Source organism: Cryptomeria japonica, chromosome 2 (genome assembly GCF_030272615.1).
Source record: "Cryptomeria japonica chromosome 2, Sugi_1.0, whole genome shotgun sequence".
Lineage (NCBI taxonomy): Eukaryota > Viridiplantae > Streptophyta > Pinopsida > Cupressales > Cupressaceae > Cryptomeria > Cryptomeria japonica.
In genome coordinates this window covers 536,798,587-536,870,675 of record NC_081406.1, presented here as the reverse complement: position 1 = coordinate 536,870,675, position 72,089 = coordinate 536,798,587, and the positions used below count along the sequence as shown (strand labels likewise).

The window sequence follows — 72,089 nt, the reverse complement described above, 5'->3', positions numbered from 1 at the left end:
GATATGGGTAAGAGGAACGACTTCAATCCATTTTGTGAAACATCTGGTTGTAGTGATAATGAATTTGAGGCCATTGGATGAGGGTGGATGGATTTTGCCTACGAGGTCGAGTCCCTATTGACAGAAGGGCCAAGAGGTGATAATTGGTTGCAATTCTTGTGCTGACGTGTGTATCAAGTCCCCTCTATAAAAACTCAACCCCCTCTCTCATTTGAACCATCTAGTAATCTAGCAATTAGTTCACTTTTTGCATTCTTCTTTTGCATTTCACTTTCTTTACCTTTCTTTTCATTCATCATCTCGAATCTCCAATAAACCATACATTTTTGTGTGTGCTATTAGAATCTCAGATTCTAGAGCATTCCAACATCCCACAGTGAAGTTTTCCTGTAAATCACACACATGCAAACCAAAAAAAATCTAAACTAACACACATGCATGCTATGACAAAAACTACTCCATTGCACTCTTAAAATGGCTTTGAGAAGCACACACAAGAAGCTATGATTTATTGGAGATTTAAAATGCAAAGTGAAATAGGTAGTGAAAATGAAGAAAGCTTGAGAAATGCAAGAGCACAAACACGAGCTAATTGATAAGTTGCTAGATTGCTAGATGGTTCAAATGAGAGAGGGGGTTGAGTTTTTATAGACATCCTCAAGGTGAATTCAAGCTATAGGGTGAATCCACACATGTGTTACAACACCATATGACCCCTTGGGATATCATACATGGTCCTAAGGGGTCATATGGTGTCATTAGGGGTCATGTGGGGTCCTAATGGGGCCACACATGTGTTAGAAAATCATATGACCCCTTAGGACATCATATGGTCTTAAGGGGTCATATGTTGTGCTAAGGGACCTTATATGATATCATTAGGGGTTATGTGGGGTCCTAAGGGGTAGAGAGAGAGAGAGAGAGAGAGAGAGAGAGAGAGAGAGAGAGAGAGAGAGAGAGAGAGAGAGAGGGAGGGTAGGAATACAATGTACTAAGATATTGAGAGACAATATATATGCATATATTTTATATACATATGTATACATTCACATACACATTGTATATTTACATACATATTATACGTGTACATATTACATACATACATATGTATTTCTATATATTAGGATGTCTTCATGTTGGCATAACTCGTACGAGTTTTGTTCTCTCTAAAATGCGTGCATGCTTTTGTTTCTACAAACCTCATACGTGCTATTAGTTAAACAAAACCCGTACACGTTTAATGCGTTTAGGCTTGTGAATAGGCTTGGATGACTAGGTTGAGGGTTGGAAGATTGATTTCCCTCCATTTCCCTCCTTTTTGACGTGTTTTGTTTTATCAAATTGATTTCTCGACTTTGTCATCATCAGGTTTACACATGGGTATTTCTAAAATTGCCACCTTATTTTCACCCATCTTCTGAAATTTCCAACCATATAATTTTTTTTAAATTTGAACAACAATAACATATCAATCTTGAATTTCTTTCACTAGTGTCTCCATAGTTCTCGGAGACATATGTGTACCATTTTTTTAATATCGTTTGATCTACTTATCCAAATTTAATTTTTTTTTATATATTATTGTAGTGCACTCGATTATTGACACTTTCAATTATTTTGGTGCAACTTATGCTTCGCGCATGAACAAGTCCCTGATTTTCAGGATGTGCCCAATTCGAAAAATCATCAAAAAATAAAATACTCAACAAAAAATTACAAAAAAATACACAACTTCTAGTGCTCACTCTTAACTATCTTTCTACGAAAGGATTTGTCAAAATACTAAATTTAACTATGACTTTTTTGATGCACACGTCAGACACTATGTTATGTTTTTAAGAAAAAATTAGGATCTATTTTTCATGCATGAAGGATTTGGCCCCAATAATCGTATCCAATTGTTTGGAAACTAGATTCAGAGTACTAAAATCTTTGTTCTTTGAGTGTCTTCATATTTTGAGTGGATGACTCTCAAATTTATCCTCCAAATTCAGGTTTTTTGCACACCATCTTGGTGCACTTACCCATAAGTGAAGGTGAAATGTATATATCTACAAGGACACAACACCAGGCTCCTTAAAGAAAGATGAATGAAAGGAGGCACACGGGGGAAATTCATAGATGTAAAAGAAAAATCATTAAGCCTTCTAGGTGCAAAATCACATGAGTGAAGATCCCTAGTTGCATCAATTGCATATAGAGATGCATAAAGGTATGAAGTTGTAGATAAGTTATTTGTTGGACTATATAGGTGACTCCACAACACCCCCAAGATTCTTGCAAGACCAAAATAACTTCCACAAGAGAAAATGACAGAAATAGCTTGCTTCAACAATGCAAGATTGATTAAATATTATAATGGACATGAGAGTGTACATGAGAGAGCTTTCTTATAAAGGCAAGGTGTGATGCAGTATGGTCCAACTATCCTTGATAGAAAAATTAAATGCATGACACAAATATTAAATGCATAGGAAACTAAAAGTAAATGAGGTGAACATGACCCTATTATAACTAACTTCTAGAATTGACACCTAAGACCTAAGTTAACTTAACATGTGAATAGGTTCCCAGTAATGACTAGTTAGGAAATAACTTCATTTACACTAACATTATTATCATAAGCCACAAAAGAAGTATCATCATAAAGCATAGTGACATAAGAAGTGAGCTTGGTAAGAAAGGGGAAAAATATATCTATGATAAGACAATTTGAATAAAAAACATTGATAGCAATTGGCTATTGAAATGAAACCCTAAAGAGGAACCAAATGTAGGGTGAGAAAAAGAAATAAAGCAAAAGTTGTAGAAGGAAAAATATAGCAATGAAATAACAATAAGTAGGAATTCAAATCCTAACAAGATCTAAAAATGATAAAACAATTAGAAAATATAAATCTAAGACCTTGGAAAATAATCAAGTTATAACCCTAAGAGGTGTAGGATCATATAGGTTCACCAAATATGTAAAGAAAAATATAACCTCTCCTATTGCTAATATAGCTTAATATAATGAAATGCATCCATGTAAACATAATTCAACCTAGATAACAAATTAGAGATGTGGGCAAAGATTTCAGAAAAAATGAAATACTAAAGTAGCATGCTAAGAAAATCAATTATAAAGGAGAAAAGGTACTTAACTATAGACTCTAAGAAGCATAATTATAACATTAGATTGAAATCTAAAGTATCTTAGGATTTGAAAGGGTGTGTCTACCAATATTTTACCTTAGGATATAAACAATCTAATACATATAAAGAGGAATGAATGTATAATTTTTGGTCATTTTTTTGGATGTGGATATGATTTCTAGTCACGAATTTAAATTTGTAGGATGTGCATTATTGTTTCTTGGTTTGCCTGATTTGCTATTGTTTGTTCTACTCTAAGGACACAAAGTGTTGAAAAATACCATTAGATGATTGTTGGATTGCTAGGATAAACTTTTTCCTAGCTCAATCCTTGGAAAATATTTAGCTTTACAATTGTATGAATAGTTGAGGATAACAAGATTCAAAGATGCAAATGCTAGGATGATTATGCACATCTAGATTCATTTTAGTTTTTTCAAATGTACTTGCATTCCTAATACGCTCCTTCCATAAATGTGAATTATTGAATGGTCACTTGTTGCTCAAATTCATATAATTGAATGCCTTTAAATGCAATAACATAGCAATAAATTATGGAAAAATGTGTGGTCAACTTTAGACAAAAAAGAAATGAATAAGATACGATTTAAATTTGAATTTAAATTTTAAAGAATTTAATATTACATCCATGATTGTAGGATCAATTTCGCATGTGCAAGATTGATCTATCAAATTCTAACAACTTAGTTCAAAATTTGTCAATCTACTTTCACTTTAAGATATATTTATATTATTATAATTCAACATCGTTGAAATAAATAAACAAAAAAAACATTGTGGATATGGACCCTTTATTATCTAATAAAACAAAAACAATGGTACAAATCCGCAGATTCACCATAACACTATTTTATCAATACTTTTACCATTAAAAAAGCTCAGAGACTGTAATTTTGTCATCACTCAGGCGCCGATCTCCAAGATCCATAAAATTCAAACCCTAGAAATCAAGAACTCATCTGTCAAGATCTATTTTAAATTAAAACCCTAGAAATCAAGAGCTCAGCTGTCAAGATCTATTTTAAATTCAAACCCTAGAAGAGTTAAAATACAAATCCATTATTTTAATCTTAAGACGACGGCGACGCGCCGTTACTACGATTTTCCGAACTTATTTAAAAAATGATGTTTTGCGCAGAGAACCCGCCATTAAAGGGCAAACTGACAAAGAGTGCGGATAACAGGATATGTACTGTGCTTTTAATTTTGAATCTGCACAAATTCAGTAAAGACAAATGTTTAGTTGTCTCTTTAATGCGTACGACCGAATTCTGTGGACAATTTGCCGCCTAAAGATCGCAAACGTGTAATCTCTGGTCCAGTGCTGTAAAGGATAGAGACAGGTCCCTGTTTTCTCGATAATGGCGGTACACAGAAAAAGCTTCTGTGAACAGAATTGTATTTTCTTATTCTACATTGTACTTGCTTTCCCAAAACTTCTCCATTCATGCGATACAGGCTTATTAAATTCTCCTGCAGAACTGTATAAATACGGTCATATGGGCTCTGTATATTTTTATCATCTTAGCTAATTTTATGTATATGTCACTTAACTACTTAACTACTTATAACTACTTATAACTAGTGTGTGCAGGGGTAAAAAAGGTTATCATTTCAAAGTGGTGTCTAAAACATATTCCTTATTGTCGCATTATTCCTTCGCTTTGACAACAAAAAAAATGCACAATTGCTCCAATATTTGTACACAAATGTCTCAATAATCGTATGCTATTGGTCAACAAAGTTGCATGATTAATCTAATTAATTTTTATTTTTTTTATTGGGCTTTTAATTAGTGAAATCCAATGTACTTTAATTGAAACATGGGTACTAACTAGGGCTCTTCTGTTAGAGTATTCGGGTATTTACTTAATTAATTAAACATTATTTGTTTTATTATTTTAGTTCCATTTATCTCTTTTACACTTAAGCTAACTTTAAATGCATATAATTAATTATTATGTGCAAACCTAGGTTTTCCCTTTTAGGATTTCTTGACCTATTAAAGGTTGAGTTCTTTTTTTTCATTGTATAAAGAAGGATTATTATTGACAATACATTTTGGAGATTATTGAGCTCTCATATTTTGGAGCATATTTTTCTTGTGTATTCTTTCCTTTTGTGATTTGCTTCATTGCTTCTCCTTGTAACAGGTTTTTCAGCTTGCAGAGATTATTTGGGTTCCTGTGGTGTTGTATTTTCTCAACTCCTATATGGTATCAGAGTTTCAGATCTGCAGCTGCCTGTTCTTGTTTTTTAGAATTTTTGGTTTTGTAAGTAGATCTGGGGTTTCAAGAATTTTTTTATGTACCTAGGGTTTGACCTTTTTTCTGAGCACTTTGCGCCTAAACGGATCTCACCATCGTGCTCGGAAGACCCGAAAACCCCTATGGTCATATAAAATTCGACCTATTTTGGTTCCTGAGCTTCTGGGTGAATTTTTTTCTCAGAGCCAGGGCGTATGGCCCTGGCACGCAGATCGAGAAAAAAATTTGAGAAATTTTTTTTTTTGCCTTTTTACGACATGCATCTTGAAATTTGCTTTTAAAAAAAATTTCTTTCAAAAAAAGCGAAAAAAAAGGGGTTTTTTTATTTCTTTTTAAGAATTTTTTTTTTTGGGGGTTGAGTTCTGTGGGTACCGCAGGGTACCGGATTGACAAGCCTGTCGGACCTGTCAGTCCGGCCTCTACGGCCCTCGACAGCTTTCTCCGGCCCTCGTCGGCCATGTAGCTCCTAGGCAACCTCGCCTCCTTGGTCTCCCGTGCTCCTCCTGGCTCCGTCGCTGTTGCGGCCCCTACCAGCCACCACCGCCTGCAGCAGTCTCCCTGCGGCCTCCGCTTCCTGATCCCGCCGCTGCTGCACCTCTCGGCCTCCGCGCGCCGCCCAGCCTGGCCCCGCCGCTCAGCTCCCTGGCCCATCGTCCACTCCCAGCCGACGCTCCGCTCCCCGATCGCCGCTCCGCTCGGCCCCCTGGCGCCGCCCGTCCACTGGGCTCAGCCACCGGCCATCGAAGCTCCGCCTGGCCGCCATCGGAGCGTCGCTCCCTGGCCACCGGACCACCCACTGGCCACCAAACCCCCTTTTTTGGCTTTTTCAGGGGGGGGTTTGGTTTTTTGGCCCTATCTTGGGCATATGGGGTCATTTTTTTGAAAATGAATAGGCGTCAAAAAGCTGGTTCTAAGGCCGACCTCATGGTGTTGGTAATTTTTTCCAATTTTGCTGTTTGACTATGTTTTTTTGCAGTCAAAGTGAGGTCTCTTTTTTGCACTCCAGGAGACGTAGAATAAGCATCCGACCTCCGGTTTTTGAAAAATTTATATTTTCGGAAAGCTTGTGCTGTGTACTTTCAAGAAATATAAGTTTTATTTCCAGATTATGCTCCATGCATATTTTATTCAGTTTTTTGTTTTTCAGCACTCTGGTGGATATCGTGGTTGTTTCAGGTGCTGGGATCTCTTTTCTGAGTAGGGTGTCTCTGTTTTGATTCTCGTTTCTATTTCCAGTCTTCTTATCATTGAAGCATTGTATATATGCAAATGCACTGAGATAAAGTGCCATCATGCATTGTTTACTTGGAATCTTGCATATCTTGTGTCTTGTTGTACATGCACTATTGATCAAGTGCCATGAGGGGATTGATGTTTTCCTGTTGTTTGCCATCTTCCTTTGTCAAGTGAGTGTTTCTTCCACGACATTCACCTCATGATGATGTGTCTTAGCACCTTTGATGTTCTTGGTTCTTCGTCATGCAATTTTTTTGGCTGTCCTTTTCAGTGTTCCTATCCCTCTCCCATTTCCGCATTATGGGGAGGTTTATCCTATTGGTTCTACTGCTTCCATGGTTCGATTGATCAACTCTTCAGGCTTTGGTTTCTCATGCCATCTATATCTTCGATTTCAGTTGTTTTTACCTTGTTTGCCTCATGATTCGAGTAGTGTCATTTGAGGGCACTCATGCAGATTACAGTCTTCTCTACCTGGTCATGTTCTAGTTCAGTGGATGTTCTTCAGATCAACAGTTATTCTTCGACAGAGTTTGCAGGTTCTTCATGCTTCAATGATATTCTTTTTCAACTCTTTTTGGAGTAGAGTTTTGTTCCCACATGGTTTTCTTTATTTCTCCAGTTCATAGAGATTTCATTGTATTTGAGTACCTGATCAGGCCTTGTTGTTGGGATCCATCTTTATTGCTTTCAGTAGCTGTTCTAGGTTTTAGTTTCTCCCTAAGTCTAGCTTAAGGGGGGGGGCGTTAGAGTATTCGGATATTTACTTGATTAATTAAACATTATTTGTTTAATTATTTAAGTTCCCTTTATCTCTTTTACACTTAAGCTAACTTTAGGTGCATATAATTAATTAGTTTAATTAATTATTATGTGCAAACCTAGGTTTTCCCTTTTAGGGTTTCTTGACCTATTAAAGGTTGAGTTCTTTCTTTTCATTGTATGAAGATGGATTATTATTGACAATACATTTTGGAGATTATTGAGCTCTCATCTTTTGGAGCATATTTTTCTTGTGTATTCTTTCTTTCTGTGATTTGCTTCATTGCTTCTCCTTGTAACAGGTTTTTCAGCTTGCAGAGATTATTTGGGCTCCTGTGGTGTTGTATTTTCTCAACTCCTATATCTTCCCCTAGCTGTATTTCAGTTTTATGGTAGGGGAGAGGATCTAGTAGTTGAGCACTCTAATTTTGCACTTCATAGTGGAAATTTCAAATCACCCCCAATTTTTACAGCAACATACTTGGCAAATCCCTTGCTTATACTTAAGCTTTATGGGCCACATTAGCATGTTTTAAGCTAAAGTGTCCAAAAAGGCCCAAAAAAGTGAGACAAATAGTTGTGCACTAAATCATGTTTTATTGAGAAAATTATATTTTGAAAGCTTTATAAAAATAGAGCTATTAGATTTCCACAATCCATTCTAATATTGCAAGTAGTTTTTGGATTTGATTGTGTGAGCAGTATTTTGACCATCAATGTTTCGAATCACACTCTGTGATCCATCATCAGGATGAAAGAGAGTTGAAGGAGATTTTTAAAAGTCACGATGTAATAGTTTTGGTATGAACTCTCAATATAATTATTATTGATGTTTCTATTATGCAAATATAGATGCTTTTGATTTTTTCCAATAGAACTCATTAGAAATGCTTCAAATCTGTACAACTTAAATATGCATTGACATCAAAGACATTATCCTTACACATGATGGACTTGTTTGTAGGAAAAGTGAGAAATATTGAAGGATAATAGATATGTATTTGAATTATATTTTTTATGACTTTCAGTAGTCTATATGTACGGAAAAAGAAGTCTGAAAAATATGTACAATAGTAGTAATGTATACACAAAGTGAAACAAAAAAATAGAATAATAGTTGCGAAAATTCAACCATAATCCAATACATTAGGGGATAGGAGAATTTTTGGGTGGGGTCCTATTGTTGATATAATATTTTGGTAATGAGATTTTGTCTTGCAACATTTTTATTTTTTTTGATCGGTAATTGGCCGAAGCCTGAATAACTTTTGACTGGAGCTATGAACCAGTGGGGACACAGTAGGGGGCCCCATCCCCATTACATATCTTTGAATTGTTATTATTATTATGTGTGATTAGATTGACCCCAAGACCTTCCCCATCCTATGGAAGGCCAAGAGTCACAACTTAGAATTCCACTTCAGATGTCCCTATTGGGAATTGAACTTGGATCTCCACAGTGAGAACCCAGTGTTTTAACCAATTAAGCTCAACCCCTTGGACTGTCTTGCAACATATTAATACTATATATTGTTAATAATTATTTTATATGTAAACAACAAATGATCAAATGTTTCTCAATGGAGCCTTATGCGAACACATGAAAATTTATAAATGTCATAAAAATTATTAATATATTCATATTAACAAGTGTAGTAAACACTTTTTAACTTTATATAAATTGTTGTAACTATCCAATATATGTGTGTCATGAAAATTTATGAATGTCACTAAAAAAATTATAAGTACATTCATTAACAAGTGTAATAAACACTAATAAAAAACAAGTGTAATAAATACTAATAAAAAACAAGTGTAATAAATACTTGTTTACTTCAATTAAATTATCATAACTATCTAATATAAGTTGTCTTTTATAAAATAAGGTGCTTATGTAAACAAGCATTGCTACAACTAGTGTTCTTATGTGGATAACTATGTGGTGACAATGTAGTACTTCATATTACATGTTTTCTCCTATAATAAATGTAAAAGGTACATATAATAAACACTTTGTATTTTATTGTGAAATGTAAAAGGTTATGAAAAAGGTTTATGATCATTTAAATTTGAATATAAGTTGTATTTTAAATAAGAATAAGATGTTTCTATAACGATACAAGTATTTTGGGGATGACCCTTTGCTGAAAAGGTGGGGCTTCTTGCCTGTAGTGCCTACAACTTAGGTTCAAACCCCACACGTTCATCTCCATTGTGTTAACAATGGAGCATGCTTTACCTTGGGGAGAACCTTGGAGAAATAGTGGGGCTTCTTGCCTATGGTGCTTACATCCTTGGTTCAAACCATAAAGTTTTAGGGGATGACCCTTTGGTGAAATGGTGGGGCTTCTTGCCTGTAGTGCCTACAACCTAGGTTCAAACCTCACGGGTTCATCTCTACTGTGTTAATAATGGAGCAAGCTTTACCTTGAGGAGAACCTTGGAGAAATAGTGGGGTTTCTTGCATGTAGTGCTTACATCCTTGGTTCAAACTATAAAGTTTTATGCTCTGGACTCTGCTTCTATTGACTCCTCCCATGAGGATGATATCCCTTTTTAGGTTGATGTCATGCCTCTCACAACTACAATTGCTCATGTGGCTCCTTTTGTGGCCTCATTTCCTGAGGTACCCACTACAACTTCTCTGGTTCTGCAGCCATCTTTTGTTGCTAAACCTACTTTTAGTGTTGTTTCATCACAACCTGTTGTTGTTCTACAAAAGCCTCATGTTGTTTTGTTGCAACACTCTGTTGACTCTTCTAATTGTAACCCTGTGGGGTCCCTTCCGATTGAACTATCTTTTGATGATCCCAATGATAGCATTGCATGGACCGTGGTTGCTCGCAAGTGGAAGGGGTAGTCTTCTCCCCTACCCCAAACCCCCCCTTGTCGGGGTTTGGGTGTCTCTCCCCCCCCCTTGATTGGGGGTCTTCGTTGTTTTCCAGTTGGATAGGTTTTCCTTTGCCTGTCTGACTGTGTTTGTTTCTAGCTGCCTTTGGGCTGTTGTTTTTGTTTCCAACATCATGTTTCTTGGTGTTGCTATTTTCAGTTGATAGTTCTTGACTATGTTAAGGGTCAACGCCCTAGTTAACGTTGCTTTACTAATAAAAAACAATAAAAGTATTTTATTTTTAACTATTAAGTCATCTGTGTTAGATATGCAGGTTAGATAACAAGAGTTTAGATTACTAAAAGGTATTGAGATCATTTAGGTTGCATGTTAGTTATGTTTTAAAAAAGAATATGACATCGTTCTAACAATAAATGATGTTTTTTGTTACTGGGGATTCCATGATAAAGTTTTGGTCGTCTTTAAAATTTTATTTTAAGAACACCTCTCACTAGACATGCTAATGTGGCAAGTTGTGTGATGATTCACACCTCCAAAAATTAGTTGTAGATAGATAAGAGTCTATATCACATTTCTTTTTTCAAAAAAGAGGTCGTATGCAATTTCGTGCAATCATTACATGCTCACAAAGTTAGCCCATAGGACTACTAGCTCCTCTTGCTTAAGTATGTGTAGTTATAAATACATGTACATGAAAAGTAATTTTACACATTGCATGAAATCATGCAAAAAATAAATGTGTAATTTAATGAATGGATGAAAATAGAAAAACTTGAAATAACATCTTAAAATTCCTAGATATACAAATGCTTTTTTTAATGAAGTTGTGAGGTTGAGCCCACCTTGACTACTGTGTGGGGGAAAAAGTGACACTTAGCAAACATGCCCTAATCTCACTTTCAATCACGCATTTGTGGAATACGAAAGAGCCTAGAGGTATCACACAATTGGCTACTTCTTTTTGTGGAAGAGAGAGCCACGGGCTACCTATTAGGATTTCTATTCCTTTGTTGTAATTGAAAGATAAAATGATGCCAGTTCAATCCCTAACCCCAAAGTGCAAGTATGAACTAATAACAAGATTGCAGAATTGAACTTAAACAATGGAAAACTGTAAACATAGGGACAAGACAAGAATGTAAATGCGTACCTGGTGTTAAAATCTGAGTGAAAATGTTCGGGACGGGGGTGCGGGCGCCACTATCCTAATTCTGCACCTGAAACTGCTGTTTTGCAACCTGAAAAGCTGTCAGAAAGCTGAAACTTGCTGTCTGACAGAAGGACCAGGGCGCCCAGCGCCCCTGTCCCAGGAACCAGGGCACCCAGCGCCCCTATCCTGGCAGGACCAGGGCGCCCCACGCCCCTGTCCTGGTCTTTTGCTCTGAAATTTGGTGTGTTGTCCCGTCTCAGTCTGCTTTCGTCGGATCTGCAACTTGCGGCGTCGTCCGAATCCCGAAACCTGCACTTATATTTGAAAAGGTGTTTTGGGTGGCTATATAGGGTTTTGCCTTAGTCAAACCCCCGCTTTGGTGATTTCCACCTCCACGAATAGCCAAGTTGTATTGTAAAAGTAATGTGTGTGCAGACCTTGTGTGTGTGCAAGATCCTAAAATGAAAGTAAGCAAGCTAGAGCAACCTAGAAAGTAAACCCTAACTGCTTGTAAATGATAATGTAAATGCTCCAAATCAAGATGCAAAGTGATCTAAAGCATGAATACAAGTGATATAATGAGGCTTATGCAAAGACATGAAAACAACATGAAATCATACCCAACCCCAAGGGAGGGGTACAAGCCAATCTTCAGTCGGTAATCCCCTATTGCTCTTCAATGTCTTCAAAGCCCTAAATGAATGAATGAAATTGATGAATTCTTGATGGATGGATGTTGAATGTTGTTGAAGTCTTCAAAGATCTGCTCTTTCGCTGCATAGAAGGTCCTTGAAACCAAAAAATCTGGTCCTTTCAAATGAAGAAAGAGAGCTCTTATATATGAAACCCTAGGTCTTAATTTCAACTTTTGGCCGACCTAGAGATTGAATCTCCCGCTAATTTCTTGGGGTTAATCTTTATTTTATGATTGGATCGTGCTCCTAAAATTTCGGGAAAAATGTCCGGGACCATGTGCACACCGGGCGCCATGGTCCCGACAACTTTTCACCAAATTTTCAGGGCTGTCGGATATGATGATTTTAGAGAGAATCCCGAAGTTACAGGTGATTTCGAGATGTTTTGACCCCGAAATCAAGCCCCCAAGTTCAAAATAGGACCTAATTAGGGTTTTCGATTAAATGATGTATTAGAGGAATAAAATGAAAGGGGCACACTTTAATGAAAAGGGCCCAACTTTATGATATGGGAGATGATAAAATAGAACCTTAGACCTAATTAATTTAATTAATTAAGTGCTAAAGGGGAAATGCGATGCAAAATGCAAAATGCGCCAAGGCGGGTGCTAAACTAGGTGTGAAATTGTACCACCCTAGCAAGTGCGTACAATTTACGATGCTACATTTAGCCCCCACTTTAGCAGTCATATGAACACTACGTGCATATGCAAGCTAAAGTACAGAAAAGTAAACATTATTTGAAAAAGGATATATCCATAAGTCTGTCGAACGAAGCCCCCAGCGGTATCTGCAGTACACAGTTAGGAACCGCACCCTACAAAACACACGTTAGATCACAAAATCACCTAATGCTTACTAAGGAAGGTGATGAAAATTCGAGGGTAGCTATATGCCCCCCCCTGTTTTGGCTTGCTAATTTTAGTGAGTTGAAACAGGGTATCATGTTTACCACTTCGAATTGTTAAAGAATATTGATGACAAATGCTCACAAGAAGATTTGATATGAGATCAAAACTAATGGAGAATCATTTGGTAAGAAAGAGGACTAAATCTCAATTCCAACACAACAAAGAGTGTGAAGATTTGAGAGTTCTCTAACACAAGATGAAGGATGTAAATGGAAACAAAATGCAAAGAGAAGAAAAGAAAGGAAAAAAGCATGAATACACACATTGGTGATCTATGAGAAGAATAGTGAGAGATAAAACACAGACTTCTCACCCCTAGATCTTGTCTAGGTGATCCATGGGAAAAAGGACATGGAAAACTAGCCCCTAGAGTCTGTCTAGGTGATCCATGTAAGGGAGGAGAGTGAGAAAGTCTAGCCTTATGCTGCTAGTTCCACTCAACCTCGTGCATGTGTGTGTAAGGGAGGTTAGAAGCACCTCATAGGAGTCTATGCCCGAGTATGCTACAACCTATATATGTATAGTACAAAAGCGTGACATCTCGCTCTAAGAGTCTGTGCTCTGGTTCCGAGAATAATCACCTTGCATAAAAAATGGAGACATCTCGCTCTAAGAGTCTATGCTCTGGTTCCGAGAATGACCCACTGCTCAAAAAGTGTAATGTTTATATCATGAGTAAAGTAGAACAAGGATACCTACCTTCATCACAAAAGAAGATACCCCAAAAATGCAACAATGTCATAGATCCAAGCAAGAGAGTTTTAAGCAAGGATAAGATAGTTGAAAAGGGATATCTTGTAGTATGTGTAAAGGAGATCCTTAGAGGAGAAGAGATCTTTGTACAAAAGACACCTATCCCCGAGAGGAAAAATATAACATCTTCTAGAATAAGACAAAGAAGAGAATAAGAATGCAATACTTCCTTCTTTTGCGAGGTGAAAGTGATTCTTAATGAAGGATGACGCTCTTTTTAACCCAATTGGGAGAGTGAATTCATTGTGGATGTATTTTACCAAGTGCAAAAGAGGTTGTAGTCAAGGACTTACACCTCTTGTAAGAGAGAATCCTTGAACAAACAACAACAAATGCATACAAGGAATACCATCAAGTAATAAAGTTCACACCATCCACGAAATGGGAAAAAGTGGATCCTTAGATAAAAATAAGGAAAGATCATTGCCTCCCACAATCTTCTAGGGAGAGATTTAGACATAAGCAAAATGTACTACATACTTACATGAGTTCATGCAAGCAAGACATTAGTGTTTTTAAAATGCTCCTCACAAGAAGTGGGTAGGATAAGAAAGGGAATACACATCTTCTCCCATATCTAGGAAAAGAGGATTCTAAAGAAAAGATGATTAATACTTCCAGACTATTACCCCATAGGAACAAGAGATAACATAGAAAAATTAGGCTATTATGTTGCTTCAAAAAAAAATATGATTGCACTTGAAATTGTACCATCATGAATGACAATGAGCCCCCAGTAAATGAGCTACCAATGTCACATAATGATGAGCAACATAATAGCCATTAATGTTACTTAAAGACATGATAGATTGAATGAGGTATTTGAATATGACATGCTAAATTCTCAACTATAAGTGAGATCAAAAACATGTATAAAATGATAAAAATTGAAGAAGAAAAGTCACAAGAAATCTTAGAAGAGGGATAAGTGTAATTTATTAGAGCCTTATCCCTGGAGGAAAGGACTTTATGATGAATAGGAGATAAAGATTCATAAGTGGATTTAGAAATTTGAGGGGAGTCATAAAGAGATTTGTTCATTGCCAAGATTTCCTTATGAGGGGAATGAGAGTTGATAGAAGTAGAAGATGATTTAGTTGAAGTGAGATCCTCATCACTACTAAATATAGCATTCACATTGAGAGATGGTCTTTTAGATGCTTTGGTGGGCTTAGAAAGATTATATCCAAGTCCACATGAATGTTCATGCATGTTATGTTCTAAAGGAACTTTAATTCCTTGTTCATTTGTGCCACAACCATTTCCACTATAGCCACTCTTAGCCAAAATATGAAAACCACAACCATAACGATTAGCCATTTCAGAAAGAGAAGGTGGTTTTTCATAAGACAAAGAATCAAATCCTTCAGAATTAGAGGTGTGAGGAGAAGAAGTTTGAGAAATGGCCACAAAATTATTGCTCATAGGTTCAGGTAAGACTGATTGATCTCTAGTTTCTTCCTTCTTTTTAACTTTAAGCTCTCTAGGAGGAACCCTATACTCACCTACAAAGGTGGGATTAAAATCAAGAGATCCCCAATCGTCTTCTGCAAGAACCTTCTCAGGATCAAAAGCCTTTTCATGTGTAGATTCAAGTTGGGAAGAATCTTCTTCAGGAACTTCAGACTCATCCAAAGAATTTTGATTATCAGAGGGTGATGATTCATCCATAGGTATCTTGTTTAACAAGTCATCACTAGAAGAGGAAGGCTTAGAAGAACTCCCTTTGGAAGTAGATGTTTTCAAACAAGCTTGAAAATTAGTATCACCTATCAAGGTATATGTCTTATTATTATAAATAAATTTAACTTGTCTATGCAATGTAGAGGGGACAGCTTGCATACTGTGAATCCAAGGTCTCCCTAATAACAAGTTGTATGTTAAATTTCCCGACATAACATGGATAGGAGTAGGCAAAGTAATAGGTCCCACTATGATGGGTAAGGTGATAATACCTAATGAAGACTTAGCCACATTATCAAAGCCTCGAATGGGATGAGAGTCAGGCTCAATAAGGGATGTATCCACATTCATCTTATGCAATAGATTAATGCTACACACATTAAGGCCAGAACCATTATCTACCAGTGTTCCTCTTATAGCAGTGTCATTTATGATAACCACAATCATCAAGGGATCATATTGATGTTGAATTTCACTAGTAGGCAACTCATCTTGAGTAAACACAATTTGAACTTTAGGATTCATCACAGAGTTAACCAAAGACACTATATTACTAGATGTATTAGGTGGAGGAACATTCAAATCTTTCAAGGCATCTTGTAACATTCCATGATGAGCGGAAGAAGTTTGGATCAAATCCCAAAGGGATATCTTAGCAGGGGTAGCTTTAAGTTGTTCTATGAGATCATAGTCCTTACTAAGCATTTGTGAAATACGAGGAGCTTGAGGAAGAATAGGTTGGGAAGGAGGAAGTGAAGTTGGGATAACTGGAGGAGGATTAGGTTGCCTATTATTTCTAGTATTATAAGTATGGGCAACCGCATGATAACTCTCTCTAGTCAGTTGCTTAGCATACTCATAAGGGCTCTTAGTAGAATAACCTCCTTGCACAGTAATAATAGGTTTCTTAGGAGTGCAAAAAGAATCATTAGCATAACCACCTTGAACCACTAAGATAGGCTTATTTAAAGGTTGAGAATTTTGAGAAGGATAGGCACCTTGGACAATAAAGAGAGGTTTGTTAGGTGTTTCATTCACATGTATCAAATTGATTGAGGATGGTTTAGAGGAATGAACAAAAGTGTTGGAAGAATTATTGATAGTCTTCTCTTGCACTAAAATCTCATCACAGATTAAATCAATTTTAGGAGAGAGACAAGGGGTAGGCATTGATGTTCTAGTAGGTAGAGTAATACTAGGAAGGGTTATATCATCCTCTATCATCAAAGGATCTACATGGGGAATAAACTCTCTAGGAGAAGGATCAACATTACTCTATAAAGTCTCACTTTTGAGAGGGAGATCTTTGAAAGAGATGTTAACCATCTTGCTTTGAACTAGGGTTTCCTTATGAGTAGAACCAAGTTGAGGAGAGGGAGAATAATTAAGATTCAAGGAAGGTGAGAAACTATCAAGGGAGTTTTCAATCTTGATTTCATCCCCTTTGGCTAGGGTGCTCTCATGGAGAAGAGAATAATCTACACCTTCTTCTAATGGTTCATCCCAAATAGTGAAGTTGTTGAAAGGAATGTTTGAAGTATTGTCAATTTCGGGAGAGGAGATAACATTGTTTATTAATTCCTCATCCTTGGGAGGGAGAGCATCAATAGATGTGTTAAACTCATCCTCTTTCCTCAAAATATGTTCAATATGATCTTTAGGGGAGAGAGAATTAAGGAAATTGCTTATTATTTCATCTTCTTTCTCTAAGGGATGCTTATGGGTAAGACAAATTTTAGGAGAAGGGTAAGCATTTATCATTAATTCATCATCTCTAGTGGGAATTTTGTTGGAAAAGGAAATGCCATCACTAGGAAATGTAGGGATAATGTCATCTTCTTGCACAAAAGGATCCTCATGAAGGGAGTGTTTTTTAGGAGGAACATGAACATATTTCTCCAAAGATTCATGCTTAGGAAGGAGATCTTTGAAAGAAGTGTTCATAACCTCTTGTTGCACTAACATGCCCCCATTGGAAGGACCAACTTTAGGAGAAAATAAGTCAATGTCCATCAATGCATTTTCACTTAGAGAGGCATCATGTAGGGAAGATGAAGTAACATTAAGAAAGGTGTTTATGATATCATTCTCTTCCTCTAGGATAGCTAAATAGGAAGGGCACATTTTAGGAGAATTGTCAAGATCACTCTTAAAGTCTTCATCCTTAGAGCATGGGAGAGTCTCAAAGGGATTGGTAGTAACTCTTTTAGGCACTAAAATGTTGTTATAGATGGGGGGAGGTTCTTTAGGAGAAGGAAAAATTGAAACAAGGGAAGCTAACCCATTATCAAATGAATGCATCATGACAACAATTTCCTCTTTCAAATGATAACACATGCAAAATAGAAGGAAATGTTCAATTTTAACCAATGCAAGAACTTAGAATGTAGATTTAGAAAATGAAATTTATGATTCAAATGAGTTCCTAAATCAGATTTAAAATTATTGATCCCAATTGAGCTATCCACAAGTTCAACTTTGAATTGAAAAATTAGGGTTTTAGCAAAAATTTCCTCTAAATTTTTGAATCTTGCAAAAAATTAAAACTTGTAAATGCAAATTTGAATTTGAAATAGCATAAACACTCAAATTTGAAAACATAAATCAGAATTAGAGAAGATTGGAGTTCACGTCAGGTTCACCAAAATGTGTGGGGGAAAAAGTGACACTAAGCAAACATGCCCTAATCTCACTTTCAATCACACATTTGTGGAATACGAAAGAGCCTAGAGGTATCACACAATTGGCTACTTCTTTTTGTGGAAGAGAGAGCCATGGGCTACCTATTAGGATTTCTATTCCTTTGTTGTAATTGAAAGATAAAATGATGCCAGTTCAATCCCTAACCCCAAAGTGCAAGTATGAACTAATAACAAGATTGCAGAATTGAACTTAAACAATGGAAAGCTGTAAACACAGGGAAAAGACAAGAATGTAAATGCGTACCCAGTGTTAAAATCTGAGTGAAAATGTTCGGGATGGGGGCGCGGGCGCCACTGTCCTGATTCTGCACCTGAAACTGCTATTTTGCAACCTGAAAAGCTGTCAGAAAGCTGAAACTTGCTATCTGATAGAAGGACCAGGGCGCCCAGCGCCCCTGTCCCAGGGAACAGGGCACCCCACGCCCCTATCCTGGTCTTTTGCTCTGAAATTTGGTGTGTTGTCACATCTCAGTCTGCTTCCGTCGGATCTGCAACTTGCGGCGTCGTCCGAATCCCGAAACCTGCACTTATATCTGAAAAGGTGTTTTGGGCGGCTATATAGGGTTTTGCCTTAGTCAAACCCTCGCTTTGGTGATTTCCACCTCCACGAATAGCCAAGTTGTATTGTAAAATTAATGTGTGTGCAGACCTTGTGTGTGTGCAAGATCCTAAAATGAAAGTAAGCAAGCTAGAGCAACCTAGAAAGTAAACCCTAATTGCTTGTAAATGATAATGTAAATGCTCCAAATCAAGATGCAAAGTGATCTAAAGCATGAATACAAGTGATATAATGAGGCTTATGCAAAGACATGAAAACAACATGAAATCATACCCAACCCCAAGGGAGGGGTACAAGCCAATCTTCAGTCGGTAATCCCCTATTGCTCTTCAATGTCTTCAAAGCCCTAAATGAATGAATGAAATTGATGAATTCTTGATGGATGGATGTTGAATGTTGTTGAAGTCTTCAAAGATCTGCTCTTTCGTTGCATAGAAGGTCCTTGAAACCAAAAAATCCGGTCCTTTCAAATGAAGAAAGAGAGCTCTTATATATGAAACCCTAGGTCTTAATTTCAACTTTTGGCCGACCTAGAGATTGAATCTCCCGCCAGTTTCTTGGGGTTAAGCTTTATTTTATGATTGGATCGTGCTCCTAAAATTTCGGGAAAAATGTCCGGGACCATGTGCACACCGGGCGCCATGGTCCCGACAACTTTTCACCAAATTTTCAGGGCTGTCGGATATGATGATTTTAGAGAGAATCCCGAAGTTACAGGTGATTTCGAGATGTTTTGACCCCGAAATCAAGCCCCCAAGTTCAAAATAGGACCTAATTAGGGTTTTCGATTAAATGATGTATTAGAGGAATAAAATGAAAGGGGCACACTTTAATGAAAAGGGCCCAATTTTATGGTATGGGAGATGATAAAATAGAACCTTAGACCTAATTAATTTAATTAATTAAGTGCTAAAGGAGAAATGCGATGCAAAATGCAAAATGCGCCAAGGCGGGTGCTAAACTAGGTGTGAAATTGTACCACCCTAGCAAGTGCGTACAATTTACGACGCTACAACTACTAAACATGAAAAGTATACAATGCTCATCAACCACTATTTAAAATTTTAATATGTATTTACATTTAAAAAATTTAAATACAATTATATATCTATTAAATTTAAACTTTGATTATTATTCTTCTCCATAATTTTTGAAAAAAATCTTCAAATTCATAATGGATGTGGTGTAGATTTGTCTCTTGGAATGTGCTTTACATGACAGTTGGAAAAATATTAGCCAATCAAGATATGATCATTTTATCAATTTATCTAATGTCAAAAAAGTTGTTGAATAAGTTATTGTTGGAACACTTTGAATGATGAAGTTTGATTTTCTATGGTTGAGACTTTTTGAAATTTTTTGATGTTGTACAATTGTTTAAAAATATTTTATGAGTAATGTGCATCCATTTTAAGCTCTATGGAATGCACTCTTAGCTTTCTAGATTGAATTTGTAATTTCATATTTAAAATTTTATTCAAATATATTGAAAGTCTCTTTTTTCAGAATAAATAATCATACATGCTAATTACTCTCAATGAATGATTGGTGTGTATGCATAAAATCATCATTGCTAAATAGGAAATAAGGAAAATCACGAAATTCTTAGCTATTCAAGCAATTCAAACATAAACCAATGAAATAGATGCATAATAGAATCAAATTAAACAATATAAAACTCCCTATTTTGCATCATGGCTTCCATTGTTCTTCTCTTCTTTGTGTTATGATGGCTCTCAGATATTGTACTGGTAACCTGCAATTGACACAAAGATTCAAAGTTCGCGATTCTTGAAAATGGAGAACTGATCCTGAATTTATAGATTTTTGGAGAAGATTGATTGAGAGGTGGAACTCAAGCGAGCTAAAACGCTGATTGATAGTTAAACTAATGATTTGGAGGTGGAACTCAATTGATTGAATTGTTAATTCAATTGATTGAATAGATAAAAGAGTTAACTGATTGATAAAAAAGCTGATTGAAAGATGAAAAATAATGATTGGAGGAGAATTAAAGAATGATGCAATTAAAATAGATAGAATGGTTAACTGATTGATGACTGATTGAAAGCTTTTTGGAAAAAAAGAAAAGTGGAAGGTAGAAATAGAGATTGAAAGATAATGATTTAATTAATTAATTAATTGAATTAATTAATTTAGCATGTGCTCGAACTTTGACTTGGATTTTCAATTTAATCTTTGAAATCATGCACATGTATTTGAAATTAGAAGAAATTAGACGAATATGAATTTGAATTTGAATTTGGAGAATTAATGAAATTAGAAGAATTTGAGGATTTGGAATTTGAATTTGAAGAATTAATTAGCTAATTAAATAATTTAAAGAAAATATTTAATTATTTAGAAATTGAATTTAATTAAATAATAAAGATTATTTAAATTAAAGGATTAAAATCTTAATTAATTAAATAATTAATATTTAGAAAAGGTTAAATGATTAATTAATGAGAAATAGAAATAGAAATAATTATTAAGATGATGAAGAAATATGAATTTAGAAGAATAAGATTAATTAAATTAATTAAATAATTAAAAAATTAAAAAAATATTTAATCAATTAGAGGAATAATTAAATGTGATTAATGAGACATTTTTAGGTGTCTACAATTGGTTTTGTTTTTTCATTCCTTTTTGTGTAAAAATAATAAAATTATTATAAATGTAGTTAATATATTGGATACCATTCCTTGGAGTAGACTCCCTATAGATTAGTAAAGGTTAGCATAATTTTTAACAAATATATGCATGACATTCATGAGTAAATCAATTGGTGGCGGTGATGGAACATTCCTAGATTACTCCATCCATAAAGTTTCAAATGATTAGGTCAAGTTCAACCCTTGGTTCCCCTTATACATGCTAATTTAACTAAACATAACTTCTAATTTAAATATATACTTATTCATCATGGTATAATTCATTTAATATAATTATAGAAATAACTAATATTAATATAATCTAATTATTTCTATCCAAAAGATATTACCAAAAATCTCTAGATAATGAATTTCTAGAAATAGTACATTTAATTTGAGATTACTAAACTACAATCTTTGTGTATACACCCATAGCAAGATGCACTCAAGAAAGCTCAAACCTATGATACATAGTATTAATAAGAACACCTGAGTAGAATTTTTTTTTTACTCATGCCATGTAATCTCATACAAGAAAATGATGGCAAGCACTAGAAATCCTAAGTAATCACCAAATTTAGAAGCGTATAAAACAATTATAACAATAACAATAATAAGGGATCTCTTTCTTAAGTAATGCAATTAAAAAAAAAGAAATCATATAAAATGTATGGATGCTTTTACTTAATGTTATATTGAATTTTGGTGATGTCCAAATATGTTTCTAATATACTTGGGGATTTTTTCTTTTAATTGGGGTAGTACAATATTATTTTTTATATAGTTATTGATCCTTAAAGCTTACGCTTCAAAGGAATAGCCTTATGGGAGGTTTGCACATGGGGGACTAGATTGTGCTATGCAGAGTGACCTTCGAGATTTTAGAAGTCAGATTTTCGTGAATCTATGGGAGATGGAAAGGGGAGAGAAAATACACAAAAGTAAACCTAAGCTAGGGTGATGCGCCAAAGCTTTTACAACATTTTATAAGTCCTTCTCATAAGGATAACAAAAAAATGACCAATCCTCACAAATTGAGTACAACACACCAAAAAGCCTTCATAGTTGGAAGGAGAATGGAATATACAAGGTCATGTAGATATAAGGCATAAAATTCAAATCCTATTGTTGGAAACACCTATCTAGGCTAGATGGAAAATGGGTGTATTTTTGTTTATCTATAAAAACCTAATTCTCCTAATTAATATTCACAAATAAGTATGATATGATGACAGGACATAGAACATTGCAAAGAATAAAAGAGTGCACGACATGATCTAATAATCCACAACCTATTCTGGGAATCATAAAAGCTTCAATCAACACACAGTAATCACATTTATCTAATAACAACACACAGTAATGTTAATTACTATTAATTGCTAAAAAATGACAGGCTAAGGTCTATGGATAAAATGCTAATTGTGTACAAGAATTATGTGTCAATTAATTAAATCCTAAAATACATCAATGAGACTAATATGGAAAGCAAATTAAGAATATGAAATTCAGATTCAACCTTCCTACAAACGTCCCATTGTCCTCTATCTTCAAGGATTCTTTAAGTCATACTTGCTCTCATATTTCATGCACTTGGCTTTTAGAATGGAAAATCAGAGAATGAGTGATTGTATTCTAATGTAAGAATTACATCCTACACTATATGATGATAAGCTAGATGATATCCAAAATTAAGATCTACATGATATTAAAATGCTTCTATATTGATCTACACTAATGATAATGCTCTTACTATGAAATGAAAAGCTAAAAGGTTTCTAAAATGATCTAATGCTGATTAAAATGCTTCTAATTTTTGTGAGAGCTTGATTTGTGCAAATGAGAGCCTATTTATAGATTTTCCAAGGCTCATGTTCTAGGCAGAGATGGACAGTTCGGATTTGATTTGAGGAATTGAATGGTTGGAGATGGAGAAGTTGGAGAGAAAAGTGGATCTTGCTCCCTCAAGAGGAAACAAATGCTAGGTGGAGGATGGAAAGGAGAAATGGAATGTCACATGTCTCTTCCAAGTTTGTTGAAGATATTTGATTAATTAAATATTTAGGAATATTTAATCTCTCAATTTGTTGCAAATGCCATGTGTCCATTTAGTTTGTTGAATTGGTTGAGGATAATTGATCAATTAAATATTTAAGAATATTTAATTTATGAGACACATGTGCACTTTTAATACATCTCCAGGTTGAAAATGTCTCCAAGCTTCTCCCCTACTAACAAGTGGCATCTTCTACTTGTACAGTAAGTTCATTTGCCTTCCCTTTTATACATTGTATGCTTTAGACACGTGACACGTTGGCAGAGCTTTTTGGAGTCTTCCTTTTTCCCTTCTCTCAAAATTTTGCAATGCCAACACATGGCACTTTCTACTGCAAGTGCTCCCAAAACAAAAATATTTTATCAATGTGAGACCACTAAGTGGTGCCCTTGTTCCTTTTTTTGAAAATGAAGGTTCATGGTCTTTCTGGAAACCACACCATGCTACCACGTAGCTCACTCCATTGCAAGCTTGTTGCTTAAAGAATATGAAGTCCACTAACTATTTAACTGGCTAGAATAAAAGAATAAGCTATAAGGCCCTCTTTAAATTGTGAATCAAATAATAGAGGAATGAAATAAGCTAGGACTTAGGTTGTTGTAGATGAATCTACAACTTTGATGACTCTTAGGGGGTGTCTACTTATGAAGACATGGACACCAAAATCTTTGGTTCTGCATCAAAGAATAATAGGCAAAAATAAAAATCATGCGATATTACGGCTTGGAAAGCACGAATTGCAAAGGAACCCAATTTACCTCAGAGGGTTGCACTTGTGCTTGTAAGTCCCAAAATGCGTAATCCATTTAGATCATCCCCTTCAAAGAGAAAACACTCAAAAATGTTGAAGTAGTTTCCATATGAAACTCCAATCGCGCCAAGAGATGCAAAAATACCTTGATCTCTGTAGAACTTGGGATCAAACTAAGGGATTGAAAATTCTACTGATCTTGTTGAACATTGATCCTCTAACAATTGCTTTATTTGGTTCTCTTCTACAACTATGTCATTTGAAAGGAAAGGAGATGAGAGCCCCAACTGCTCAAAATGTTCTTTCATATGCTTTGCAGTGATCTCCAAAACACAATGACATTTCTTTCCTTTTAAAGATGCTTTATTACAATTAATGAACTCATTAGCATCCTTTGTGATTGCTTACCTATCACCAATCCTCGTAGCTGCTAAAACATCATTAGCTACAATATACAATTTTCTAATCAATAACTCTAATTTTGCCACCTTCAAGGCAATGTCCTATAAAATCTACTCAATTGTTGAACCTATATTTTTGCAAAATTTCTAAGCATCCACAATGAATTGTAGGGTCAGCCTTAATGAGGTATCAATAGATTTGGTCTTGTCCCAATAGGAGATGTATAATTGCTAGAGCATGGGGAAAAAAATTGCTTGTTGAGTGCGAATTGTCATTGTGCTCTGTAGCTATTGAATTTGTAGATCCTTACTTTCATTCTTCTTGTAATTTATTAAATTCAATTAAATAATTAGAATGCTCTTGGCACAATTGGGCCTGCTCTTGATCTCTTGCTTGTGGTGTAGCTTTTGTTGTTTGTTTATCCCTTTTTTGGTATTTGCCAAAACTTGAGTTTTCTTGAGCTCCCTTTGAAATTGATCTTCTTTATATTGCAACTCATATTCTTTCTGGACCTGCATACTCATAGCACTTGAGAGCTCTTGTTGGAGTTTGGTCATCTCTTGTATTTTTCCATCTAATTGGACCTCAATCGAATCTCTTGTTTTCTCAACACTTGCTTGAGCCTATGTTTAAGTTATTTATTTTACCAACCTGCCCTACTTTGTTTGTGCATTCATTTGGAGTTGTTGTTGCATATTGAGAGCATTGGAGAGGGCCTTTTGGGCTTGCGCCAATTTTTGTTCCTTGGCCCGCAACTTCGTGTCTAGATGTTCCTTTTTCTTTCTTCTTAGCATCAACCTTAGTCATGGTGTCATTTAGCTTAGTTTGGAGATTAACTTTCTTTGTTTTACCCCCCTTGAGGGCTAGTAAAATTTTATCCTATTGTTCTTTCCTCATATGGGTGATGTCCACATCTTTCCCCTTTGTTAGAAGTACGGTCGAATGGACCAGAATACTGATAGGGGGCGTGAATTAGTATTCCCACAACAACAAAACTTTTCACTGATTTTAACCTTAGCAATTAATCTCATCAATATGAAACATCAAGTGCAAAACAAATGAAAAACATAATCACAAGATAGACACTAGACTTTTGTACATGGAAAACCCAAATGGGAAAAACCATAGAGAGGGTTAGCTCTCAAGATAATATAACTAGTTATATGGTGTTTACAAAAGGGGTGGATCACTGCTAGATTACAATACGACTCACTACTTGAATACAATAAGGCTCACTATTGGAATGCTCACTGCAATAGAAATAAATGAACTAAAGAGAATTGCATCTCCAAATGCATGAAGTCGGTTCCAAGATAAGCTCAGTTAACAAAACAACTACTTATAGCAGATCTGATGAAGGATCATTGCAACACCTTCTTAACCTATCAACACAATTGCTTGCAGTAGATCTGGTAAGGGATTACTACAATACTGCAACTGCACTCACACTTACACACACCTTTGTTTTTCACTACTGACACTGCACACTGCTCGCATACTCCTTTTTTCTCTCACACACTCATACTCGCTTACTTCATCCATACAACCACACACACACACACACACACACACACATGCACCGGTAAGCACATATACCAAGATAATATGTCAGCCAAGCACAAAAGATTTATACAAATAATGCATTGCTCGAATCAACACGCTACACAAATATGCCTTGACCAAAATGGAATAACCATGTTGGCCTTCATTGATCTTCTACATGATTCCTTCTTAATTACCAAAACACATGCTTTTATTACCAGAACACAACAAGGGTTTGTCGAACATATAGGCATAAATTCCAAGCACAATGATTTCTACCTTCAAGAAATGAATTTCATGGATTCCGGAGCATAGGATTCATAGATCAAGTTGCAATACCAAAGTTTGGATAGCAATTCAACTGACACAACTAATACCAACACTCGATACAAAAGGAAAAGCTCAACCAAGATTAGCAAAACAATAGATTCTGAAGCAAAGGATCTTCGAGAAACTACTCTCTGTGGACTATACATTCCTCCTTGCTCAATATCACATACATACCTATCTTCCACAACTGCTCAACATGCATACCTGACTTTGTCTACTACTCAACATGCTACATCCGGTCTTAACCATATCATAGGGTTTGACATCAATGACAAAATTCACACAAATCTAACACCCTTAGCCTCTGCCCTTAGTCTAATGATTGTTGCCTTGATGTTTTGCAACTCTATCTATTATTTCTCCAATCAGCGGCTTAGCTTTAGGAAGTCGTTGGTTAGTACCTTTTGTGTATCTTCCATAAATTCTACCTTAACTTGAGGGCAGGCTAAGCTCATATCAATCTCGACAACATACACCGTATAATCTTGTGGTTGCATTTGGCCTTTGATATTTACTAACGTTGGGGACCTTTGATGTGATCATTACTATTTGATGAGTTTCATCGAGCACAATCTCCATTCTTGGAACGATAAGCTTAACAATGTACTTTCCCCTCCTCTTTTGTGCTCTATACTCTCAAACTTGTTTGGTTGAATCTGCTTGCCTTTGTAATTCAATTAGAGACTTAATACATTATTTGGTAAAGGGAACGCTAGTAGGAAGGCCAAAAGGAATAGGGATTGTAGAAGCTCCAATTTGTTATCCTGCAAGAACATTTTTTGGGAAACTTAAAGTTGTTGAGGAAAATGGTGGGATACTTTGGAGAGCTTGCACTGTATGTGGAGTCATTGGGGAGACTAATGAGGCAGAGATAGTTGAAGAAATTGTTGGTATTATGAAATGCAAGGGTGGAGAGAACAACATAGATGATGAGGAAGTAATTATAGTAGATGACGATGGAGTTGTTGGGGTCTACATAATTAATGGGGCACCTGATGTAGATAGCATAAACACAAATATGGCCATATAATTAGGAATGAGGACCTTCACAGTAGATGATGCAATGGTAAGAGAAGGTGTAGTTGTAGGTGACAAATTGGAAGGAGGAAGAGGAGGATCCTGTGCAACTAAGGAGGTAATTGTAATCGTAGTTGCAGGGTTGCCTAACAAAGGCTACAACATAGGATTAGAAATGGAAGGGGCCACAGTGGAAACTATTGTAGCAGTCACATAAGAGGGTGTGGAGGGCATTGCTTGTGCAATCACGTCCATGAAAGCTATTGTCAATTGCAAAGGAGATGAAAGCGATGAAATAAAGGGATGCACCAAAGATTAAGAGGAAAGAGGAGAGGAGTGAAACTTATGTGAGGCATAGAGACCTTTGAGGCCTATGTGATAATGGTAACTTCTTCCTCCTCTTGGACATATCCTAATTTTTACATTGTTGTTAGTGAGCATTATTATGAACCATAATTGCAACAAGATGTGAAGAAATTTATACAAAGTTGTAGGGTATGTTAGATGGCAAAAAGAACAAGTCAAAATGCAAGGCTATACCAACCATTACCCATACTAGAGAGGCCTTGAGAGGATATTAGTATGAATTTTGTTCTTGGTTTACCAAGGGCAAAGGATGTGATTCTATTTTTGTAATGTTGACTGATTCTCAAAGATTGCACATTTCATTCCTTGTAAGAAGACTAGTGATGATGTTCATATTGCAAAGTTATTTTTCAAAGAAGTGGTTTGACTACATAGTCTACCTAATAGCATAGTTTCAAATTGAAATACCAAGTTTGTTAGAAGTTTCTAGAGGACATTATGGAAGAAGTTAATAATATGATTAAAATTTAGTTCTAAACACTATCAATAGATTGATGGATAAATAGAAGTGGTGAATAGGAGTTTTGGTTACCTGCTAGGATGCTTAGTAGGAGATAAGTCCAAGAGATGGAATTCACTTACAACAATTTTGTCAATAGGAACACTAGTAAATCATCATTCCAGATTATATATGAGAGTTGTCCTATAAATTCTTCAAAGTTGAGGAAGATTGACAAAAGAGAAAAGAAGAGTGTCGAATTTGAAGATTTTGCGTGCAGTACTTGAAGAATTTATATGAGGCAGTTAGGAAGTGTATTAATAAGATGGATAGTCAGTACAAGACTAAGGCATATCAGAAGAGGAGATACAAGAGATTTCATATTGGAGATGAAGTCATGGTTCACTTGAGAAAAGAGAGATTTCTAGTAGGCACATATAATAAGTTGAAGATGAATACGTTTAAACCACGTAAAATCCAAAAGAAATGTGATTAAGAAAATGTGTATGAGGTAAAGTCACCAAGTGGACTTGACATTTCACCTATGTTTAATATTTTAGATTTGACAAAGTATCATGAAGGAGGCCTTGAAGAAGAATCAATAGAAGCACAGTGGAATATTCCAACATCTACTTCAAAAAAGGAGATAGAAGATATCTTGGATAACAATGTGGGTAGAAGCACAAGAAACAAGCAATACGAAAAGTATCTGGTTAAATGGAGAGGAGGACCTATTGAAGATTCATCATGGTTATATAAGGTCGTGGTTGACCATCTTGGTTTCCCTCTTACTCCTAAGATGTGACAAGATCACTTCTCAAATTACCTTGTGTTTTTTATGTAGGAGCATTTAGGATGTAAGAGCAATCTTGTATCACCCAAGAACATTGTTTCTCTTTTCAATAAAGGTTGAAATCAATAGAATTACTATATTAAGTAAGTTGACATTTGTGCACTTATAAACCCATAATCTTACACATGCCTCTAGAATAGTGAAATGAGGCCAATGGTGAAGAAATCACCTCAATAACATTTGTCGTTTGTGAGATAAATATTTTTATTTTTTCAAAATCTCTTAAAAAATATTCAAAGTCAATTTTGATGCACTCAGAGGCTCCGGATGGAATTGAAAATTAGTCAAAAATCAAAATGTACTCTCTAGTAATTTTGCTAACAAGCATATTGTTTAGAGCTTTCCAATGATATATTATAATTGAAAATCATATAGTCAAATAAAAAAAATATGACCACGAGAAGTTGTACTACCAAAATCCAAATTTCAAAGTATTTTCTTGAGCAATAAAATGGACGGATGGACTTTTGATGCCCAAAATGGAAGTTACACTTTCCAAAATATTCTAGTGCAATAACATTGTCCAGATAAAGAAGGCGAGCAACGTTTACAGAGGACAATTCAACAATGCAAATTGTGACTTCGACTTGTAGATTTTTTAAATCAAAAAGCATGTGTGGTTGTAGTTTGCAATTTTTTTATATTGTAATTTTATTTTATTAAGATAATAAAAAACAAGTGTTTTTTTCTTGCATTTTTAATTTATTTCTCTGTTGTTGTGTTTGGGTTTGTAAGGGTAATACCCTTCATTAATGGGCAACTATTAGTACATATGGAATTTTTTAGCGGACTTTTAATTAACATATATTAAATAGGCAGCAACTAGGTTCTTTCCCTTAATGATAAATATATAAAATTGATTGATGACACCCTCTTGTTACTTAAGACCCTGTTGATGTATGAGACAATCTCAATGACTCGTACCCACCTCCGCTTGCTCTTGCTCTTCCCTTAGCAATTATTTGTAATTGTATAACATATTTCTTTCCAAACTTCATAAAACATGACTTTGACACCCATTTTTCCTTGAATTTTTACAATTATTTTATGAATAATAATATAAAAACTATTAAAAATATAATCATTATTGTTTTTCCACTTGAGTCGACACTCATGAAAACTAGTTTGTTGGTATTAACAAATGTTGGGAAGAGCGAAGAATAAGGTAAGATGTATTAGTAAACTAGAGAAAAATTATGCTACAAAGAAAAATATTATACTTCAAACGTGTTAAACGTCACATCATTGATTACGTATTAACTGTATTATTACAATAATTGTTTGGAAGTTTGATCAAGAAATCCTAATCATTCATAGTAACAAAATGCTTTGGGAGATTCAAAACTGTCGGTTCATATCTGATCCATTCTGCTAAATTCTAGTATACTGTAATGGGTCATGCTTTTGGTGTAACACATTTTATAATTTATAATTAGAATGAGTGAATGAACAATTTTAATGACATCTATACAATTGAATAGTCTAAGGGATCAAAGAATAACAGCTTTTATTTTCATACTTCTTTCAATGTCAGATCTTCTGCGATAGAGCTTGACTAGGAAGCTAGCAGCCTGGTTAATCTTATCTTCATCAAATAAATAGTATATGTTATCAACTTTCAAACTGTTTTTATATGAAGTATGGATATCCTCATAAACTAGACATTCCATGATAAAATACCATAAAATAAAAATCAAATCTATACTTTTACTGGACTGACTTCAACACAATTTATGTAGAATCCCTGCAAACAGGAAAGGAGAATAAATGGTAATATAAAACCTTTTTTTTTTTTAATGTTTTACAATCCCGTTAATATTTGTATACATGTGGCAAGTTGTAGTACAGAATATGGAATTTCTAGTTTAGCCTTCTGAGCTAACACAATTTATGTAGAATCTCTGCAAACAGGAAAGGAGAATAAATGGTAATATAAAACCTTTTTTTTTTTTAATGTTTTACAATCCCGTTAATATTTGTATACATGTGGCAAGTTGTAGTACAGAATATGGAATTTCTAGTTTAGCCTTCTGAGCTAATGTGCATAATGAGACATTATGTAAGTGGAGATATGGGCAATTATGGAATTTCTGGGCTAATGTGCATAATGACATTATGTAAGTGGAGATATGGGCTGCACATTTGAAAGAGAGGTTACAAATAAAACTTTGCTCTGAACATAGTGCTTATTCTACATTGTACCTGGCCTTGAGCAGGCAAATTATATGAGCAAACTATCAGTTATGTCACTGCATTTACATTGAGAAGAAACACTCATGTAAGTAGTTGTCATGGAGAATTTGGGCAAGAGACACTAGAACAAACTTCTCTTCCATAACACCATATGTTGGCTAAACGGGGAGAAATAGGGGAGGCACTGTTTTTCCCTGAAACACTAGCTATTTCCTCTCTGGCATCCTTGTAGTCTGATTCTGAGAAGCAGGACTCCCTGTTAATGAAATTTATGAGGGCCTCGCCTATTTGCGTTGCATCCGCTTGATGATGTTGCCTGGATTGAGGTGTCCTTATGGGACTTGTAGGAGAAGGGCTTTCTGACGGGAAAGGGCAGCGCTCATCTAGGTTCCTTGACTTCGAAGAAATCATGCTTTCATCATCTATGCAACTCAGAGCTGGAGGGCTGCTCTGTGAGGATTTGACCAAATCGTCCTCTCTAATAACATCCCCAATTCTTGAAAGGATATTGAATGCTAAGCTCTCTAATACTCTGGAGTAGCTCTCCAAGATTGAATGTCCAACATCCTATTCCAACACAGATAGACAGAGTAAATGCAATAAGATTACTGATTCATCTGTTAAAAAATAACAAAGCAGTGATATCAGGAAATAATGTTTTAAGCTACTAGACTGCGATCTTGGTGTCAATACCCAACTTCAAACTCACAGTTTGTAAGACTATCAAGAATATCAGTTTCAAACTCACAGTTTGTAAGACTATCAAGAATATCAGTTTCAAACTCACAGTTTGTAGGACTAACAAGAATATCACATTAGGAACGTAGGACTAACAAGAATATCAGATCAGGAATGTATTTCTAAGAGAGACCACTGAAAAGTTAAAAACAAATGCAAAAATAGATGACAAGCACAAGCACATACAATCCGTAATCGGAACACCTATGGAGTAAGGATCTCAAGCAATGAAAGTTGTGCAATGAAACAAAACCATAAAAGACATGGAGACAATTCCAAAGTGCATACATACCCTGTTGTATTGAATTTTGGTTATGTCCAAGAAAGTTTGTGGTATGCTTGGGAATTTGTTCTTTAGGTGGAGTAGAATATTCTCTGCCCTTTCCATGTAAAGTTCCTTCTTCACAAGTTCAGCTTCGGATTCCTTCACCAGTGACCATGGAGATCTAACACCAGTTTTGCCTTCCTCAAATGAAATGCTCTGCCTACCTTGTATCCTCCTTTTCCATGCGTATATGGCTGACTCCAATCTGTTTGCCATTTCTAGAGCATTGTGCTCAGTTGATAAATCCAGCGAAGAGAGCACACTCTCAGTAGATAAGTATTCTGTTGTGATGGTTCTATAGAGAGCATCTCCAAGGCTTGATTTACCAGTCTGCAATGGTTAACATTTACAACAAAAGCTCATTTATGAGGGTTGGAAACAATGCACATCGAAAAAGATATTAAAATGAACATAAGATTACCAACTCCAGCAGAAGAATGATCCATGAAGTCACTAGAATTGGGGATGGTGTTTCACAGTTACATCTGAAACTATTCAATGCGCAGAATATGTACAGGAAACAGCAAGGGGAGAAGCATTTGCTGTTCTGTTTTCCTGTCATATAAATCCCCTTAGATCTACCATGATCTATTAAAGTAAACCTAGTGTCAAAACACCCAAAGACTCTAAATCTAGGCTGCTGTAGGTATAAGATATATGCCATAATAACTTGAGATTATTTCCAAGTAAAGGTTTTCCAAGTTTCCATTCTTGCACAAGGAGGTAAGAATTTACACTCCAAGCCCTGAGTGAGGAAAGATTGAGGGCAGTGTAGCTAAGTGGCAGACATGGCTGTCAGCTAGAGGCCAAAGAATGGAGGTTAGCTAGTCTATCCTTTACAACATGGTATCAGAGCAAGGCCTTGCATTGAAGGCTGGCCTAGGGAAGGTAAAATGGAAAGTGGACAAGGCTGAGTACTGGAGATGACAATTTCTACACTCCAGGAGGAGCCATTGAGGGCTCGTACCCCAAGTAGTATAAGAGCTCATTGTCAGAGAGCTAGGAAAAGGTTGTCATGAGTTTGAATCCTATCAAACCCATGTTTGTGACATATATTCACCTATAAATTAGGGAATTTAAGAAAGGTCCATGGTCATTCATGCTATGACGATGTTAATAACTATCCTTGAGATTCAGAGAAAGAGACTGAGTGGATTATTAGAACTGCAAATTGCAAACGCAATACACCAGTACCTGTCAAGCATAACAAAGTGGTACAAATCATTGAATTCATCCACATCCAAGTGAAATCCAAGCGAATCTTTACCTTGGGAAGTGTATCCCAGAAGACCTCTGGAACCTCCATTTCTGATAAAATCTGCTCATTAATAGATTTTGCAGCTTTGAATATCTGGTTTATACAATCTCTTTGATAAAGCAACTTTTTTCTTGCTTCGTCTGAAAGCCCGTTCAAAGGCACCTTTGGAACTGGTAACCACCACTTCTTCCCATGTGTCATGCTCACACTGTGTAAGTCATTCATTCCTTCATTACCTCCTTCTGCATACCAAAATTCTGTCTGGCCAAGGCTGTCCAAAGATTCCTTCAGACATAATAAAGACAAAGTAAGAATCTGTTGAAAAAAGGAGAGGTCGAAAACTGTCATCTTGATTGTAAGACACATTTTATTGTAAGGAGTGAAATTGTTGGCGCCCTTACAATCAACATGGCATCTAACTTCCTCAGTGCTGGAAGATTGATATGAATGTCAGATCGAGGCCTGGGTGTCATAATCTGGGGAGGAAACCACAATGTAAACGACTGGAAGGCTTATAAACTATCATGAAACAAAAGACTTATTCGGGCACCTTAAATTTCAATGGTTTTCATAATTATCAATGATTTTCGAGGGAAAACTTAATTGACAATCATATTTATTACCTCTATGCTCCTTCCATTTGAATAACTTTGTCTTGCAGGAACAAGCTCCACCATGAAATTAGCAGGAGAAAGAAGCCAATCCATTTCTCTGCACCACTTGGCCTTCCGCTCCTCTGCTAATGGCTCAAGCCTCCATAGTTCCCCAAACACAGAAGCTGTACAAAACAATATAACAAAATTAATTACTGTAAGCCTCATTAACCCAAAAATAACCCTCAAAAAGCTTTTTTTGTGTGACAAACATCTCACAACCTTTCTTGAAAATAAATTGTTAAAGAAACCTGAAAGATTGGTTATGGCATTGGACAATGCCAAGGCTGTGCTAACTCCTTTACTTCCACCAGACATGTCCTCTCCAAGAAGTAGCTTTGCAAACCTTTCCTTCATCATATTTACATCATCCCATTCCATGTGATGCGTAGTCTTTTCATCTAGAACGCATTTATACTCTTCAGGACTAGGGACCTCTAACAATTCTTCATGGCATTGATCTTCTGGCAACCTTCTGACTGACCATCTAGCGGTGGAAAATGAACCAAAACCATCTTTACTAGAAGAACAACTGGAATCATCTTCCTCCAGGGATAAGGAATCTGTACAGAAGCCCCCGCTGTCCATACTCCAGCTCTTAAACACCCCATCTACCATCCCCATGTTCATCATTTTTCCTGAACAGCACCCAGCATTAATTTAGCTCTCGAGTCTACCAAAATACCTAAAGGCCACCAGTACATACTAATCACTTACTACTACCAAATTATCAATACATATTAACCAAATAATTAAAGGAATAGGCTCAAGATGTTTACCTCCATCCTCTTCAAGATCCAAACTGAGTCCCTTGTCTCTTCGACAGCATCCTAACCTATGCATCCTGTTGAAAAAACACCCTTTAAAAGCCCCACCGGGGGCTCTGAATGACCCAGAATATCTTTAGCACCTAGTGATGACAAAATGCTCAGAATTCTACACATTTCCAGTCAAAACAAAGAACAGCAGAAGAAAAACCAACAAAAATACTGCAAATTCATGATTACCCACCCATAACTGCCTGAACTTCTAAGAAAATGAATGATTCATACCTTCGCTCTGATCTGCTGGTGCACCACACTTCAACCTTGAGCCCTTGCAACATGTTTAAACATGCACCGCTATGATTCTATTGCATTCATTGGCAAGTTATTCAAAACCATCATATCTATAAACCTGGCCTATATTTCCGTTGGACTTCCACAACAAAAAGGAAACAATCTTTTGAAAAGCAGCTTTACGTTGAATTTTTTCACTGTTTTGGAACTGACTTGCTAACAAGAAATGAAAAAGGCGGATCACACCATACAAAGCGCCATGATTATTAACTTTCTTTCACAGAATCAAAGCGACAGCTTCGTGAAATCTGTGATGAGACCACCTATAAAAGTTGCCCCCCACAAAATCCCCTCACACCAACACAAATCCAACTCAATCCATAAAGACGTGGTTGAATGCCCAAGGACTCATAATTGGGGGAAAGCAAATAATAATACCGAGTGGAGTCATCTCACTAGTACAGTATACCCAGACCAAATTCTAGACACTAACATTATAAGGTCATGAACAAAAAACCTACTATTTGGGTTTCTATCAGACTTTGCTTGAGGCATATATGTGATTAATCTAGACTAACTACATTGGCGTGTTAACAAGGTCAAGCATTGGAATAGTAAAATGTACTCCAAGATCTTTTGTTTCAATTTGGGGTTTTGTAGTAATAAATCCGTATTTTTGTTGTCAAATTTGGTATGGAGGTCAATTGGGTCTCTTCCAATATCGAACCTTTTCCCCATATTTAATTCACTCGTACCTACACTCAGTACGGCCAATGGTGATGCATTAAATATGTTTTAATGGAGTCCAGGCTCTGCTCTGCTCTGCTTTTTAACTAATTAGAAGAAACTCGATGAAATTCCTGATGGTAGACAGGAGGCCTTACACAGACGGGAATCATGCTGTCAGTGAGTTGATTGCATGATGATAAGTCTAATTGCCTGTTTTCAAATCTTGTGTAAGTAAAAAATTTCAATTCCATTAAAAATTCTTGGAGATTACTTGGACTGTAATAAACTTCTTTGATATGTTTGCGTTAAAAGTGATTTTTGTAAGGGTGAGTTAGGAAGACGGGTAGTTGAAGAGACTCCATAAATAAAGGCGGTGATGGCGAGTCACGAGAGGCTAGCTAGATTTATAAAGTCAAAAGAAAGTTTAAATGTCATTACTCGTTTCCCTGTTCTTGTTCAACAAGCTAGTCGATCCCTGTCATGTTGTTACGATTGCATGCTCCAAACTTTACGACTTCAGAGGACGTGTAAAACAGAAAATATGGTAAAAATTTCTGGTTTTTAATTGTTGAGAATGTCTGTCGTACAGTAGCAAAAGAAACTCTTAAATGGATTTAGTATGCTACAGATAATGGAAATGAAATGGAAATGGGTGAGCTACAATATATATCTAGGACTAGGACTGTCTAATATTTTATGTAAGAGATATCTAATTGTGTTACAAATGAGGTGCACATATCTTATCTTCTTAAAATTTGGACTGCCCTATATATGAGGTACCTAACTGCTACAAATGAGATGTACATATCTTACTCCCTTAAGATTTTAACTGCCCAATACTCCATAGAGGAGATACATAATTGCACTAAAAACGAGGTGTACATATCTTACCTCCTTAGAATTTGAACTTGTATTACTCTTTCAAGAGTACAAGTTCTCCACCGTAAGACTAGCACTTAGGAACCATGCATTCAATGGGCATGTTGATTTCTTTTAAAGATTTTATATCATTCATGAGATCAATTTGTTATTTGATACTAGTGTACAAGTCTATTTTATATTTTGTGAGCAAAGGGTTGAGGGGTATTTATTGTGTCAAAGTTGCACGATCTTGACCTCATCCTTATATCATACTTTAGGGTTTAATGAACACATCATCACTACATCTACTATATTCAACCATTGAGCTACAATCTTTTGGTTTGATTTTTTTTAAATTCGAAAATGTAGATTTTTTTCAGAGTCAAACTTTTTATTAGATACTAAAATGTATGTAATTTATTAAATATTGTTTATAGGGTAGAAAGTGGTGAAATAACTTTTATTACAAAGTAGTACAAAAATAATTAGAATTGAAATTTGATTTATCATAGATAAAATTCAATCTCTTTTGAAATTTCGCAAAAGTAAATTATATCATGTCTAAATTTGAATTCAGTATTATAGTTGATCTCAACATAAACTTACTTTATAGAGCATGTTGGAAATGAAACACTTATAGAATTTGAAAATTTCCATCATAGAAGGATAATAGGTTTGGTAGTAGAAAAATCCATTAGTCACAAGTAGGTTCTAAGTTTGAATGCTCATGTGTCTAATATTCTCATTAATGTGCCTATAATTCCTTGTAGAAACAAATACAATCCTAATCATAAAGTGTCAATAAAATAATTTAAATTAAATCTAAGTAAAAAATAATAGGAAAAAAGGCTCAAATAACTCGCATATGTGATAGTGTACATACAATCCAAACTCATGAGAATGAATATATACCTTTAAATTATTTAGTAATTTGAACCCTTTTAATGAACACTAATTCATTCAATTTATGTAAACATGTTTAAGATATGCACATAGAACCAAACAACCATAAATTCATTCAATGACATATCTATGAAATAAAATCTTAAATACAAGACTTATGAAAATTATTGAAAATAATGATATTCATTCAAATAGTTTTATCTCATTTATTACGCATTTCTTCTGATTGTGATAATAATAAATAAGTTTAGAGATTATCATGTCATTCCATATAGTATAAATACTAATACATTTTGACATCATCTAAATCAAAAGTAATAATTAAACTTAATTCACATATTTGTTCAATGATCACAGTTACAAAAACTAGCTAAATGAAATGTGTTTATTTAAGACATGTGCATGAGATCAAATGATCACGAACTCAATTGACAACACATATATAAAATAAAATCTTAAATGTAAGGATAATAAAAATTATATGAAAAATTGTATTCATTCAAACGGTCTTTGATCTCATTTTTGAAATGATGATACTATTCCCTAGAGTACAAACACTATTATGTTTCATCATCATCTACTAACTCAAAAGTAATTATTACACCGACGCAGGAGAGTCGGTGAGTACCACAAAACCTCCTTGTACTTTGTCGCAATAAATGTTGTCATTAATGCATGCTAGGTAGTGCAATAAATGCGCTTTAGGATAATGTCAAAAAATGTCAAAAACGTGTAGGCACATCTGCGTTGGTGCCAGGCGCGTCTAGGTTGGCTAGGCGTGTCTATGTTTGTGCCAGGCACGTCTATGCTGGGAAAGGCGTCTGTGCTAGATGCGAGCGCGTCTGCGTTGTGCAGGCGCGTTCGTGCAAAGCAAGCGCGACACGTCTGTGTATTTCAGGTGCATCTGTGTAGAGCAGGCGCATTTGTGCAGTATGTAAGCGCATTTATGTTATGAAGGCGCGTTTATGTCTTCTAGGTCAAATCGGCAGTTCTGTGATGAACATACGCTGTCGATTGGATAAGTTACTGAGAGGATACACTTAAGCAGGTCCTCTAGGGAAGACTAGGATAGCAGATAGGGCTAGGATTGGCAATTCTGTGATAGAACATACGTTACCAATTAGGAAACTACTTAAGAGGATACACTCAAGCAGAGGCCCTAGGATAAGATAGATCGAGGCACTTTGTGATGAACAGTAAGTACCAAGACATAGTACTTTGTGATGAACAGGGAGTACCAATAGGAGCAGCACTTTGTGATGAACAGGGAGTGCAAATATGAGCAACACTTTGTGATGAACAGGGAGTGCTAAAACGTAGTACTTTGTGATGAACAGGGAGTACCACTAGGATAAATAGCAACACTTTATGATGAACAATGAGTGTCACTAGGATAGATAGCAACACTTTGTGATGAACAGTGAGTGTCACTTTGACTAACATGATTGATTTGCTTGATTGCAGGAGTACTTACCTATGCTGGAGTCACAGGAGAGATTCCCATTGACTCAGAGGTTACGACCAGAGTTGACATTCGAGGATAGAGAATCTATTGAGGTTATGGGTTTGCGATTTATTTTGTATGTGCCTGAGTTTTGAGTGAACATGGGATTGCTGACTGCACTTGCTGAGAGATGGCACTCTGAGACATGCACGTTCCATTTGTCGATGGGTGAGATGACAGTCACCTTGGATGATGTGTACAGGATTCTAAGGATACCGATCGATGGGGAGTTGATACCCTGTGATCGAGACAGAGACAGGGATGCCCTAAGATGAGTGTTTCAGGATCCAGGACTAGAGATGAGGGCTGGACACGTGGCTTGGGATACCATGACACAGACAGGATTAGCACTACTGACGGTACTGGCAAGAGTGATTAGTGGATTCCTTTGTCCAGATAGGGTGACATGAGGGTTGACTGTGTAGCCATATGTATTTTGACATCATTGTATCATGACACTTATGATTATATATATATGTTGGCATTATGTGAACCGGTATGTGGACATAATGACATTGTATGTTGTCATTGATGTCAATATGTTGAAGAGGTATGAACTGACATATGTGAGAATCGATATAACACTGTGAACCGGCATTTGTGCCAAAGTGAAGCGGTGTGCTTGTTCAAGGTGAACCGACATATGGTTATGGGAACCGGCACATGGAAGCGTTGTATGACTACCGGTTGGTAGTCTCAACTTCAGGGTTTCCGGTTGAAGTGCTTCAAGCCTGGCTTAACCAGTGACATTGTGTGATGGGTTAGGTATTGTAATGAAGAATAGATCATGTTGCCACGTCAGCCTTGTGCGCGTGAAGGATCTTGCATAAAGGAGATTGTTCCTATCTACCTCGGGAATGTGCGAAGTCTGTAAACGGTGATAATGTGTGATGGGTTATCAGCCGCCATGAAATCGGTGGAAAACGAATGATGGAGAATGTCTTGAGATTGGATCAAGACTGTTGCATTCAATATAGTATGATCAACGGTCAGGATTGAACTGTTTGAATTCCTTAACCTAACAGGTCTAGGGTTTAGGGTTTATGCTACCGACTTGTCTATTGTTCTATAAGGTCGATGTTGTGATTCTTTCAGAGCTTGTTGGCAAGAGTTGTGTGTGAGTATCCAAGAGAAGGGATACGTGATTCTTGCCAGACCAAAGGAGAGAAGTGATACCTGCAGAGTGTAAGTGCAGAAGGTGAAGAGGAGCTTAAGCGGATCTGCATTAGCATTGAGTGTTGTTACCAGATCATTGTAATACCTGTTGATCTCTAACCACCTCAACAATTGGAAAATCCCCTAATAGGGTAGCCTTAACCGACTTGTTGTAAATCTCTTAATAGGGTAACTCAAAGTTATTGAGATCTGAAAAGCTAGAGAGCTCTGGAAATCCTTTAGCTATTGAGTTCTTGAAATCCTCTAACAAGGTAACCTGTAACAAGGTTTAACCCTTAACCGGGTATTGTAGCCATCCCTTAACCGGGTGATCCCTAACAGGATCGGTTCCTAACATAACCTATTGTATCTATCTTTAACAGGACAAGGCTCCTAACAGAGCGGACTTCCAAAGAGTTCAACAACATGCTTGTGGGTATTCATCCCCACCGTGGTTTTTCTCAGTTGGGTTTCCACGTGAAAAATATGTGTGTCATGTGTGATGCTTTGTTATTGCCTGTTAAGCATATGATGGTTCTGTGTTTTATGCCTGTCAATAAAACATGTTGAACTAGTTGTTGTGAAGATATGATGATAGATTACCTGTTCATGCATAAGGGTGAAATGGTAGTGTAGTTTTGAGTTGAGTGGAAAGCTAAATGAGTAACCGGTTTATGATTGTTTTAGTTGTTTTGGGGTTTTACCGGTTGCACTCTGTTTCAAACCGGTGTCACTGTTTGCCAGTCATTTGGAGTAATTGTTGTTGAACGGGTTTAGGACTGTATTTTGTCTGTACCGATTCACCCCCCCTCTCAGTACCGGTTTGGTACTATTTGCTCATCATTGAGTTATCAATATATGAGATGATTCATCTTTGCGGCAACTATATGCATGTGTACCTATGTGATGAGATGTTTTATGATGTATGTTTCTATGTGATGCTTATGTTATGGATGCAAATATGTACATGATGAAATGCAATATTTTTGTTTTTTTTATGTGGTTAATATGTTATGTATGATGCAAATGTGAATGTATGAAATGCAGGTGAATATGATAATGCAAATAACTATTTACATGATGAGATTGTAAAATGTGCTAACATGTGTTGTGTGCAGGATGTGATGCAATTGTGATATCTATATGTATGTATGAACTTTTAACATGTGGTAATGTAGGTGCAACTACCTGAAATGCAAATGTTTTTGGCGTGTCATTATACTCAGTCATGTGATAGCAGGCTACACAGACTCAAGAAGGACGATGGAGGTCAATCAAGAAAAGGGGATGGAAGATAAAAGATATGCAAGTGAAAGAGCTTCTTGTGCGTTATCATCATTGAGCTTTATTATGGCAAGTAGGTTATGACAATTGAGGCATATGTTCGACCCATAAAGTCATTGTACCTGTTTGCATGGAGATAAGACAGTCACAAACAAGGAATGCCCCAGTTCACACTAGACTCACAGTGTCCTCATATCCTTGGACAAGTCATAGCATTACTAAGAGACAATCCACAGACAGCAAATTAAAAAAAATAGGTGATGATACCCCATCCTTGCCTTTCTAGTCAAAGACATCCTGGAGATAAAATCTCTAGTCAGAGACATCCGGGAAAAGCTAAAAGACATGTCACCAAAAGATTAAATAAAAAAGAAAACCAAGACTCGACACCAACGTCCACTGTAGTCCTCAAGTTTAGTGTCTCTTGTCACTTGTATAAGTCGTATTTGATTGTGGTCACAATGTTTACTTTCACGAAAAAGGATAGATAGCACTGAACCATAATGTTTTCTGAGTCTGTTGAAAGATTTGATTTGTTGAAGCCCATTGTTGCTACTGTGTCTCATCTGAAACTGACTGAATCCATGCAACTGATACCTTATTGTGGAGAAGATGGAGCTTTATTGCGGATTGGCGATGCAAATGTTGCTTTATTGTGGATTGTGCACGGATAGACTGAAGAAAAGTAGAAGAAATTATACTCCTCGGAACATGTGATGCTCTTAGTTTCACACCCATCACTAGACATAGGATTTGCCTTAGCCACAGATAGGAGCTGATTTATTATGGATGGAAAGGGTGAAAAGGAAGGATTATTATGATTGGCTAACCAATCTTAGGTAGATCAATAACAAGCCATGATGGGAATGGGTAAATTTATTATGGATGGATAGGTTGTGAGTGTGTGCAAAGTGAGATGATGAAATGGAATCCTGAAGGAGGGAGGAGCAATGTCTCTACACATGGCGTTGGTGACCCAGTTTTCACCATGGTACTTGCCCAGAGCGCCAGCAAAGTGGTTTTCACCGTTGGATGAAATATTTTTCTTTACATTTTTATTTTATTTTTTTTATTTTTTTTTGTGTCACAAGGCGCTTGTTTGCCAGGTTTTCACCAAGTAATGATTTTTTTTTGTGTTTTGAATTTTTTTTTTTTTTTTTTGTATTTTTGAATTAGGATACTTTAAAGAGCTATGTGTAAAACCTGCGAAGGTGCATGTTGTTGATAGGATCCTCCAAAGGTTCGCCCTCTGTGGTTGAGAGCTGATATGCACTAGATCCATATGCTGCTATGATGATGTAAGGACCAAGCTAGTTTGGTTCGAACTTTCCCTTCTTCTCTCTGTCTTGCTGATTTTTAGGATTTTCTTTGAGAACTAAGTCACCCACCTCGAATGTGTGAGGCTTTATCTTATGATTGTAGCTGCATTGTTTCTTGATTGAATGATGTGTAGCTCGAGTGACTGTCTTCCTTGATGAAGGAACTGAGATAGAATTACTAGTGTGTGGACTACACAAGCCCATATGCATGTCACCTAAAGAAGTTTGGGCATCCCTGATAACAAATTCCTTCGAGGAAGCTCCATTAAAGGTCCATGATGTATCGCCAAAAGGGGACGGATGTGTGGAACAAGTGGATGAGGAATGAAGGCTTATGATTGCGAAAAGAAGTGAAAGTAGGATGAAATGATGGAGACTTAGGATCAACAAGTATGCTTTTTGACTTGAAATTTAAGAGCTTTTGCCCCTAGTTATTTTGATATTAGGGAGGATCAACTCTTGTTCTTTTTCCTTCATAATATTTTTATCCTTGACTTTGATTTTTTCAGAGTCCAATAGCTTTTGATTTTGATTTGGACTAAAGGACTTTTCTTTATTATTGACTTTTAGATTTTTCTTTTCAAAGCTTGATTTTTGATCCCCAATGAGTGAGGGCTTTTGTAATTCTTGTTGATCCAAGTCTGGAAGTGGAGTGGAAATGGAATGAGTGGATGATATGGTAAGGCTATGTGAGTTCTCAAGAGGGCTGGCGATATGCTCAATAGATTCTTTGTTGGAACCACTCTTAGGACTATTGATATCAAGAGATGCTTGCACCACTAGAGGAGATTTGCATTCAGATTTAGTAGCCACAACACTAGGTGGTTCACACCCAATTCCTTGGCATTGCAAATTGTTTGTAGATTGTTCCTGTCGACTGAATGTCTTAGGAGATAGTGGGAGTTGGTCAACATGGAAGATATACTCACCACATCCCATGTCTTTAAACTTGAACTTTTCTTTGATCTCTGCTTGTTTTGATGTAGAAGCTTTCAAGGATTTTGGATCCACATATGCTAAAGATGGAACAACTTCTTGATTGACTGGGATTGTTATTTCTGATCTAAGGTGCAAATTGTTGCAATGTATGAATGGATTTGGATCACCTTTTATGGTCACTTCAACTCCATTGTGTGGGAACTTGATACATCGATGATATGTAGATGGTATTGCGCTCATTTCATGAATCCATGGGCGTCCCAAGAGTATGTTGTATGTGAGATTTAGATCAAGGACTTGACGAACCACATATTTCGTAACTGGCCCAACTCTGAGAGGTAAGGTGATTGTACCCTTGGATGAGCGCTCTTCATCATCATATGCCTTGATGGTAATTTTGTTTGTAGAATTCACAGCTTTATCTGAATATCCCAATTGTTTAATAGTTCTCAATGTACAAATGTTTAGACCTGTTCCTCCATCTATCAGGACTTGTTTTATTCGATTTTTGTCTATGAAGGCTTCAATGTGTAAAGGTGCATTATGTGGTTGGCTCACGGAGGCATCATCGACTTCTGTGAATGTAAGGGAGTGTGGAATGGAAAGGTATCCCACCATGGCTTGAAACTGGTCCACATTCAGATCAGTAGGAACAACAATGTCTCTCAAGATTTTGTCAAGAATGGCTTTATGTGCAGGGGATATGTGTAAGAGCTCAAGGATGGATATGAGCGCGGGTGTCTTCCCTAACTGTTCTACAAGGTCATACTCAGGTTTGGTTGATGAAGAAGCAGTGTTTTTAGCTGGAGCACCTTGCAAAGTGAATTTACCTCGACGAGTTGTAACATTACATTCAGAGGTAGGTTCGGAAGAAGATCTGATGCCTTTTAGGACAATCTTGGGTCTTTGGGTAGAATTCTCAAGCGTTTTGTCCTTGATGATAATGGTAGAGACATAATTGTCCATTGAAATGTGATTGATAGTTGAATCATAGTTATAGGATGCTCTGGTATAGTTGGTTTGGTCATATGTGGCTTTAGACTTTCCCTTGTCATGCTTTGGGAATGGTTCCTTAAACATCTCATGTTCTTGATTGGACATGAGTGTCCTTCAATCTCAATGTCACCTCTATCAATAAGATCTTGTATGATGTTCTTCAGTCGATGGCAATTTCTTGTCTTATGACCCTTGCTCTTGTGAAATTTGCAATACTCATCATCATTCCACCAATTTGGTTTGACCTTTGGTTCATATGGAGGAAAATCTGGAACTATGATTACCTTGTTTGCCACTAGCTTCTTGAAAACTGACTCAAGTGGTTCTCCCAATGGAGTGTACTTCCTTCGTGACTTTGAAGTTATTTGAGTATTCACTTGATTGTTTGTAGAGCTTGATTCAAAAAAAAAAAATTAGGTTGCACTATACTGGCATCGACAACACCATCATTGACTGTGTTCTTGTTTTTGTTCCAAAATCTTGGCTTATCTTTTCCTTTAAATTCATCTTTGTTTTTCTTGAATATCTTAATGACTCCTTGTTCAATTAGGACCTTCTTTGTTGCTAAGCCTTTTTCAATGACGTTCTTAAAAGTGGACAAACAAGATTTTCTTAGGTCATAACCAATGTCTTTGTTTACATTTTGGGTGAACATCTCTACCATTTGTTTTTGTGGAATTTCACAAGAGCATCTGCTGGCTAGATTTCTCCACCTTTGTAAAAATGATGAAAAAGATTCTCCATCCTTTTGTTTGGTGTTGCACAAAGTAGTCACCGATATGTCTGTCTCTATGTTGTATGAGAAATGTTGGATAAATGCCTCTGCTAAGTCACCCCAAGACTTAATTCCAGGTGGGAGTTGGGAGAACCATTCCATAGCTTGATCACCTAAGCTCTGTGGGAATAATCTCATCAAATATGTCTCTTCTGCTGCTACCTCAATGCAAGCTGTGAAAAACTATCTTATATGTGCCTTAGGATCTCCTTTGCCTCTATACTTATCAAACTTAGGTGTCACAAAGTGTGTAGGAAATGGAGGCATTAGAATGCTCTTGTCAAATGGATAGGGACATATGCCTCTCATTGTGTAAGTTGGCTTCGATTTATTTATGTCCTCCATTTTCTTTTGCAAGTCCTTGATTTGCTGCTCCAAATTGTTCTTAGGTGGAGATCAACTTCTTGGACCATATCCCATGCTTGAACCACCAGGTAGAGGAGCACGTTGCATATATGGATGGTATTGATCATACACATGTTCATATGGAGGAGGTCTATAGTGATGCTGCGTATATGGACCACTTGGTATAGAGTCATGTTGAGGAATGGAATATCTGCTTTGTCCATGTATACCATACTCTATAGGAATGCCATGAGTTTGTTCTAGTGTGTTGCCCCCAAATTTGATGCGGGGTTTCCTTGTGTCCAAATTTTGAGCATGCCTTTGAATATCCAATTGCTTTGGTGGTTGATCCTTAGCATTGGTATGTGATTGAGCATATTTTTCTGCATAAGACTTCCATAATGGTCTGCGAAGGTGAGTATCATATGCTTGACCATGTGTGTATGGGACCTCTGGTTTTTGAAACAAAGATGATAGTGATTCAGGCACCATATGTGGTCCTCTATTGCCTCCACTATTAGGCCTCCTTTTATCCATTTTGGAGTGAGTTTGTTGCAAAGGTCTATGTTCCATTATTTGAGACATGTCAAAATCATGAGGGATCTTGGCTACACTTTGTGCCATCACTTGTAGAAAGTATTGTCTATCTCTCCTCATTATTTCCTCAACCAATCGATTGAAATGGGGATTCATAATGGTGTCTTCCACTTCTTCCGAATGTACTAAAATATTGTCCATATTGTCATTGTGTGTATCATTGTTGTTTGTAGTGTCCATGTTTTCAACATTTGGAATGTTTCTATAGGCATCCATGTTAGGTAATGTAATATGATCAAAATTGAAAAAGATATCATTGTCATATTCATAGGAACTCATGTTTGCGGACTCTTGAGCCTCTTTAGTTTCTCTCCTAGATTTTTGGGAACGGGTTTCAACCATGAACTAGGTATTGACCAAGATGTGTGAGACTAGATGAATATGGAAAGAGTATGGAAGACCAAGAGTTGGATGGAATGTAAATGAATCTGAGGTGTACTTGCAATGTCCAAAGTGTAAGACCAAGTATGTATGTAGTAGAGTAGGTGTGACTTCCAAAGAGATGATAGTTTCTCTTGATGAGGTAAGTTGACCTTGACTCAAAGTTAGACCAAATGAGACCCAAAGGTGATAGACCTTGATGAGGGACCACTTAGCAAAATGTTGTTGTATGTAGTGTGTTGACAAAGCAAGATGAGGACAAGCAAGTGACCTTTTGACTCAAGTTTAGACAAATGTGAATGTAATGTAAGGTGTAAAGTAATGATGGACTTTGTGAGACCCAAAGATAGGTTGAATGCTAGATGAAAATCTAGAGAAATAACTTAGGAAGCTCAAGAATTTTGAAATTGGCTGCTCTTGTTTGTTGGACTGTAAGTTTTTCCAATATGTGAAGTTGTTTGTTGTGACCAAATCTGAACTTGTTTGACTGTTTTTTCGTGACAAGAGGACATAGTGTTGATGAGGACTCAATGTTTGCAAGTGTTTAGACTCAAAAATGACTCAAAGAAAAGTGTGTTGTTTGATGTAAAATTGTTTTGCATACACTTGAAGACACAAAAGACACAATATTTTGATGTTTGATCTTGAATGTTTGATTGTTCAAAATAAGACAAGCACAATTCTTATGGTTGGCTAGGACAATAGTTGTTGATTCCCACATGAGGCTATGCTATTCAGAGCGGATACTTAGATGCTTGACCCCACTGGCTCCACCCTCGACACTCACTTCTCGGGGCATCCAAGCATCAGTCCCCACGAAAAGTCCCCGTGGTGAACTTTGTATCTCTACTAAGAACCGTATGTGTGTGGGCCGCTCCAGAGGTCCGACCTCCTGCCCCAACAACTAGAAGGATTTTGGCTTCTAAAACAAAAAGGTGCTAGTAAGGGCATCCGCTTGTGTGACCATACATGCAACACTTTTAGCTCTGTAAATATAGAAGGCTCCCAGCCGGTAGGGGTTATACCCTACAAATGATCAAATAAATTTGATCAAACGGGTTTATGGGGAGACATAGTGTTGGTATGAACTAATCAGCACACATTATCCATAGTTTTCACCATGGATATAGTTGTTTATAGTGGTTCGGAAGAGGTGGGTTTTCCCTGCTACCACTTGGGTCGTTCTCTCCTCACTAGTAGTCCTAATGACCACACGGGGAGACAGGCCCTCTAGAGATTAAACAAAAAGAGCCTATTGCTTAAGACACAAAAGACACTAGTTCAATTTTAGTGCACCAATTGAAGTGTTTGCTAGTCTATGAAAATAAGGCACACAATAAAGATCAAAAACCCTTGCCAAAATTCTGCAACAAAGATTTGTTAGTAGTTTTGCAATAATACCCCTCCTGCAAGCACACAAGTTAGGTAAATTTTAGATCCAAAAGACTTTGTGAAATAGGGGCCTTCAACAATGCATTTTTTTGACCAATTCAAAGATCTGATTCGTCATTAAAAAAGACCACCTGTAAAATTTCAAGAAATTTCCAGAAATGTAAGAAAATCCAAAAAATTTGCTAATTTGCTCCAAAAATTAAGTTTTTATGAAAAATCATAAAAAATTCATATAAAATGCAAAAATTGATCCAAAAAATCTGAAATTTTTACTGGACAGTCTTGATGGTCTTCCAAACCTGCATAAAAAAATTCCCGCAACAAATCCGAGCAGTTTGTGAGATATGAGTAAAATAATGCAAAACCCTAATTTTCAAAGATCCAATTTTTGAGGAATGATTTTGCATCAAATTTAAAATTAAAAAAAAAGAGTCTGTATAAATCAGAGGCGTAGTGTAGTCGAGTGCGTAATTGAGTTAGTCAGGGTTTGATAATTAAGGAAGCATCTCCTTATACAGAAGACACCATAAGAAATGGAGGGATAAGATTGAGAGGTGTAAAAGATAAATGGTTGGCTATGATTAAAGGGTAGGTAGAAGAAATAATAAAATAAATTGTCAAAATTCATCCAAATCTCTACTCGATGATACTCATACAAAGGCTTCCTTTGCAAGTGTATTGTAGTTGTGTTGTTTACAAATAATATATTGGTTTCTTTGGAGTGGGGTTTTTCATATTAAAGGGTTTTACCAACTTACACTTGTATCATGGTATTTATTTATTTTGTGTTTATGCGGTTTTTTTTCTATAATTGTGAATTTTGAAATTTGCATAATACTCACCTAAAAATCTTAGTCTAGGTAGTGTTTTCGTTAAGGTGTTCCTTTTTATCTCTACCATCAATGTATATATTTCATCTAGTGCTCATCATTAAGAAAACATTTGCCAACATAACCACACATGTAATTGATTACAAAGAGAAAATTAAGGTTGCATAGTGTTAAATAATTTGTTTAAAGTGAAATTAATAATAAGTGTTTTATAAGATCTTATAACATATTCAAAATTGTGTTTGTTTATTATAAATATTTTTAGTTTTAAGGACGTTTTTCCAACTAACAAATAATATGCATCATGTTGTAGTGGCCAATGCATTTAATGAATATCGTAGTATTTTTAAGAATTAACGAGGATAATAGCCATAAACCTATAAGATGATAGATATTAAATGAGAATAACATAATAAGAGTTTATTTTCACATCAATGATACTAGATCATTGTGAAATTTATTTGATATCATTCTTATGGCACGTCGTATAAATTAGTAGCTTAACCAAATTTTACATCATGAAAAGACATAATTTTTCATTAATTAAGAATATTGATTAATAGTCATAAAAGTGGCTATACATGATAAAAACTATATATTATAATAATTTTACAAGTGACTAGATTATAAAAAAGATCAATAACATTCATATGAATAAGAAAAAATCAGTGTCATACATGGATTGTATAGTATTTGCATTAAATATGGTATAATGTTTTTAATTGATTTATAGGAGAAAAACATAGTGTCATGCATAGACTATATAGTATTTGCATTATAAAGATGATATAAAAAAAAAATTGATTCACATCATGTTTGTAATAATATTTCAAATTTATTAATCATTGATATTTATCGTAAATGTTATTTATGTCATTTTCAATTAAAATATAAACATATTTTATAATATAAACAATACAATACTAAAATTAATTGATTTTCATTATACTACAATAATCAAATTTTCTTTCAAATTAATAAAATTAATATTAATATTTCGAATGAGAATGTTGTAAAGAAAAGTCAAAATTCCTAAATCGTTTATTACTGCATGAAATTTAAATATTAATTATTGATAATAAAATGATTGCAAATGATACTTATGTTTGGTTGTGAAGTCCAACTAACATACTTTTTGGTTGCTCCAACTTTTCACATTTCATATTCATGTGACTCTTCATCTTGCAATGTTGAGTTTGATAAAATTTATTAAAGAATATTTTTTGCTCGTGATGAAGATTGATGTAATTGTTGCAATCTTTCAAGGAGAGTATAATTTTATTTTATTTTGTGGGCAAAACTAATTTTTGTGAATCAATTCTTGGTTTTTGTGTAATTTTGTATTTGATGTTAGCATATTGTAGTTATTTTTATTGTTTTATTTTTGTTCCATTTTCTCACCAATTAGTATTAGAGTGCTAGAAAGAATTTTGTAAAATTGTAAAATTATATAATTTAAGAATTGCATATTTCAATCATTGAAATCAATAGTAGTTCAAAATGATAGGTCAACGTTAAGGTGTAATTTACTTTAGGGATCTTCACAATCATTCAAGGAGAGATGTAATTTACATTAGTGATCTTCACAATCATACAGTAGCAAAAGAAACTCTTAAATGGATTTAATATCTACAGATTATGGAAATGAAATGGAAATGGATATTTTCATAGTATACAGGTGAGCTACAATATATATCTAGGACTGTCCAATATTTCATGTAAGAGATATCTAATTGTGTTACAAATGGGACACAGCTATTCTGGCTCCAAAATATTATATTCGTACGTCGTGTTATATGACATTCGTGAAATCGGGAGTCAATAACACGTGAATGTCATATAACACGATGCACAAATATAACATTTTGGAGCTAGAATAGCTATAGCCTTACCAATGAGGCGCACATATCTTACCCCCTTAAACTTTGGACTGCGCAATACTCTATATATGAGGTACCTAACTACTACAAATGAGATGTAAATATCTTACCCCCTTAGGATTTTAACTGCCCAATACTCCACACAGGAGGTGCATAATTACGCTAAAAATGAGGTGTACATATCTTATCTCCTTAGGATTTGAACTTCTATCACTCTTTCAAGAGTACAAGTTCTCCACCATAAGACTAGCACTTAGGAACCATGCATTCAATGGGCATGTTGATTTCTTTTAAAGATTTTATATCATTCACGAGATCAATTTGTTATTTGATACCAGTTTACAAGTCTATGTTATATCTTGTGAGAAAAGGGTTGAGGGGTATTTATTCCGTCAAAGTTGCACGATCTTGACCTCATCCTTATATCATATATCATACTTTAGGGTTTAATGAACACATAATCACTACATGATACTATATTCCACCAATTGAGCTACAATATTTTGGTTTGATTTTTTTTTAATTCGAAAATGTAGATTTTTTTCAGAGTCAAACTTTTTATTATATACTAAAATGTATGTAACTTATTAAATATTGTTTATAGGGTGGAAAGTGGTGAAATGGCTTTTATTACAAAGTAGCATAAAATTAATTAGAGTTGAAATTTGATTTATCATAGATAAAATTCAATCTCTTTTGAAATTTCACAAAAGTAAATTATATCATGTCTGAAATTTGAATTTGGTATTATAGTTAATCTCAACATAAACTTACTTTATAGAGCATGTTGGAAATGAAACACTTCTTGATAGAATTTGAAATTTTCCATTATAGAAGGATAATAGGTTTGGTAGTAGAAAAATTCATTAGTCACAAGTAGGTTCTAAGTTTGAATGCTCGTGTGTCTAATATTCTCATTAATGTGCCTATAATTCCTTGTAGAAACAAATACAACCCTAATCATAAAGTGTCAATAAAATAATTTAAATTAAATCTAAGTAAAAAATAATAGGAAAAAAGGCTCAAATAACTCTCATATGTGATGGTGTACATACAAACCAAACTCATGAGAATGAATATATACCTTTAAATTATTTAGTAATTTGAGCCCTTTTAGTGAACACCAATTCATTCAATTTGTCTAAACATGTTTGAGACATGCACATAGAATCAAACAACGGATAAATACATTCAATGACATTTTTATGAAATAAAATCTTAAATATAAGACTCATGAAAATTATCGAAAATAATGATATTCATTCAAATAGTTTTATCTCATTTATTATGCATTTCTTCTAATTGTGGTAATAATAAATAAGTTTAGAGATTATCATGTCATTCCATAGAGTATATATACTAATACATTTTGACATCATCTAATTCAAAAGTAATAATTAAACTTAATTCACATATTTGTTCAATGATCACAGATACAACAAACTAGCTAAATGAAATGTGTTTATTTAAGACATGTGCATGAGATCAAATGATCATGAACTCAATTGACAACATATATATAAAATACAATCTTAAATGCAAGAATAATAAAAATTATATAAAAAATTGTATTCATTCAAAAGGTCTTTAATCTCATTTTTGAAATGATGATACTATTCCCTAGAGTACAAACACTAATATGTTTCATCATCATCTACTAACTCAAAAGTAATTATTACAATTAATTCACATATTTACTCCATGATGACAAAATGCAATAAATTAGCTAAATGAATTGTGCTTGTTTAAGTGAAGACTAAATAGAGTTCTTATCTCCATCTAAAAAATATAAATTGAATAGAAAAGAAAATGCAAGCTCAAGATTTTATTGGATCTCTATTGTTTATGATTATTTAAATAAGATTATTTAAAAAAATACAATATATGTAAGGTCAAGATCTTTTGCATATATCACAAATATGAATTTATTGCAATATGACAATGTTCCATATTAGAAATAATGTATTTTGTAAAATATATGTAAAGATTTTTTTGTGTAAGCAAAGGTTTCTCAACCTTGCTTATAATGTTGAAACTACGATAAGTGCAATTTTTTTATTATAAAAACTAGAAAAACTCAATTTCTAGACTATAGAATCGGTTTTTGGCTAAAATAAATATTTTGGATTGCCTTGTCATAAGGGTACTTGTTGCATACATCTTTTTGAACTCGACAAATTTTTAAAAGCTGGTCAAATTAGCCTCTTGGATCAAAAGTTGTGACCTCCAAAAGTATGGATGGGAAATGTAAAAACGTGTTAGGCACATAAAAGAGCTATAAGGGTTGGAGGTTACACTTGTTGATATAATATTATGCATTTTACGACATGTTCATAAGGCATCTCTGATTGAAGATAATGAAACTATAATAGGATGCTTGATTTGGTGAGTGGATTATAATGACACGTGTAAGGAATGTTTTTTTTAATTTGTGGACTCATTCTTAAGGTTTGAGATTTGGGTGACACATTTTTAGTGGTTTTAACTCATGGCTTTATAATTAGCATTTTGATGATTTCATGTTTGTATCTCCTAACATTAAGCTCTTGAAATGGAGGTTTTGTGATAGTTTTGAGGATGTTAAATTGTCAAAATTCATCCAAATCTCTACTTGATGATACTCATACAAATGCTTCCTTTGCAAGTGTATTGTAGTTGTGTTGTTTACTAAATAATACATTGGTTTCTTTGGAGGGGTTTTTTCATATGAAAGGGTTTTACCAACTTACACTTGTATTATGGTATTTATTTATTTTATGTTTATGTGTTTTTGTTTTCTATAATACTCTCCTAAGAATCTTAGTCTAGGTAGTGTTTTCGTTAAGGTGTTCCTTTTTATCTCTACCATCAATGTATATATTTCATCTAGTGCTCATCATTAAGAAAACATTTGCCAACATAACCACACATGTAATTGATTACAAAGAGAAAATGAAGGTTGCATAGTGTTAAATAATTTGTTTAAAGTGAAATTAATAAAGAGTGTCTTATAAGATTTTTTAACATATTCAAAATTGTGTTTGTTTATTATAAATATTTTTTGTTTTAAGGACACTTTTCCAACTAACAAATAATATGCATCATGTTGTAGTGCCCAACACATTTAATGAATATCGTATTATTTTTAAGAATTAATGAGGATAATAGCTAAAAACCTATAAGATGATAGATATTAAATGAGAATAACATTACAAGAGTTTATTTTCACATCAATGATACTAGATCATTGTGAAATTTATTTGATATTATTATTATGGCATGTTGTAGAAATTAGTAGCTTAACCAAATTTTACATCATGGAAAGACATAAATTTTTATTAATTAAGAATATTGATTAATAATCATAAAAGTGGCTATACATGATAAGAATTATATATTATAATAATTTTACAAGTGACTAGATTATAAAGAAGACCAATAACATTCAGATGAATAGGAAAAAAACAGTGTCATACATGGATTGTATAGTATTTGCATTAAATGTGATATAATGTTTTTTATTGATTTGTAGGAGATAGTGTCATGCATAGACTATATAGTATTTGCATTAAAGATGATATAATATTTTTTTATTGATTCACATCATGTTTGTAATAATATTTCAAATTTATTAATCATTGATATTTACCGTAAATATTATTTATGCCATTTTCAATTAAAATATAAACCTATTTTACAATGTAAACAATACAATAGAAAAGTTAATTTAATTTAAAAATTAATTGATTTTTATTATACTACAATAATAAAAAAAAATTCAAATTAATAAAACCAATATTAATATTTCGAATGAGAATGTTATAAAGAAAAGTCAAAATTCTTAAATCATTTATTAATGCATGAAGTTTAAATATTATTTATTGATAATAAAATGATTGCATATGATACTTATGTTTGGTTGTGAAGTCCAACTAACATACCTTTTTGGTTACTCCAACTTTTCACATTTCATATTCATGTGACTCTTCATTTTGTAATGTTGAGTTTGATAAAATTTATGAAAGAATTTTTTTTTTGTTCGTCATGAAGATTGATGTAATTGTTGCAATCTTTCAAGGAGAATATAATTTTTTTTTTGGGCATAACTATTTTTTGTGAATCACGTAATTTTTGGTCTTTGTGCAATTTTGTATTTGATGTTAGCATAGTGTAGTTATTTTTATTGTTTTATTTTTGCTCCATTTTCTCACCAATTAGTATTAGAGTGCTAGAAATAATTTTGTAAAACTGTAGAATTATATAATTTAAGAATTGCATACTTCTATCTTTGAAATCAATAGTAGTTCAAAATGATAGGTCAACATTAAGGTGTAATTTACATTAGGGATCTTCACAATCATTCAAGGAGAGATGTAATTTACATTAGTGATCTTCACAATCATTCAAGGAGATAATTATTTCTCCCAGATAATTCTCATTCTTACTATATTAAAATAAAAGAATTAATTTCCTTTTAATAAAACAACAAAGACGACAAGGTGAATCAAAAGCTAAGGGGAAAAAGTTGAAAACTCTTACACATCCATTGAAAAGTGGAATTGCTTAAACTTTCAAAGAATCTCTTGGCTACTATAGTTTATCTTTTCTATCAAATGTTACTGTAATGCCACTCCCTCGATCACTCTGTTTAACCTAGTTTGACATTGGTTGACTTCTCTTGTTGTTTATGTGACTGGGGGATACCCTCTAATGTAATGACTTTTATTGTGATTCTAGGATATGTTGTTGGTTGTGCATTTTATCTCTCTGGATGCTTAGATGTTAGATTATACGATTAAGTACTAACCTTGGACTAACATATCGACTTTATGTATATATCTTGGGTTAGTTTCCTTATATGGGTCCGAGTCTGTATGGGGTGCGAGGGGATGATCTTCCGTCACCCACTTCGGAGGGACACAGAATGTTGCGACTCTTCTCCACTGGTGTGCCTGTATATGTTGGAGTAATGCATGTGTGCTTACTCGGTGATGTAGCTACAGGTACCGAACATCGACTCCACCCGAATCTTCGGGTCTGAGCGTGCTCAATTGCCCAATAGTAATGTGGAAAATTGGAGTTATTAGTCAGGCCCTTTTGACATGTCATCGTTCCTATGAAACAAAATCTTTGTCAGGTATCCTTGTGGTTGTTGTTAGACTTGTGCATTTTGTTTGGTCATGTCAGTAGTCGTCGGATTGATCCTTCGTGTTGGCTTGTCGCAGTTTGTTACCCCTGTGTATAGCTTAATATTTATTTAATGTTAATGGCAACTAAATATCAATGCTTAATTAATTAATTAATATAATTGAAAATAGCGCATTAATATATTTAGTTAATTACCTTAGTCTAGTGTTTTAATCTAATCTATTGTTTGGAAAATAATTTAATAAAAAGGGAGTTAAATATTTATTTGGTATTTTATTTGTGCTCATAAAATAATCTATTCAAAAAGTAATTTCTACTTAAAAATTTTCAAATTATATTTGCATGAGGAGTTACAAAAGTAATTAACGAGCAAAATTAATTAAAAGTCCTCGCATGCATTGGGGAGTTACATTTTGGGGAAATTATTATATCTGCTTTTTTGGAAAATATGGCAGAGCTTTGTCGTGAATGTAATCTTTATGCGCATGAATTTTTTGAATATGGGGTTTTGTAGAGTAAATTTGGGAAATCGGTTTTCGGAAATGAATGTGAGTAAATTGATTTTAGGAAACAAAAGGGGAAGAAGTTTTTGGCTGAATTTTTTCGGAATTGAAGCTGTCTAGATTGATGCTTTGCGATTATTGCTTTTGCCTCTATTTTTTGGATAGCGTGAAAGGTTGGGATTTTGATTCTTCTCTTACATGTAAAATTTCCTTTCAATCTGATTATATATCAGCTTGTTTGATTTATGTGATGAGAAATTTTTTAATGTTTTGTTTGTTTAAAGGGGGATTGTTGGATTATTGAAAGTTATCTATGACCTGGGTAAAATTTTGTGAATATATGAAATCTAAAAAAATTGGGTTAAAACAAAATTAAAGGGGGTATTTGTGCATTTAGATTCAAGGTTTTGAAAAGATTATATTTATCTTCCTATAGAAATCTTTCCAAAAATCAAGTTTGTTTTGTGTTGATATATATATATATATATATATATATATATATATATATATATATATATATATATATATATATATATATATATATATATATATATATAATTATTTATCTTGTTTTAATCTTTGTGCATATTTAATTTATGCGTATAAGTTTTATTTTTCTCTGTGTCTTTTTGGGGGTACCATGGGTTTACCCATGATGGTGGGAAACCACCCACAGTGGTGGGGATCCCCAACACCACTGTGGGGGTCCACGGTGGTTTCACCCACCTCCATGACAATTAGATTTTTTTTTTCTATCTGCAGTTAATTTAATAGAAAATTGCAAGTAATGATATTTCTTGGGATCGATATATATATATATATATATATATATATATATATATATATATATATATATATATATATATATATATATATATATATATATATATATATATATATATATATATATATATATATATATATATAGTTAGTTAGTTAGTTTCTTTTCAATTCATCTTTTTATTAAAATAAATACATTATTTAATTGTTCATTGATGTTGGTCAAATAGATAGATAAATATATATGTTTTTTTATATTTTCAGATCAAAACTTTATTATGTAAATGTAAATGCATTAGTTTAGGTATAAGGGTGTTGGTCATATATTTATATAATCAATATTTAGAAATTATGGCTTATTTTGACAAGATAGTAAATTGGATAGAAAAAAAAGTTATAATTTGGATAAATATAGCTAGGCATTGATAACAAAGGAATAAAGGATTAAATTAGATATTTTTAGATTATAGATTTGAGTTTTGAGTTACATTTTGCGAGTAATTATATGTATATTGATGAATTTGGAAATTGGTTATATTTTTGAGAAAAGTATAAATGTTATTTCTAATTATTAACTAATCATGTGGTTAAGTTCTGCTTAGGATTGTTTATATGCACGTGTCTTCTTATGAACTTGGATAATCTTCATTTAATATGCAATTGATCAAATATAATGAAAGAAAATTTGTAGGAATGGATTACAATTTGTTGTGAAATAATATGATGTCAATGAAATGAGTTAATGGAATCATTGCTGATTTGTAATTATTTAATATATAAGTGTTATTATGGTCTTTTGTGGTAGATTTGAATGAACTCTTGTATTAGGCATCATGAGACCTTGATTTTGCTTTGAATCTTGTCTTTCATTGTTGGGATACTCAGATGTGTGGTTTTATGTATTTAATTTCCAGAGGCTAGGGGTGGGAGTTTGTGGATTCTTTATTGTATGGTCATGCTTCTCTTTGATGATTATAGATTAAGCCTTGCTTGTGTTGAAGCTTGTTGTTGTTTCTTGTTCTACTTTGGATACTCCATGTCTGATGACTTATTCTAGCAAGAGAGTCTAGCCTTGCTATTATATTTTTTATGCTTTTCCATCTCGTGATATCCGGTTTGATCTTTGGTATTGCTTGGATTCCTAGGTGCAATCATGGGGGAGTGGCTTTCATTAGGGTTTGGGACCCAAAGTGGTCTCCAGGGTAACTCAATGGAAGTTTGTAATCCAGTGAAAACCTAACATAATGAATTGGGATGGGTAGTTAGCTCACATTAATCAAGATTAATTTTTGTTGCCTATCTTACGCTCAGGTGCTTGTTTAGGGCTGAGGTAAGTAGAGAAGGGCCTGGAATGGCTTCCACCAATCTTGTCCTTTCGAGAGGTTGGTGTGGTCCACTAGAGTTTGTCTAGGGGTCGGGGGTCAAGAGAGGTCACCGAGGTAACCTAGGACGAGGGTCGGGACCTAGTGAAGACCTACCAGGGTAACTCATGACAACCTAGTGATGCACTCTTCCCTATTGCATACCTAGTGGTAACTTGCGTCTTTTATCCTCCTGTGAAATGCTTGAGCCTTTGGAAGTTGGTTGTTTTACTTTTGTGCCTCCTGTGATGTTTATCTTGTGAGCCTCATGTGCGTTCAGTCATGTTGTTACTCTTGTGAGTATAGTATTGATGGTGCTCTTGTGAGTCATGTTGGTACCCTTGTATGTTTGTTTCTACCTTCTGGGTTTGGTTGATACCTCCTAACACAGGGGGTGGACCTTATGGTACCACATGGTTGGGTGGAGTTCTATTTTCACCCATTGGGTTTTGGCTCCTCTTGCATCCTGATCAAGTAGGAATGTGAGAAGATTGAAGACTTTCATTATGTACCAGATTCGTGTATTCACTCCATTGTTTGTATTCGTGAAGATTTTATCCTTATGGATACCAAGTGATGTAACCGATGATTCTATGTATATTCTCTTGACAATGTAACTATTGTATCTTGATCCTTGTAAGATAGTGTTATCATTGTTAGGCCCAATATGGAAAGTTAATGTACTGAGAGGGGAGGGGTGAATCAGTACTTCAAATCCTTTTATCAACAATATCTTTACTGTTATGCATAAACCAAAAACTGTTGTAACATAACATAAAGCTAAAATAAATAAGTAATAATCATACATGATTCACTCCATAACACATATATTTTGGTTACGCAGAAACTCTTGGTTAGAGAGAAAAACTGCAGTGGGGATGGCACCCACAACTTCACTACTGCAATAATAAAGAGTGCTCGGTTAGAGCTACATATTTAGCTATTTCTGATAGCTTACCCTGTTAGGAGTAACAAGATCTGTTAGATCTACCTTGCTAAAGGATTTTACAACACTATATAAATGCTGCACCTGGTTAGAGGATTTACAATTTATAGACTTGATTAGAGTCTTTTACCCTGCTAAAGGTTTCTCTTACAACTTCAAAATATTACAATAAGATTTTACAAATATCTGCAACTTTACATCTGAAATGCTATAGCAGATTCTATGTGCTCAAAATAAGATTACCTTGCCTATAGCATACCTCGGTAACTCATAAAGTAACTCGGTAAACCCTTCTGTTTACTCTGTTCTTTGACTGTTCTCTGATAACCTTCTCGGTGACCTCTGTGTCTCTGTAATAGTCATAATACTCCGTGATTTCTCATGTATCACATAAGTCTTGCTTCATACACATATGCACACACATTTCTCTCATTCACATATTTATCTAACCCTAAATTCATGTTGTATAAATAGATTTCTTATGTCGGTGACCTGATTTATTGCTTCAATCTTACAAACATGATTTCTCGAATAAATAACCATACAAAATATTTCATTGGTTAGATGACCTCAAAATTATACAAAATCTATATGTGCAATTTCCAATGTGATAACGGTTCTATGTGCCTCGATCTTGTAACACGTTTTCATATGTGTGTCTAGGTTCAATGAATTTGGTAACATGTTTAACTCGGTGTATATCAACTTGGTGTATTATCTCTACTGCTCGGTAGACATGAAATAACACTCGGTAGACAACTCGGTGTATGTTGGGCTCTGTGACTGTTTTCCTTCTGTAACCGACTAGACTATTCATATCGACTAACTATTTCGGTAGTGGTAACCGACTAGAATATAGAATGACTTTGTATATAAAACTAATGGCAATTTGATAAGTAGTAACAATCTCCCCTTTTGACATTAGTTGAGATGTTTGACAAAACTACTTTCAAAGTCATTACTCAAAAATCTGTATACTTTATAAAATTTGACTAAACATACAGTATATACATTAGTCAATGAAATAGTATAATCAAATATACTCCCCTTATCAATATGTTGTACAAAACTCTGATTATGTGTGCTCGGTGATCAATACTCTATAATCATTGTTCTTTCCTCTGTTCACTGCTCTTGGATACTCTGCTTATTCTGCTCATTCTGCTCGGTATACTCCCCCTGTATACTACACTCCGGTTGTTTGATACTTTGAATACTATACACTCCACCTGTGTACTTTGATGCTATATATACTTTGATAATATACTCCCCCTTTTTGACAAACATCAAAATTTAGTTACCATTTGGAAGTGGCAACTGATCAAAAATGGATTTGTACTTTGTCTTGGCTTCGGCAAGAGCGACAGAGAGTGCATCCTTTACACTGTCCATTAAAAAATTATGTGCATTAATATCAGCCAATAATGAAATTAAGCCATCTAAAGTGCTTCCCTCTTGTGTAGTAGAGAGGTAAGTGGCTCGGTTTAGCTGTTCTTGAATGGATGAAAGATGAGGAAGGAATAATGTTTGAAGTGTCATTATGTCCATCCCGATCTTGTGCTCTTCATTCCTCAGTTCCAATTGTTGAGCCATGAGCTGTTGTAGCTTAGTATAAAAATTCTGAACTGAATTGGGCTCGGGGGTCAACTTATTTGAGAGATCGGTGATCTCTTTCTCAATTGCTTCTGTTTTATTCTTAATGTCCTTAAGGAATAAAGAAAATGTGCAGAGTTTTTGAAATAATGAAAGAATGTGCTTGAGTTGAGGGGACAACTTAGCAATAAATTTGACAAGTTTTACCTTGCCAACAACAATGGATTTCTGTACTTCGTCTATCATTTTGGCAGTTAGCTCCTTGTCTTTTAGTTTTCTCAAGTATTTGGATGCATCTACTCCAGATGTCTCAATCTGATTTAGGAGTTCATCCAATTGAATATGGATGGCTGCATCGGTTGATACTGTAGCTGAAGGTAGCATATCTGATAGTAAGATGTTTACCTTTTGAAGTACTTTATTCTTCTTCTGTATGGCCAGTTGCTTCTCCTGTTTGACCTTTGCTTTGCACAGTTCACCAAATTCAGTGAGTGCTTGCCCTTTCAATTTGGAGATGTCTACATTGGGCAACACTATCGGTTTTGATAAATCAATTTTGAAACTATGCTTTTTCAACTTCTTTTCTTTACCTTTCACCGGGTGAACCACTACAATAGCTTGAGAGGCTTGAGGACCCTCGGTAGGTTGCTTGGTAGAGACAACACTTTGGTTGGTTTCTTTAGCCTCGGTAGTGTCCTTCGGTGTCTTGGTGCTTGGTGTCTCAGTTGTAACATTTTCCGTGCTAGAAGGTGTTTGAGAGGTTTGTTCTTGTGAAGTACCTTCTACTGTAGACTTTTGACCTTCGGTGCCTTCACCTGTATCCTGAGGAGCTTCGGTTGTAGCAGGTTGATTGATCGGTGGGTAAGGCTGAACTTGTTCCAAAACAGATTCACTGGAGACAAGTTTTTCTTAAGCATTTCCTTTAATCATTTCTTGTTTAGGTGCCTCTGCATCCATGATATCTTCATCTATTTGAATGTTGTTAGCAGGGTCTTGCTCGGTGACATCAAGCTCTTGGTCGGTGACATCGACTATTTCCACTGTTGATTGTTCACCAGCATTCTTTCTTCGAAAGATGTCCTTCCATTGCTCTTTTGTTTCCTTCTCCACGTCTATATACAGGCCATTCATCAATTTCAAGGCCTTTTGTTTTACTATAAATTGTGTTTGGTTGTTTGTCAGATGTTCTTTTATTTTATCAACTGACATATTAGGAAAGAGATGCACCAGACTTCTTTCTCTGATTTGTTTCTCTGAGTCTAGGGCATATTGCCATCTGGTTTCAATATGTGCATATAATTCCTTAGGAATAGAATTACATACTTCTAATGGTACCACTCAGAATTTTAGAAGTGTGCAAATGACAGCTTCTTCAATTTGCCTCTTTTCATCAGCAGATCTGGATTCATATTTGACAAATCTGAATCCACCAAATCCACCATATTCCTTCAGTTTTTACAAAAAAATTCTACACTATGTACATCTACCTTCTTGCTTTTCACAATCTGAAATTTACTTGCATCTTCAGATTCGGTATCACTCGACTCTTTTGACAAAATGATTCTTCGAGTAGATTTCTTGTAAGTTCTAGTTACCTTAGGAATGACAACAGTCTTTTGTTTCTTACTCGGTGATGCAGCAGATGCCCTTATGTTAGGTCTCTTTTTTGGAGGGGTCGGTAGGGCCATTGAAGTGTCTTGTTTCTTTCTCTTCAACAATTTTCCCTTCGGCAATTCAGTGCTAAGTGTTATGGCTACTTCTTGGGCTTCCGTCACTTCTTCGGTGATGGCTAGAACTCCTTTGACAGGTGTGGAGGAAGACTCTTCTCCAAATTTCTCAGTTAATGCCTTAATCATCTTTGTAGCCTTCCTTGTAGCTTTGGGTACTACAATGCTCATCTTTACTTTTTCTTTCACCTCTTCATAGGTTCCATACCTCAACTCAGTAGCATGACTTGGTGGTGTCAGAAATGCATCGATTTGCTGTTGTGTGATATCAAAATCAATCTCGTAACCCATAGGTGACAAAGATTAAGTCCTCAATTCCACAACATTCACATAACAGTAATCGGTGTCGACCTCAAAACATATTTCATCTTTGTATTTTTCTACCAGCTGTGGTGGAATTCAGTACCTGTTATGCATTTTCTCTTGGAACTTGCTGAAGTAATCATCCATTATATCATTAAAGTTATCACCTAACTTCTTGATGAAGTCATTGATCTGATGGGTGATTGGTCGGTGTAGTTCCTAAACAACTTTACCGACTGCTGGAAAAAACTTCTCAAAGGAGAAAAACATACATACAAGTAGTGATCCAAATTTTAGAGTTTTTGCCGAGTTGTTCTTCTTCGGCTTCTTGATTGTGTTCAAATTTTCAAACAAGTTCTTCAACAATACTTCACACAAGTCAATTTTCATGCCTTTCTTAACAATTTTGTATGCTAAGTCCACTATTGCACAGGGTACACTGTTTTCCCTTGCCGATTGGAAGAAACAGTAACCAATTACTCTAATGGCAAAGTTGAGTTCAGGATCAGTGACATTGTTCAACTTCAGACCTCTGCAATCAGATTCTACTCCAGTCAAACTGATCAATTCCTTCTGTGATATCATTTTCTGTGCTCGAGCATGATCATAGATAGGATAACCGGTAATCAAATGAATGATTTCTTTAGTGATCTTAAACGGTTGCTCTTGTAGCCACATGAAATCATCATGCACTCGGCTTAGTACAAACTTGACCCACTGGGGTTTGAACACACGGGGATAGGTTAGGGCTTCAATCAATCCCTTGATTTTCATGTGCTCATATTTGCTATCCATTTTACCATCTGTGCACAATTCATCATATGCATCTTTGATCTCAACATGACCGAGTTCTTCAACACGACATTTTGTGAAGGATCTCACATCCTCGACTAACAAGACTCAATCCGGGATGAGTGAAAAGGCAGTTTTGTCATCCAGTTCAGATGCAATTTTGGGAGTCAAAGAGTATTTCAGTGAGGGCTTCTCTACATTCTTGACAACAATGGGGTCTTGGATCTTAGGTGCCATTGTGATTTCAGATAAAAATTGACACAGGAACCTTAGGGTTTGAGAACTTTAACAAACGACAGACGCTTCACACTCAACAAATAATAATAACTTAATGAGTTCGGTAAACCAACTTAGCAATGCAATGAGATTCGATGTAAATACCTTAGATTTTGCTTTGAAGATGGTTTGATCGCCTTGATTCGCTCTGCTCTGCTTCTCAAAAACTTGGTGAATGAAAATGACCGTGAAAAACCTTTAAGTACTCAAAAATACCTTATCGGGCTCTGTGCAAGTTAGGTCAAAGACATTAAATGCACTCGATTCACTTAACTTTCTTTCCCCTTTTTTGCGCTTTAACTGAGTAACCAAATTTCCTTCATATACCAACTTGACAGGCTTCCTGAATTCATCGACTTGACAGATTTCTTGTAAAGTGCTCCTAAAGACTTTGATAGAATTTCAAACTTACTACTACATCTTACTATGTAGATTTTGAATTTAGTACATACTAAAATAGGAACTGTTTAAGATTTAACCTTGTGAGAATGCAGTCCCTTCATACCTTTACCGATTAATTTGGAGTGAGAGCACCTAACTCAGTAGTTAAGGTGCTTTCTTTATTTGACACAATTTCCTTTTTTCTCCAAATCATATTTAATTTCTCTTTTATTTCCTCAGTGTCTTCTCTAGGTTGATCTCTGCAATCTCCAGCCAAGTGTCCAACTTTGTGACAATGAAAACATGCCATACCAAGATTTCTCCATGATCTTCGGTTATTCATTCCAAACCTTATAAAGTAGTTGGCACTTATATGTCCATATCTTCCACAACAATCACACCATATCCTTGTATTGTAATCCCATGGTACTGCAGAATATTGTCGGTAAGGATCTGTGTGAGTTCGGTAACCTCTAGTATTTGCTCGGTGTGCAGAGCACATGTGCTTCTTTTGCTTAAACCAACACTTCTCGGTACTATGTCCATATCTATTGCAGTTTTTACAAAACCCTTTGAATTTTGCCTTCTGATAATTATTAACAGACTTTGTCCTATATTGATTAGATGTGTGACCATATTTATTGCAATTGTAACAATAACCATTAGTCTTAGTAGCATTCGGTTGCTTACCTTTTCTGGTTTGACACATGTTGGCAATATGACCTTGATTTCCACAGTAGTAGCAAATAGGCTTCTTCCTTTTGATGTTATTCCTTTTTCCAGCTTGTTTTGATGATTCTCCTTTCTCGGTAGTGCAGATTCCTTTCTTGGTAGTCTTTTCCTTTGTAACCGAGTCCTCCTTCTTTGTAGGGTCGTCTTGTGTTTAGTTGCTCATCCAACATCTTTGATGCTTCATAACTCTTCTTCAGTGTTTCCTTGGATTTCTTCTCTATTTCAAGTTCATTGCTCAACCTTGATACTTCAAGTTTCAATGCTTGATTCTCATCATCTTTCAAATTTGCTTCATGATGTGCATAACCTAGTTGATCTGTCATATTTTGTTGAATCCCAATCAACCTTATGATTTCATCATCCTTGTCAGATACTAAAGCTTCAAGTTGTTGTTTCTCTCTTTCTAGATCTCTTACTTTGTCCTTGGTTGTCCTCAATGCATCAAGATTTTCAGTCATTTGTGTACTGAAATGTTCATGTTCTCTTTTCATTGATTTTAGTTGATCAACCAGTGCTTTGTTCTTTTCTTTTAATTGTCCAATCATTTCTTTAGTCTCTTTAGACATACTGTTCTCAGATGATGTCTCAATTTTTTCCACTAACTCTTGAGAGTCCTACAAATCATCAGATAATCTTCTTCTCACTTTTAGAGATTTTTGCATTTGCCTTTGCATGTCTGCAATCACTTGATTAGCATGATCCAATTCTTCTTGCAGATACACAATCCTCTGAGATTGTTTTGTAACCTTCCATTGATAAGATCTTTCTCTTTAGGCAATAAACCCTTTTCCAAGATTCAAGCTCTGATAACAATTGTTAGGCCCAATATGGAAAGCTAATGTACTGAGAGGGGAGGGGTGAATCAGTACTTCAAATCCTTTTATCAATAATATCTTTACTGTTATGCATAAACCAAAAACTGTTGTAACATAGCATAAACCTAAAACAAATAAGTAACAATCATACATGATTCACTCCATAACACATATATTTTGGTTACACAGAAACTCTTGGTTAGAGAGAAAAACTGTGGTGGGGATGGCACCCACAACTTCACTACTGCAATAATAAAGAGTGCTCGGTTAGAGCTACATATTTAGCTATTTCTGATAGCTTACCCTGTTAGGAGTAACAAGATCTGTTAGATCTACCTTGCTAAAGGATTTTACAACACTATATAAATGTTGCACATGGTTAGAGGATTTACAATTTATAGACTTGATTAGAGTCTTTTACCATGTTAAAGGTTTCTCTTACAACTTCAAAATATTACAATAAGATTTTACAAATATCTGCAACTTTACATCTGAAATGCTATAGCAGATTCTATGTGCTCAAAATAAGATTACCTTGCCTATAGCATACCTCGGTAACTCATAAAGTAACTCGGTAAACCCTTCTGTTTACTCTGTTCTTTGATTGTTCTTTGATAACCTTCTCAGTGACCTCTGTGTCTCTGTACCAGTCATAATACTCAGTGATTTCTCATGTATCACGTAAGTCTTGCTTCATACACATATGCACACACATTTCTCTCATTCACATATGTATCTAACCCTAAATTCATGCTGTATAAATAGATTTCTTATGTCAGTGACCTGATTCATTGCTTCGATCTTACAAACATGATTTCTTGAATAAATAACCATACAAAATATTTCATTGGTTAGATGACCTCAAAATTATACAAAATCTATATGTGCAATTTCCAATGTGATAACGGTTCTATGTGCCTCGATCTTGTAACACGTTTTCATATGTGTGTCTAGGTTCAATGAATCTGGTAACATGTTTAACTCAGTGTATATCAACTCGGTTTATTATCTCTACTGCTCGGTAGACATGAAATAACACTTGGTAGACAGCTCGGTGTATATTGGGCTCTGTGACTGTTTTCCTTCTGTAACCGACTAGACTGTTCATACCAACTAACTATTTCGGTAGTGGTAACCAACTAGAATATAGAATGACTTTGTATATAAAACTAATGGCAATTTGATAAGTAGTATTATCATATTTATGTGGTTTCCTATGCTCTTATGTGTTTGGTTAATGTTATCCTTGGGTAACATTGATGTGGGGCCTTGAGGACTTTGCTAGTTTATTCTTGTACATCTTTTCCTGATCATGATGTTTCTTGTATCTCCATGCAATTGTATGGTTTAACTTCTAATAAATAAAAATTATTCGCATATTCATTGTTTTTGATGTTTAAGTCCTCTGGGCCTCATAGCGGGGTGCTACAGTTACTTTACCTAAACTAATTGGCTAAATAACAAGCCTACATAAAATGGGTGGCTATCACCCTAATAAAACTATCTGGGGAGCAATCCTAGAAAGGATAGCTCACTGGTTGTCTAATTTTTTATGAATCATTACTATATGTAGTAGCATGTCTATTTTTATTTTAAACAAGACAACTAGGTGTTCATGCTTATTCTTATGAAAATATATGTTGATCTCCTCGCTACCAATTATTGGACTATATTTTACTTTTATGAGGAATATTATATAATATTTGGCAAATGACAAATGTATAATATTATGTTCTTTCTTTGCACCAAAATTCAAGTTTAATTGATTATTATGTTACTAAAAATATTGTTTCTTCTATGGTGAGATTATGTCTTCAAAACATATGGTGCATGTGCTATTACATGGATGTTGAAATACTTTAACAAAAAGGCTATATTCTATGTGTATTTGAATCAAAAGGGTGAAATGTGGAAGTCGCTTTTAAAGAATCAATATAGACTTGAAGATTTATGGAATAGTTCCAATTGGATACATGTAAAAGTACCATCTTACTTGAAGTTATTTTACTCTTTCTAAATAATCTAATATCTAAAGATCAAAATGAACATTGTAGATCATGGGCACCTCACTCAAGTGAAAATATTCCATAATAAAGACACTTTGAATATCGTGGGCACCTGCTATATATTGTAATTTTAGCCATCACTTTGAAATCCTCTATGTAGTGATTGACTTATAGGTGATGCCATTCAAGGGGAGTGTACATGACACTACCTAGTGGATAAATCATAGATATAGGACCTAATAGGCATAAGACCTTTAGGCTTGTATGCTCCGAATTCAAATCAATGCTTGTCCTTAGGTGATTCCCTTGAGGGGGAGCGTTCATGTCAATGACACTGCCTAATGGCTAAATCCTAGTTTTAAGTCCTACAAACATATTGTAAATTATTCTCCTTGTAAATATTCCACTTGTAAAATAATTGTATTAAGTCCTATGGTCACTATGTAATGAACCTGGAGAGAGGCTAAGTTGAGGAGACTGTGACTCCAATATAATTTTTGAAGACCTCATAACATCATTTCTAAAACACTAGGAGTATAAAATTATGACAATATGATTTCATGTATCCCGGAATGCATGATTTTCATGTTGGCATATATTTGTATCTCTATTTATCACTATCAAAGAAGACCTACAGTACTGGGATACTTTAATTTTTCTTTTATGGAGATTGACATGTGATCCCCTATTAACATTATGGGGGAGTGTTAGAACATAATGCTATTAGGGGTCACATCCTTATAAGATATATATTTAATGTTCTAATATAAGGTTATATTATTACAGGCTTTATACTCATATCCCACTATTAGATTACTAATTATTTGTGAATGGGGGTTATTGAAAAGGTATGACTAGTGAAGTCACCCTTCCTCCTATATTTAAGTACATTACCTCTCATTTGAGAAGAATGTGAATTTGGAGATTTGTAGTGAGTTGTATCACTATGCACAACATGTATTATTTTCCATGTGGAAATATTGGAGGAGTGTCCCCAAGTTCAAATCTATTTTATGATATACTACTTTTGTAAGTGTTTTAATAAACTGATGCTTTATTTGGTTTTTTACTCGAAAGGGTTTTCCCCATGTATATCTTGTGTAATGTGTTAATTTATGGTTGCATGATTCTTATTGAATTTATTTTATATCTTGTTTATAAAGATTAGTATCCAAAAATTCTAATTTCTAACATAAACAAGAAAATATGGAGGAATGTAAGTGGATGATTGAAACATTATTAGGAAAAAACTTAGGGAAGTGGAAGTTACAATTAGAATCTCTGCTAATTGAGAAGGATCTTTCAATTATGCTAGAAGGAAAATCTAAAAAGAATACTACAATACTTGATTAAGATTGGGAAAATTTGGATAAGATCGCAAGGGAAACCATCACACTCTCCCTATCCAACAATGTTTTATTTAATGTCTCAACAAAAAGATAGTGAAAGGATAATGGAATTGCTTATCTAATAAGGTATGTCTTGTAAAGAAATTGTACAATTTGAAAATGAAGCTGACAGTGTTACAAATCATTTAAATGATTGTAACACTCTAATCAATCAATTATTTTTTGTGAGCATCATATTGGAGAATTAGATCAATGCAATTTTAATGTTGTGCTCTTTACCTTATATAGTTGGGAAGGATTTGTTATGAATGTTAGAAACTCGATATCTAGTAAAGGAAATGTGCTAAAATTTGATGATGTTTTTGGGATTCTTCTTAGTGAGGATATGAGAAGGAAAAATCAAGGTGCATCATCGAGAGATACCTTGGTAATTTGCGATAGAGGGACATCACAAGAATAAGGTAAAAATAATCATAGAAGAAGGTCTAATTCAAGTAGAAGATCAAAATCTAGGAGTAGAAATATTCATTGTTGGTATTATGATTGTTGGAGTTAAGAAGCCTCCAAACAAGAGTGTTTTAGAAGATAGGAACAAAAAAAATCAGAACACCACTGAAGCATGAAATAGCTGCAAACACTGTCGAAGAGTAACTGCTGATCTGAAATACCTCCATAGAAATAGAACATGAGCAGGTAGAGAAGACTGTAATCTGCATGAGTGCCCTCAAATGACACTACTTGAATCAGATGGCAAACAAAGGCAAACAACTGAACTCGAAGATACAGATGACATGAAACACCAAAGCCTGAAGAGATGATCAATCAAACCAAGGAAGCATTAGAACAACAGGACAAACCTCCCCATAATGCTGAAAAGGGAGAGGGACGGGTACACTGAAAAGAACGACCAACAAGAACTGCAGGACGAAGAACCAGGAACATCGAAGGTGCAAAGAAAGTACATAGTGTCGTGAAAGGAACACTCACTTGACACACATCATGAGGCTAATGTCGTGGAAGGAACACTCACATGACAAAGATAGATGGCAAACAAAGGCAAACATCAACCCCCCCATGGCACTTTATAAGTAGTGCATGTACAATAAAGCACAAGATGTGCAAGATCCCAAGTATACAATGCATGATGACACTTTATCTCAGTGCATTTGCATAAATAAAATGCTACAATGATCCGAATAGGCAGAAGACTGGAAACAAAAAGAGTAATTAAAGACGAGACATCCTAGTCAAAGAAAGAGATCCTAGGACTTGAAACATCCAAGATATTCACCAGAGTGCTGAAAATAAAAACACTGAATAAAATATACCTGAAGCAAAATCTGGAAGAAAAATGATATGAATGGAAAGAACACAGAACAATCTTTCCAACGATATAAAGTTTTCAAAAAATGGAGTTCAGATGCTCAAGTTATGTCTCTTGGAGTGCAAAAATGAACCTCTGGCTTTGGCAGAAAAAATGCCATCAAAAAAATAAAAATAAAAATTTAAACCTTCAGATTTGTATAGAGCTCGGAAAGAGATTTCCAACGATATAAGGTTTGTCGAAAAATGCCTTCATATGACTAAGTTATGGTCAAAAGAAAAAAACCCCTCTTTTAGGGCATAAAGAGGGTTAATTTTTTTTTAAATTTTTTGAAGAAATTTTTTTTGATGCATTTGTAGGTACAACCATATGGATTTTTGTGCCTTGAAAAATGTGCCAATAAAAAATATGCCCCAGATGCCCCTGTCACTGAAAATAGGCAAATTATATATCAAAATTCATGGAATCAGCCTTCTGAATCCAACTATGATGTCCTTTTGGCACCCAAATGTACCAAAAAATCAACTACCCTCGGAAATAGAAAAAAACATTTGCACAAACCCCCGAATACACAAATCTGAAGAACAAGGCCCAAAATATCTCATGAAGAGAACAGGGGCATGCAGATCTGGAGCTCTGATACCATATTGGAGTTGAGGAAAAATCAACTCTACAACTCCCAAAGATCACCTGCATGCAATATGGGACCTTTAGGGTAGAGAAGACTGTAATCTGCATGAGTGCCCTCAAATGACACTACTCAAATTAGATGGAAAACAACTGAACTCAAAGATACAGATGGCATGAAACACCAAAGCCCG

The 72,089-nt window shown here is 35.0% G+C and overlaps 1 protein-coding gene across 3 annotated transcripts; it reads right to left on the bottom strand.

Moving 5' to 3' along the window:
- Nucleotides 1-31,054: 31,054 nt before the first annotated feature.
- Nucleotides 31,055-36,571, bottom strand: LOC131066769 (rop guanine nucleotide exchange factor 14). Of its 3 annotated transcripts, none has more exons than XM_058001605.2 (8): nt 35,358-36,562; nt 35,085-35,149; nt 34,557-34,943; nt 34,276-34,430; nt 34,054-34,128; nt 33,662-33,937; nt 32,362-32,724; nt 31,055-31,898 (listed from the first exon to the last, which is right to left on the bottom strand). In XM_058001605.2, exons 1-8 carry the CDS (start codon nt 35,408-35,410, stop codon nt 31,428-31,430), a joined length of 1,845 nt encoding a protein of 614 aa, XP_057857588.1. In that variant the 5' UTR covers nt 35,411-36,562; the 3' UTR covers nt 31,055-31,427. The 3 variants fall into 3 exon arrangements, with proteins under 3 accessions (XP_057857588.1, XP_057857589.1, XP_057857590.1); XM_058001606.2 differs by having other exon boundaries at nt 35,085-35,215; nt 35,358-36,465; XM_058001607.2 differs by lacking the exon at nt 34,054-34,128 and having other exon boundaries at nt 35,358-36,571.
- Nucleotides 36,572-72,089: the final 35,518 nt, after the last annotated feature.

Coding starts and splice junctions, on each gene's coding strand:
- LOC131066769 (XM_058001605.2), bottom strand. CDS start 35,410: ATGTTGCAAGGGCTCAAGGTTGAAGTGTGGTGCACCAGCAGATCAGAG. Junction 34,944..35,084: donor GGATCTTGAAGAGGATGGAG/GTAAACATCTTG, acceptor GGTGCTGTTCAG/GAAAAATGATGAACATGGGG. Junction 31,899..32,361: donor CCAAAATTCAATACAACAGG/GTATGTATGCAC, acceptor GTGTTGGAATAG/GATGTTGGACATTCAATCTT.